This window comes from Coptis chinensis, chromosome 1, assembly GCF_015680905.1.
Source record: "Coptis chinensis isolate HL-2020 chromosome 1, ASM1568090v1, whole genome shotgun sequence".
Lineage (NCBI taxonomy): Eukaryota > Viridiplantae > Streptophyta > Magnoliopsida > Ranunculales > Ranunculaceae > Coptis > Coptis chinensis.
Window position 1 is genome coordinate 24,732,915 of NC_141456.1, and position 61,857 is coordinate 24,794,771.

General features: G+C 36.1%; 2 protein-coding genes, 1 long non-coding RNA gene and 1 pseudogene across 8 annotated transcripts; 2 read left to right on the forward strand and 2 right to left on the reverse strand.

The window, feature by feature from the left end:
* Positions 1–6,381: 6,381 nt before the first annotated feature.
* On the reverse strand, positions 6,382–11,498 carry LOC147523098 (LEC14B homolog). Of its 2 annotated transcripts, XR_015215596.1 has the most exons (9): positions 10,903–11,492; positions 10,726–10,803; positions 9,122–9,309; positions 8,858–9,016; positions 8,716–8,754; positions 8,502–8,621; positions 6,954–7,025; positions 6,759–6,857; positions 6,382–6,604 (listed from the first exon to the last, which is right to left on the reverse strand). XR_015215596.1 is itself a non-coding variant. In XM_086596909.1 (7 exons), exons 1-7 carry the CDS (start codon positions 10,933–10,935, stop codon positions 8,020–8,022), a joined length of 708 nt encoding a protein of 235 aa, XP_086453035.1. In that variant the 5' UTR covers positions 10,936–11,498; the 3' UTR covers positions 7,705–8,019. The 2 variants fall into 2 exon arrangements, 1 of the variants encoding a protein (XP_086453035.1); XM_086596909.1 differs by lacking the exons at positions 6,382–6,604; positions 6,759–6,857; positions 6,954–7,025 and adding an exon at positions 7,705–8,110 and having other exon boundaries at positions 10,903–11,498.
* A 14,084-nt stretch (positions 11,499–25,582) lies between these two features.
* LOC147523099 (beta-amyrin 28-monooxygenase-like) lies at positions 25,583–27,656 on the reverse strand (annotated as a pseudogene). The gene is made up of 3 exons (XR_015195937.1): positions 26,954–27,656; positions 26,360–26,547; positions 25,583–26,024 (listed from the first exon to the last, which is right to left on the reverse strand). The product of XR_015195937.1 is annotated as a beta-amyrin 28-monooxygenase-like (transcript).
* Positions 27,657–29,469: 1,813 nt separating this feature from the next.
* Positions 29,470–30,115, forward strand: LOC147523100 (uncharacterized). The gene is made up of 2 exons (XR_015195938.1): positions 29,470–29,899; positions 29,987–30,115. It is a non-coding gene; the product is annotated as an uncharacterized LOC147523100 (long non-coding RNA).
* Positions 30,116–34,828: 4,713 nt separating this feature from the next.
* On the forward strand, positions 34,829–37,530 carry LOC147523101 (uncharacterized). Of its 4 annotated transcripts, none has more exons than XM_086561362.1 (4): positions 34,829–35,186; positions 35,357–35,549; positions 36,546–36,698; positions 37,221–37,530. In XM_086561362.1, the coding sequence occupies exons 2-4, from the start codon at positions 35,442–35,444 to the stop codon at positions 37,362–37,364; spliced, it is 405 nt and encodes a 134-aa protein (XP_086417488.1). In that variant the 5' UTR covers positions 34,829–35,186; positions 35,357–35,441; the 3' UTR covers positions 37,365–37,530. The 4 variants fall into 4 exon arrangements, 3 of the variants coding, with proteins under 3 accessions (XP_086417488.1, XP_086417498.1, XP_086417484.1); XM_086561372.1 differs by having other exon boundaries at positions 34,949–35,186; positions 36,615–36,698; XM_086561358.1 differs by having other exon boundaries at positions 34,949–35,186; positions 35,361–35,549.
* Positions 37,531–61,857: the final 24,327 nt, after the last annotated feature.

Here is a 61,857-nt window from a genome sequence, read left to right on the forward strand (position 1 = left end):
AAATAATCTTGAGCTAAGCTCTCGATCATGCTAACCCCCCCATTTATAGACGAATCTGGTAACTGTTTCATCATTTTAAAAACATTTCCCTCAACTGTGAGATGGCCAAAAAATAAGGACATCTTACCATCGGCGACAATTAATAAGTCGTTGGCGGTTGCTAAAAAGAAGCCCTAAGATGATCGGTACAGAGAGTCATTAGCGACTTACGTATCGAGGATAACAAAATCCAGCGGGATAGTAGAAATCTGAACCTTAACAAGCACGTTTTCCACTACACCCTTAGGATACTTAATAGACCTATCCGTTAATTGCAGCGTTATTTTTGTAGGTTACATTTCTGTAGACCTATTGTTTATACAAATAATACGGGGAGTAAAGTTAACACTTGCCCCCGTGTCTAATAAAGCGGTCGTCGTGTGGGAATCTCCTAAGGTGCATTTTGATGGGGCGACCGAGGGGTCCTTGTACTTAACAATTCCATTATTTTAGGACAAAGTTGGGAATTGTTCGGTTAAAAAGCGTCTTTTAGGTATGTTAGTCTTCGCCTAGTAGTGCACAACTCTTTAAGAAACTTAAGCGTGATTAGGTAGCTTTTTAATAGCTTCGAGAAAGGAAGGTTTATCGTTAGATTTTTGAAAACGCGTTCCTAATCTCCTCGAAGTTGGTATCCCTGGTTAGCATGGCTAATTTTTGAGGGAATGGTGGTTTCGTTCTATATTTAGCGTATGGCTCGACTTGATGTGTAACCTTGGCTTTCTGTTTCTTAATTTGTGGTTTAACTGGTACCTCTACAGTGGTAGGTTCTTCAGTTTCTATTTCAGTATCAAGTTCGATATCCGGTGTAGGGAGGACTAATGGGGTAACTATAGGCATAGTTACTTTGTTATCAACCACTTTTCCAGAGCGGAGAGTGGTGATGGCATTTAGGTCACCTACTATTGTCGTTTCCGTACTAGTATTACCGTTGACCTCAAAGGCTGTGTTTGTTGTTTTAGGGTTTGGTATCGCTTGTCCTGGAAACACGGCTTTTGGTTGGGCTTTCTCTTGGGCTAACTGTTGTATGCCCTGATTTATGGATTGTAATATCTGTTGGTTTGATTGAGTCATTGATTGGAAAAGTTGTTGTGTAACCTGTATAAAGGCGTCGATACGGTCCGGTTGTGTAGGTGTAGTAGTCCGCAGGTGGTGCATTTGGAACTATCTCGTTGATTATTTATGGGTGGGTTTTGATAGTTACTATTGTTAACCGGAACGATACCTCTATTGGTATTATAATTATTATAATTATTCTGACCTTGTGCTACACCTTGTCGTGGGTTGCGCTTTGGTTGTTATAATTATTATAATTTCCACGACCTTGTCCCTGTCCTTGCCTAGGTGGAGCTTGATTATAGTTGTTTGTTTGCCTAACATTTTGGTTATTAAACCACAGAGTTGTAACTTGTTGATTGTTTAGCCAACTAAAGTTGGGATGTTGTCTCCATGGGGCATTAGGAATAGGATAGTTATTAATGGAGCAAACATTATCTTGCTCTAATTGTTGTTGTTCATAGGTGAGAGGACAATAGGAGTCGGGGTGCTTTCGGGACTCAAACGAAATTACATGGGTTGGAGTTGACATTCATGCGGGAATAGGCTTTTGTTGAATAGAAATAGCCTCTACTTTTTAGTTAGAGATTCGATTAAATTTTTAAGTTCGGTCGGGTTTCATCTCAAACATACGGCGGACTTTAGCTGTTGAAGAAGAACTAGCGAGAGCGGGGGATATCATCACTCCCAATTGTTATTGCGTTTAGTTTGTTCTTCTAAAAATTTATAAGCCTCTCGAGGCTCCTTTACTTAGGAAACTACCCCATTCATTATGTCAAGGACTTCTTTATGGTGATGTTGAAGTCCTTTGAAAAGGCACGAACTAACGTGTCTTTTGCTAGGTTATGGTGTGGACACTCTATTAGCGGATCGGTGAAGCGATTCCAAGCCTCGAGAAAATGATTCATGAGGGTTATATCGGAAGAAATGAATCTTGGAAAGCATTTCATCCGTCTTTAGGGGAGGGTAAAAATGTTCCATAAATAGGTGAACAAGTTTAGCCCACGAGTCCTGAGAGTTAAGCGCTTTGGGCGGTTAACCAAGATCTTTGCCTTTTATCGGCTAAGGTGAATGGAAATACCACCGGTTTAATTTGTTCCGCACCAACCGTAGGATGATGGAATGTTGTAAGGACTTGTTCAATCCTACGATGTGTTGGTAAGGTTTTCATGGCCTAAACCATGGAAAAGCGGGTAACAAATTAAATATGTTAAGGGGATTCGAAAATCCCCCAGATTCCGCTAGAACGATGCAAGATTTAGGGCTATCGCTCAAAGCTTTGTAGAAGTCGGAGAGAGGAGTCTCTCTTTCTTCACCCATTATGTCAGGTATGGTTGGTGGAATAGTAGTTAGAGGTGTTATGATTGGTATACTTGATATGTTTGTTTGTTGACGGTTATTTACGTTCGGTGTTTTTCTCCAACCAGACCTTAATCTCATGCAAGTCTAAGTCTAAACACGAAAACAACCCAAACAATCTTGATATATTAGTATGAACCTCTAACTGGAGATGCGAGGTATGGAAGAAAGGAATACCTGAAAGCGTCCTTGCTTTGCTTATGAATAGCGTCTTGTTTACGCGTGTTTAGTGTAAATAACAAGTTAGAACACTGAAAAACTTAAAAAATCGAAGTTCGAAACAAACCTGTAGAAATCCGCAAAATTTTGCTTAGAGCAGTGCTTTCGGAGAGAAGCGTGATCGTCGCTCCTAGTCCAAAGACGTGTGAGCTGGTCACGCTTTGGTAAGAGGGCTGGTCGGCTTTCGGGGAAGTGGGGTCGCTCAAAGTCCAGACTATAGCAGCGCTGCGCTCCTTATAAGCGATCGCTATTTCCGTGTAATTTTTTCCGGAATTTTTTCAACGCTGAAACGAATAACCACAGTATGAATCAAACAAGGGTGGGTGGGTTTAATGGGACTTAACAATGACTAATTCTACTATAAAAACAATGCTAAAGTGCAACTAAGATGGCAGCGGCGCCATTTGATAAAAGGATAAAATTAATAGTCTACCTACGAAATGAACGATAAACTCAAAACGTAAGTAAACTAAACTAATCTTATTATGCTTATATTTATCAAAGTTTCTCTACTCTCAATCCTATGAGATATAGTGGAGTAGGAAGTTCGTTCCACTCCTAGTGCTCTAGCATGGAATGTTTTCTAATCTAATTAGTCGGTCTTAAGTCAATGAGAGCTTTACGAAGGTGATATGCTACGATACTTACTGAATTTGATTACTTGATTTTAACTACGAATGCTATGGAAATATGAATCTAAACTAAACATATTATCAAGATTCGAAAATTACTAATCTAAACTAAACAATGATTAAAATTCTAATTAACAACTAAGAGATGGTAACCAACAATAATTGAAACTAGATCTAATAGATTGAAATAACACAATTCGAAATTGATAAAACAACTATTTTATTTATCTAATCAATCAAGAACAATGATTCAAAGACTTAATCTAAAACAAGAATTGAAAATGGAACTAAAGCTTAATTTAATTAATGAAAACAGATCTAGAATTATCTATATTATTTTTGTTAGAAAAATGATTTGCTCAAATCCATTTAAATATGAATGAGTAGTTTGTCTCCCAAGTTACCCCACTTAAGATGAAATGGGTTTTTTCTTGAAACAGTACGTAATGTGAGAAAAACCTTTTCAAAATGATGCATTTGTTTGAAAGCGGATTGCATTATGCGAAAAGGTCGCGACCTTTCGAAATGTGCACTTTGGTTTGAAACAAAGGTGCATCATGCGAAAAGGTGCAACCTTTCGAAATAGGCACCGGTTCAAAAGCGATGCTATATGCGAAATGGTGTGTCCTTTCGAAACATGTGACTTTTCAAAGAGTTGCTTACTTTTTTCCCAAGAGTCCTTTGTGTTGTTTGAAAAGGCACCACTCACCTATAAATAATGGATGAATTTGGAGAGAAAAGATACACGGATCACACGAGTTCGATCTTTTCTCTTCTCCCTCGTTTCTTAGTCAAATACTATGTTGTGTTCATTTGAGTCTATAGAATTGAAGTGCTAGCTTTCTATAGAAGGAAATCCGTTCTATCTTGGGAGATAGTTTCCCATCAACCTTCAACCGTGAGGGGGAAAATCTGTCTTAAGGACATAGTGTATCTACACTAGGCTCGGATTTAATTAAGAAGTACAAGACACTTACAAGACAAAAGGTTTGTATAGTTTGGTAATTGGTAAAGAGTAAGTACAATTAAGTTGTATATTCCTAACAACTTAAGACAGATTTTTTTTTTTTCTTCTTCTTTCCGAACAGAATTTGTTTCTATTTTTTTCTTTTCTTTTTGGTTTAAGGAAATAACGAATGTGTGTTTCTATTTTAGAATAGAAATGACAACACCACCGTGTTCTCCTATTCATCTTTGTTCCTATTTCATTTGTTAGACCTACTAGTTCGTTGAATGGTATGAACATTTTGGTCCCCGATGGCGACCTTATGTTGTTGGTAGAAGTGGAACTCAATAATAACGGGTGTATACTAGCAATGGTAGATCTTGGTTCAACTCATAATGCGTTAATCTCGAGTATGTATACGAGGCTATTGGATTGAAACTAGCGAGAATGTACGGGCTCTATGAGAGGCTTGAACCAAGAAGCCGAGAACCGGTGAAAGGACTTCGCTTTGGAAGTTGACATTAAGATGCACAACCGGGCGAGGAAAGGTAGACCTGATGGTAGCTCGCTTAGACCATTTTCAAGTCATTCTTGGAATGGACTTCTTGAAAGCAAACAAGGTGGTGGTAATGCCACACTTGGAGGAATTATGATCCAAGATTCGAGAATCCTTGCTTCATTCGGATGTTAGGAATGGTTTGGTGCTAAAAGGGTTCTAAAAATATTGTATTATTTGTAAGATATATGTGTTTTACTATTGCGCCAAAGAGTGTCAATAAAGAAGATTGCTTAAGATATTGTTTTATAAACATACTTGTAAGCAAAATTGAGGTCTTAGAAGTGTTTTCGACACTATATGAATGATATGTGACATTCTTTAAGAAGAAGCTTAACTACTAAAAGAAGGGCTTTCTGTGTCACTTTTTAAGTGACACAAGAAGTCACTTGTGTCACTTTTGAAACTAATTCTGAAGTGACCTATAAGCCCCCGACACATAAAGTTTTACCAAAAGTGACACAAAAGCCTTACTAAATGTGTCACTTTTTGTTAATAAAAGTGACACTTAAGAATAGCCTCTTGTGTCACTTTTAAGAAAGAGTGTCACAGTGCTTGTCTCAAAAGTGACACTAGTTGTATCCGTTTAGGACCAGAGTGGGACATAATTTCGTTAAAAGTGACACATTAAGTATACTAGTTGTGTCACTTTTTGGACCAGTGAGACATAAATGCGTCAAAAGTGACACATTAAATATACTAGTTGTGGTCACTTTTAGACTAGAAGTGAGACATAAATCGTCAAAAGTGACACATTAAATATATTAGTTGTGTCACTTTTGGACAAGAGATGAGACATAAAACGTCAAAAGTGACACATTAAATTATACTTAGTTGTATCACTTTTGGACCGGAGATGAGACATAAATCGTCAAAAGTGACACATTAAGTATACTAGTTGTGTCACTTTTAGACCAATGAGTGAGACATACATTAAGTATGCGTCAAAAAGTGACACATTAAGTATACTTAGTTGTGTCACTTTTGGACGGAGAGTGAGACATAAGCGCACGTCAAAAGTGACACATTAAGTATACTAGTTGTGTCACTTTTGGACCGTGAAATGAGACATAAAATCGTCAAAAGTTACACATTAAGTATCTAGGTTACATACTTTTGGACCGTGAAGATGAGACATAAACTTACGACCAAAAGTGACACATTAAATATACTAGTTGTGTCACTTTTGGACCGTGATGAGACATTAAATCGTCAAAAGTGACACAAATGCCCCTTTACTACTTTTGTGTCACTTTTTGGGAGTCAACTCCATATAACTTCAGATGAAAAAAAAGCGACACATAAGAGTAGTCGGTTGTGTCACTTTTAATAGATATTATGTCACTTTTTCCAAAAGTGAGACAAATTAAAATAATTTTTTAAAAAACATTTTTCATTTTTTGTATTCGATCGTATTCATTTTTCAACCTGCATCCTATACGTCATAAACAAAATCCCATTAACCTGTTTTATGACAAACAACATCCACATACATTTATCAAAACATCACAACCAAAATAACTTTAACCTGCTTTATGATACAGAAACAACATCCACTCGAGAAGAAAGAAACAATATTCAAAACAATTAACTTCTATTGATTTCATCGATCAAACCAAGTATTTATCATCTAGTTTGACTCCCAACAAAAGAAGCCATTCCAATACCAAAAGAATCACAATTAAAAAAAAAAACTACATAACGCCAATACTATCCTAGCAATATCTTAGCTTGTTGTGCGCACTTCCAACACCAAAAACCTAGCTGCAATCTATTCATATGTTAATCGATCCATGACACCTACATCATATCATGAAGTCGTCATTCCACTATGATTAGTATATAAAATTAAAAAGCAAGTGAATCAAAAAGAGTATATTGTACAAAAAAAAAAAAAAAACGATAAGAAAAGTATATATACATAAACAAAGGGAAAATATGGAAGCCCACTTACCCAAATTAACTACTCGATAAATTGTTGGATAAAGTCGATGAATTCAAGACGAAGTTCATCTATTTCAATGGTGTAACTCTTCTTGCTAGAGAACTCCAATACTGCTTAATTTGAAAAATATATTATAAATATTATGAAAATGAATAATGCAGCAATGCATTGCCTACCATATTTACAAATGCACCAATTTATAACTACCTCAGAACTATACTCCAAAGGAGGTGCATGGTCTTCATCATTGGACTTGTGTCTAACTGGGAATTAACTCTGAACAAAATGCAATCAAATGTGATGATAGTAATAATGTGGACAATCAAAATTCACCATGTAAAAATGGAAAATAGGCATATCGTTAGGGAGTTGGAAACAATCCGGCTCCATCTTCAATTCATCTCAAGTTCAGCGAGTAGCTTTCGGGCCTTCTATTTGTTCATTATCTTTGCGACAAGTCAAGCATAAAGACTACAACAAGTCTTATAACCAAAATTTACATAAACGTAATCAAATGGTCAATGCAGCGGAGGCAACTTACATTGCAGCTCAAAGTTTCAGACCAGAAACTCAAACTTTACTTGTATTCAAGGAACACCAGCCATACGAGAAGTGAGTCAAGTGACAGAAGGTGTAGTTTTATTATTGATTTAGCAAACAGTTACAATCAAAAAGTGACTTCCATAAAGGGACGCACGGTTAGCTCAAATCTAGGCTTCTGGAGAGGACCACATTTAATGTAACGTGTTCATGCACGCGCTTAAAAACCGGTTTCAACCTTTTAATAAGTCAACTGAAGAAAACATAGAAATTTTTTGTCCACTTAAGCACCTAAGCTTAAAGGCACTTTTATTATTACTCTATCAAAATTCAAAAGTATGGCCATTATGATGTCCGCTTCTTCTCTTTTCTTTTGTTTCACCACGGTTATTGGTTCTTAGTTACGCACACCCAAAATGATAATTTTAGCTCTATAAATAATTATGAAATTACATTCCGTGATTCTTGATACAATATGAATGAAGAAAATAGGAATGTTAAAACATACTGCTTTTCTTGATACAAATAGGATTGCTAAAAGCTACACTTGAAGCAATAAGTGTAATTCAGCTAGTCCTTGGTGCATGCATAATACCACTGCCACATTGCGTTCGGTGACTACAATACAAGTTAAGACAGATGGGTCGATGCGTCGTGTGTCAATCATAATGTAAGTAGAAGACACCATTGTCTAAGCAACAACACCAATAACCATATTCGAACCATCTGTCTAAACATCTTCAGCAAATAAATGCATTTCCCCCCACAATTCCTTAACGCTCATTTGAAAAGATATGCTGGTTTTAGCGGTTTCCATCAATCTGATTAAGAATATATAAGTAGATATGAAAGAGAGATATTCATTTTACCTATAGTAATTAAGCTAACGTTTTTTTTTTTAAAGAAAAACTCATATTTTCCACAAAGCTTTGCTTATATATAATCTATTGTCTACCAAACATTTGCTGTGCATATACTGAGAAAATTGATTGAAAGGTGAGATATCAAAATCATCAGATAGACCGCAGACTCTCAGACGCTTAAAAGATGAAAGGAAAGTTGAAGAAATGGATTGGGCTATGAATTATGATACAAGTCAAGGTAAGTTTTTGCACCAATTACAAGATAATAAGTAACACAAGGGAGTCCTGAAATCAACTATAAAAGCATCATGATATATTCATTAGTGTCAAATAACTAACTGTAACTTACAAGATAGCGTTGATCTGGGGACAGAGATGTATCCGTAACAGTCCACCGCAAGCTTTTTGCAAGAATATCCTTCTGAACTTTCCAGTCCTTCTCCACATTGTAAATCTTAATATGACTTCCCTATATATATATATATAAAAGGGAGTGAGAATACATAGTCGATATTAAGTTGAATACAAAATGAATAACAGCAAGAATGAATTAAATTCAGTACCTGTGAACCAGCAACAAGAAGTGAACCATCAGCAGAGAACTGAGAAACATAAGCTCGAGTATTAAACCTATCAATCTCCCAAGCTGTCTGACTTTCTGACACAGACATATAAATGAAATAAAATGTATGGCAAAAGGTCTACCTATACGCCGGAGAGAAGTAACAACGTATGAGAGTACGCAAGACAGAGTGGCCTCTGTATGTGGATAAAGACTGATCACAAGGATGCTTCATATTTCTTGCCCTAGGTGGGTACTCCATCCATCTGTAATCCCATTCATAGTTTCTAAATTGCATACCACTGTCAATAGAGCAAAAGTATGTTAGCAAAGAAGATAAGATCAGCAAGCAAAGTATTATTTTTTTATCTTTTTATAATAAGTTTACTACTAGAAGATGCACATACCTACTACTACTACTACTAGCATTAGATGGCATTTTCCTGATGTCCCAAAGTTTGATGGTCTGATCTTTTCCATTTGATATAAAATAACGACCATCTCCACGACTATCAATAAATGTAATGCCTTCTAAATGCCCCATCAAGACCCCCCTGCTGGCTTTCCTTTTTCCTATACAACGCCTGTCCCACACCTGAAAGTGACAGTAAGATTCTCAGTCCCTTAAGGAAATAAGGATCTAATGAACTTAACTTGCTTGGGAAAAACCACTTCACATAAATCAGTCATCTACACTGACCAGTGACATAAATCAATCAATTAGCATATACACGGTAACATAATATGGATCAAACACCTTCTACTTTTCTTATCAGTATAAAATGAGGCTCCAGTATTGATATGGCTCCTACAACATCCCATAAGGTGTTCATGTCTATGAGATGGTATGAACGATTGACAAGTATATATATATATATATATATATATATATATATATATATATTACTAAGTAAGTTCCTTCTATTAATTGCAATAAAGTATGTCGCTCCTAGGAGGGAACCTATCCAAATGGTGATCTAAAATACAGTCCCCTAGCCATGTGTATGAACAAAGACAACACTGAAAATATGAGAAACTATGTCTCAGTTCACCAATAATAACAACCTTATTACATCCCTATGTAACATGAACTCACCATATTTCAAAAACAATCCATGTCGGATATGTATCCACGTGTCCGTGTCTGCCACATATTGTATGTGATATACCTCAATTGTTTGACATTTAGCCATGTCGGGACACGGACACACCTATATCGTGTCAATGTAATTTAGTTATATACAGGTCAATCCTCATAAGGACCAACTTTTACCCTTCCCCATTTCTATGTTCTTGTTTATTAGACATAACCATGCCTTTCGTTATCCAGGAATATTCTGCTCTAGTCAGTATATGTACAATTAATCCCTAATGAAGTAACAGTGTTCAATAAAAGCAGCGGAGTGACATGTTTCATACACTGTATGTGCTACTTATGTAGGGACCTTGCTCTCTGATCCAATGGCTTCATCCACAGCAAGGACTACTTGTGCAGGGACCTTGCTGTTTGATCCAATGTTTACTGTATATTCATCCAGCTCATTTAAATTTTTCAATGTGAGGAATAATATATGCTGCATCTATTCCTCAGTTTACTTTAGAATGGCTAGCTACAATCTTGTCAATATGTGATTTGTATCTAAGAGTACACAAAGAGTGTGTCCGAAATCTTCACATGTAAGGTTGTCATCATCATTTACTTTTCGATTGCCGTGTCTGTGTGTAGAAGAGTGTTAAATTGTGGTCAAAGCTCTATTTGAGACAGACAATTAGATAACTTGCAAACAGCTGTTTACAATAAAAATAAATCGAAGGCAAACACTATTTTTGTGCGCAAAGAATGCAAATGATCGTAACAGTAGAAACACTCTTCTACAGATTATCTTTGCTTGAAAGTTAATGTGTAAACAAGACGGTAATAGGCTTTTTCACAGCTAGCACACCACATGGAGAGAACTGTAGAGTACTTCCTACTCTATAGCTTTAAACATGATGAGGTATTGTACATTACCTTGCAAAGATTATCATCACTTCCAGAATAAATGAGATGGCCAGTTTCATCAGCAAAGCACACTGTATTAACGTCAGACTGCAAAGAAAACAAAATTAATATTCAGCTACTTCTGCACAGCTATTTCAAAGATATCACTGATATGCACTTCATCTTTAAGAATGGAAAAACTCTTACAGAACACCAATCCACCATACTTTCAAGCACCATTGATTAAACAAAAGTAGTTGAGATCGAACCACCGAAAACAGGATCACGTTATATACAAAAAACCAGAATAACTTAATTTGTTGAGCATAGTTACAACTGACAAAAAATCCACCTAAGACAACCCCACAGTGAGATCATGTAAGGCAATGTAACACGAAATGGGCCATTGCAGTTTCTACAGTCTGCATGGCATCAGGACATCAGGTTTTATAAATCCTAAGTTTTCGGTTTTCTTTTTTTTATTTACTTCTACAAGGGTAGGTTCGTATTCGGACAGTATTTTCTTACCAGGCATATGGTATACAAAACTTGGGTAGGTCATGAAAATTTACATTTTTGCTTCAAAAAAAAAATAATAAGGTATATGCACCAATTGTCCAGGTAAGACAAGAATTTCGTCCTGGAATTAAATTTGCAAGGCAGCCAATGAAATATGAAAAGAACCATCACACAAGCAGATTGGAGGGTTCCACAAGTCAAGTGGACAACTTGGTATATGGAATCAAGAACAATATCACTGCAGTATAGTTGATTAATATAATCACCAACTAGAACCAACTTCACCCCTTTGATTTATCAAAGGATGCATGTCCATGACTTCTCTTCTTTTCGATTTTAAATCCTTCAAACCCCACCAGGCCTCACCCTCACTGATGTCATAATTAACAGCAAAATTGAATTTAAAAATAATTTAATTAAAAAATTAGATTGGGTACCGAGTGGGCCGCAATTGCAGTGTAAGCTTATTGAAACAAGATCATAAACATATATTGAATCGTCACTACTTCCAGCTACAAGCTCTCGCCCATCAGTTGAAAATTTCACAGAGAATATCCCAAAAGAGTATTCCCGTCTCCATCAGCAGAGAAGTCCAAACCATCATTGAATTTCCTGCATGTGGGAGGTCCAATGTTAAACACTACTTGTGTTTGGCAAAGAGAAACACTTCAGAATCTGCTCAAAAGGGCTCAAAGAAACAAATATGGATGCTCTGCGTGATGCACTTGAAAACAAACAACTTGGGTATCTGCAATGCGAGATAAATTTCAACATTTTTTATTTAAAGTAATCAGTATGCAGATGTAGTATTTGTATATTTTTATCATTATGTGAAGGTGATACTTGCTCTAATTCTAGCTCATGAATTTTTTTTTTTTTTGTAAAGTTTGCAGGACGTTATCAAGTAGTTGACACCTGTTAGCAGTGTTATTGTAGAAATCAGCTAAACAACTAATACTAACGTTATGGTCATGTACATTCATTTAGATACCTAAAAATTCAACAGTGTCTGTGTGCTGCAGTGACAGAAATGGGAAAGGTTGGTCTGCACTTAGGGGTGTTAAATAGTGTCACTTGTCAAAGATAACAATCCCAGGCTCAACACCCTATCCTGTTTGGACATAGAAGTCCTCAATATTTTAAGACTGAATCAGGTTACAAAAGCCACACAACAGTACGAACAACACCCAACACTTTCAACATGATTCCATCACAGATGGGATGCATTTGAAATCAAATTTGTACTTCTATTAGGACTGGAAAAGCAAAATCAAGTTGATAGCTTCTATAAGAGCAGTTAACTTGACCTACTTGCATCCACGTTTCTCTCCAGCACTTGCCCCGATTTGCAAGTCAAATCGCAGTCATCTCTCTTGCAACTCATCTTACCGAGAACCCTTATCCAGAATATACTTATTCACTTTTCTGAACTGTTGGAGAGTTTAATTGAACCGTGTATGTGCTGGCATGATATTTTGGTCAAAGTAAAGCCTAAACCAAATCAAATTAGTAGTTGACTTTTTGGGTACCATATTTGATACATTATACCTATGTTACATGGACCGCCATATTTTGAAAAAAACAATGCGGTCGGATACATATCCTAGTGTTGCGTGGGCGTACACATACATATTGTATGTGATTTATCTCATTTTTTTATATTTTACCATGTCGGACACTCAGCATCCCAGATCGGATCGGACACACCTATCCGTGTTAACTTATCATTATAACGTGATAGATAGGTTGTATAAGATTTACTCAGCAAAATGGAACCTTTGAGCCCTACTCTCACATTGACACTTTGAATCTCCTCTTTTCATCGTTTCTTTTCTTTTCATCCTATGTGTTCAGGGCGCGCATACATACATATTGTATGTGATTTATCTCATTTTTTTATATTTTACCATGTCCGGACACTTCGCAGATCCGTGATCGGATACGGACACACCTATCCGTGTCAATGTAACTTATCATTATCGTGATAGATAGGTTGTATAAGATTTTACTCAGCAAAATGGAACCTTTGAGCCCTACTCTCACATTGACACTTTGAATCTCCTCTTTTCATCGTTTCTTTTCTTTTCATCCTATGCATCAACGATGAGATTCACTTCACTCACAAGACTCCAAATGCATGATTTGGGTGTGACACATGTACACAGCTACATGTCTGTGTCTATATGGGTATGTCTATGTTTGTGTGCGTAGAGAGAGAGATTATAAAAAGAAACAAATACGATTAACTTTAGATGTGCTCAGGAGACGGTTCTGTTTTTGAGAAGTTCGGTCTTCTATGGATCCAAAGCAATGCCAGTATATCAATTAGGGAAATAATGTTAATTATAATGGAAATTTTGACAGCAGTGAAGAAAGGGTAAGAAATTACTAATTGGAGTTCCATGTGCAAATTTCGATGTTACTTCATAGTTGGTCCATTATATTCTTTCTACATCCAAAATGCAAGAATTAATTAATGAAAGTATTGCTCATCATAGATAATGAAGCAACAAAGTACATACTGATAACGTTGGCATGTGACTCTTTAGTGGCAGATCCAATATCAACAATATGGACAAACGGGGACATACCGCATAAACCTGCAAATTAAACAACAAAGAGCTTAATATTGTATATGCACAAGTCAGCAAAAGGATCAGCTTAACGTGGAAAAATAGTAATCATACAAAATCTAAAACTTAAGTTATTGGCAACCTAAAGCCTCGAAACAAGTAACATGTGGAGCTGATCAGATAGACCATCAGAATGGTAAAATGGTAAAATTGATTGAAAGGTGAGATATCAAAATCATCAGATAGACCGCAGACTCTCAGCCGCTTAAAAGATGAAAGGAAAGTTGAAGAAACGGATTGGGCTATGAATTATGATACAGGTAAGTTTTGCACCAATTACAAGATAATAAGTAACACAAGGGAGTCCTGAAATCAACTATAAAAGAATCATGATATATTCATTAGTGTGAAATAACTAACTGTAACTTACAAGATAGCGTTGATCTGGGGACAGAGATGTATCCGTAACAGTCCACCGCAAGCTTTTTGCAAGAATATCCTTCTGAACTTTCCAGTCCTTCTCCACATTGTAAATCTTAATATGACTTCCCTATATATATATAAAAGGGAGTGAGAATACATACTTTGATATTAAGTTGAATACAAAATGAATAACAGCAAGAATGAATTTAAATTGAGTACCTGTGAACCAGCAACAAGAAGTGAGCCATCAGCAGAGAACTGAGAAACATAAGCTCGAGTATTAAACCTATCAATCTCCCAAGGACCATAAACAGGCAAATACCTACTAACAACATGACGACAATCCGCAAAAGAAAACCTCCCTTTCCCGGAATAATTAAACTCTCGTCCTGCCAACATTCTAACAGTCGAAACAGATGGCGAAACCCTCTCGCCGGGTAAAACCCGTTTCAATATTTTACACATGAAATATTAGGGCTGACACCATTTCGATATATCATAATATGTCGGAGATATCAAGCCACTACAGTCGGTATTTCCTCACCTTAACTAATAGAAAATTGGAGAACCGATTGAGGAGCTTACCAAATTGATCTTTCACTTTTGAGCTACCCACAATTAAATTGCCGAATGACGGAACTCATCACAGCACTTGAAAAGCAGGGAAGGGAAAGGTTTACCTCACATGCCCGACCCTAACTGAGTGAAATAAGGGTGTTGAGAAGGAGGAGAAGATTCCACTTGGCACTAGTTGGGCAATAAAAAATCTTCCGGTGCAGATTGGAGTTTGGGGAGTTAGTGTGTGGGAAGAAGACGGGGTAACAGAGAGAGAACTCGTGCCCTTATTTTATTTGAGGGATCGTGGATTTCTATACTTATTGGGATGATGGGCACTTTAAAGCCCGTGAGCTCTAGAAAACATTTGCGTGTGTCGCTTTTTGTTCAAATTCAAAATCCGGTAAAAAGTTGACGTGTAGTTTTATCTTTAAGTGACACATTAAATTTCTCTGCTCGTGGCGCATATGACCAAAGTGACACATTAAATATCTCTAAATGTGCCGCTTCTAACCAAAGTGACACATAAACCTGATTTTAATTGTGTCACTTTTTTAACAAGTGTCACAACTAGCTAAATGTTCTAAACAAGTGACACATAAGATTTTGGTGTGTCACTTTTTTTCAATAAGTGACACGAGGCTTAAAACAAAAGTGACACAAAAAGCCCTTCTTTTAGTAGTTAAGCCTCACTTGAAAAACATATATCTACATGGTTTTCCAATTTATTGACTTTGTCATGAGAAATTGGAAAAATGTGGGGGATTATGTATCTTCTTGAATTAATCAATTCAAAATTGGAAATTTGTTGAAGCATTACTCAAAAGACATCAAATGTGGTGTTTTACTCTAAGAAAGATGCATAAATTTCTTGGAAATCCTCAAAGCAAACGTGCATAGCAAGGTCCACTATATATGGAATCAGAATTCATAGCGTTGGACGAGGCTGTAGACGAAGCTGAGTGACTTCGAAATTTCTTAGAGGATATTCCAAATGGGCTAAACACGTGCCAACCCCAGTGTGTGTATCTGCTTGTGACAGCCAATTTGCTATTGGTAGAGACAGAGTATGTATACGGAAGTCTCGACATATCGTCGTAGACATAATACCGGATTAGACAATTGCTCTCAAATGGAGTTATCTCAATCGACTATGTAAGGTCAAAAGATAACATTGCGGATCCGCTTACAAAAGGTTTAACAAGAGAGCAAGTAGAAAGATTATCAAGGGGAATGGGCTTAAAGCTTTTTGAGATAATCAACCAAGAGTCATCATAATGGAAAAACCAACCTAGTTATTTGGAGATCCCAAGATCTAGGTTCAATGGGCCAACTGAATTATGTTTGTGACTCGCTTAGCACCGGGAGTAATATTATACTCTAACCCATTCCTATATAAGACAGTGCATATCTGCCGCGAGAACCAGGATAAGTCAAGCTTTTAATGATTTACTATATCTTGGAAAGTTATATTATCCAAGTGGAGTATTGCAGGATATTCTTTATAGAAATCACCTATGTTAATGCGAAGTGGGGCCGCTTCTATGAGAATTTTAAAGACAAATGTCTCAAAAACACTATCTAAAACCAAGAAGTGTTCAAGGCCAAAATGAACACAAACGTGAGAACCAACAAAGATTCGGAGGCGGTGCTGCGTGAAGATGATTGTCTAGGTTTATACAAACGGCTGACAGTTCAAGGACATTAATTGAAGTCTACTGATCATCCAATTAAATCCGATCGTCTTTCACTAAGGCAAGTTCAAGGCCTCCCATGCTACTTGACCTGATGCGGTATCTTTTCATTTGTAAAAGAACAGAAATCCGATGTTTATGATAGAAGAAGCCAAATTTTCATTCATGTGGGGGATTGTTAGAAAAATGATTTGCTCAAATCCATTTAAATATGAATGAGTAGTTTGTCTCCCAAGTTACCCCACTTAAGATGAAATGGGTTTTTCTTGAAAGCGATGCGTAATGTGAGAAAAACCTTTTTCAAAATGATGCATTTGTTTGAAGCGATTGCATTATGCGAAAAGTGCGACCTTCGAAAATGTGCACTGGTTTGAAGCGATTGCATCATGCGAAAAGGTGCAACCTTCGAAATAGGCATCGGTTTGAAAGCTTGATGCTATATGCGAAATGGTGTGTCCTTCGAAACATGTGACTTTTCAAAGAGTTGCTTACTTTTTCCCAAGAGTCACCGTGTTGTTTCGAAAAGGCACCACTCACCTATAAATAATGGATGAATTTGGAGAGAAAAAGATACACCAGATCACACAGAGTTCTAATCTTTCTCTTCTCCCTCTGTTCTTAGTCAAATACTATGTTGTGTTCGCTGAGTCTATAGAATTGAAGTGCTAGCATTCTATAGAAGGAAATCCGTTCTATCTTGGGAGATAGTTTCCCATCAACCTTCAAGCACCGTGAGGGGGAAAATCTGTCTTAAGGACATAGTGTATCTACACTAGGCTCGGATTTAATTAAGAAGTACAAGACACTTACAAGACAAAAGGTTTGTATAGTTTGGTAATTGGTAAAGAGTAAGTACAATTAAGTTGTATATTCCTAACAATTTATGCTTAAGATAGTTCTTAAAATCCTTCCAAGATGGTGGTAATTTCTCAATCATAGCAGCCACTTGGAAAGATTCTCCTAGGGTCATTCCTTCAGCAATGACATCATGGAGGATTACTTGAAGTTCTTGGACTTGGCTTATGACGGTCTTACTATCCGTCATTTTGAAATCAAGAAATCGCCAACTATGAATTTCTTCATGCCAAAGATCTTGACTCTTGTATTTCTTGTCCAACTTAATCCCAAAGTTCCTTAGCGATCTTGAAACACACTATACACATTGTATAATGAGTCAGCCAACCCACTAAGGACGTAATTTCTACACAAGAAATCAGCATGAAACCAAGCATCCTTGGCCAAAACCTTCTCCTTGTCGGTTTCATCAGGGCTTACATCAGGAGCCTTATCCCATAGAAACCTTGCCAAGTTCAGGGTAGTCAGATAGAAGAGCATCTTATGTTGCCAGCGCTTGAAATCAGTTCCATTGAACTTTTCAGGCTTCTCCCCATGAGGAACATAATGGGAAATAGCAGTAGGAACAGTAATTAGGAATATACAACTTAATTGTACTTACTCTTTACCAATTACCAAACTATACAAACCTTTTCTCTTGTAAGTGTCTTGTACTTCTTAATTAAATCCGAGCCTAGTGTAGATACACTATGTCCTTAAGACAGATTTTCCCCCTCACGGTGCTTGAAGGTTGATGGGAAACTATCTCCCAAGATAGAACGGATTTCCTTCTATAGAAAGCTAGCACTTCAATTCTATAGACTCAGCGAACACAACATAGTATTTGACTAAGAACAGAGGGAGAAGAGAAAGATCAGAACTCTGTGTGATCTGGTGTATCTTTTTCTCTCCAAATTCATCCACTATTTATAGGTGAGTGGTGCCTTTTCGAAACAACACAGTGACTCTTGGGAAAAAGTAAGCAACTCTTTGAAAAGTCACATGTTTCGAAAGGACACACCATTTTGGCATATAGCAATGTTTCGAACCAGTGCCTATTTCGAAAGGTTGCACATTTTCGGCATGATGCATTGTTTCAAACCAGTGCACATTTCGAAAGGTCGCACCTTTTCGGCATAATGCACTGTTTCAAACAAATGCATCATTTTGAAAAGGTTTTTCTCACATTACGTACTGTTTCAAGAAAAAACCCATTTTATCTTAAGTGGGGTAACTTGGGAGACAAACTACTCATTCATATTTAAATGGATTTGAGCAAATCATTTTTCTAACAATTTTAGGTCTAACTAGCTACATTTAACAAAGAGCTAAAGTTTTGTTTTTATACTTTCAGATCCAAAAATCGTGCATGGGCTTGGAGCCATGTTTTGGGCCAGAGAATTAGGCCCAAAACCCAATTCTTTTAGTCCAAAAAGGCCTCTTCAGCTACAGTTGGCTTCTACAGACTTTTCGTCCACTTATGCTCCTCTGATTGGGTCAAGGCTTAGACCATTGGAAAGCTCTTTCCGAGCCGGTCGTTTTGACATAAGGTAGGCCCAATTCCGAGGTCTGAGTCCAAAGATACGGCTTTCGGAAGTTTGACGACTTGTGTGCTGTTTCAGCCCGTGTCGACTTTTCAGCTTTTGACCGGGCTTTAGGAAGGCTTTATCTTCTTGAATCTTGGCCTTTAATCACGGAACTCCTTAGTAACCGACCTTTTCTCCTTTATCTCACTAAAGTGGCACATTTCTGCACATAATGGACTTTGAAGCCCGAAATGCATAAAACACATGTCGGTGTTAACTCTTAATTATTACTCACATAATTGGTCCAAAAGTATAACTGTTAAAGGGTTAAAACTACAGTTTTGGGCTCTTATCACTGCAACATTAACCCTCGACATGAATAGCCTCTTGAGCCTTGGTTTAAGTGGAAAGTAATGCAACACCTTCTGTGGTATTTTTTTAGTCTTGCCTTCGAAGACTTGATACCTCGGCTCATTACATTCTGGACAATTTTGAAGATTTTCATTTTCTTTCCAAAACAACACACAATCATACTTGCATGCATGGATTGAGATATAACCAAGTCCCAAGTTACGCATTAATGCCTTCGTCTCGTAATGGGACTTTGGGAGTGTCTCACTTTCGAGCAATATTGCTTTAATCATTTGGAGAATCATAGTGAATGATTTGTTACTCCGATTGATTGATTATCTTCAAATGAAGCGACTTCACGACACAATCTAACTTTGAAGATTTACCGGATACAAAGGTTGACGTGCTTCACTCAAAAGTTCATCAAATGGATCTATATTACCTCCTCGATTCCCTATGTTCCACATTAGGCACCGGATTATCAATGTGTATTGGAGCACGCAGAAATCTTCAAACATGTCATCCAGTCCATCAAACTGTACCCCTTCACCAACATCATCGTCATCATCGTCACTTTGTTCCTCATAGTCTTCTCCATGAAAAACCCAACGGGTGTAATTTTGTCCATGCCGTAAAGGTCTAAATCGTCTTTTACCTCGTCGATGTGCTTATAATTCCTATTTTTGCATTGTTTGCATGGACATCTAGTCCCCGCCCGTTAAATGCGTATGACCACGAGCAATCTCAACAAAATCTATAATTCCTTTTTATAGTCGGGCCTAAACCTATTCGGGCGATTGCATCCAACTCTTATCCATTTCTAGTAATCAAAGAAGAAAACATGAATCAAGTATGTTGCACCTTTAATAAATATGGCAAAGGAAACATATCTCACCAAAGGAAAAAAATACTTGTACACGTCACATGGTGGAACAAAACAACACTACTAGATTAAAATGAGAAAAAAATATCGCGATCACTTTCGATCTATTATCATACTTAAGCTGGTATGAATAATTGAAACTATCAGTATAAGGACAATTTGACTCATTTGCAATCCACAATATAACTTATATTTGACTTGTTGCATCCAAATTTAATCATAAAAGGTAAGAAATGTATATATCTTATTTATATAGTAGCTCTTCATGACTACTTCTCAAGCTAATCCCTAATTCATTTTTGATACGCTGGCCAAAACCTATTTGGCAATTGCATCCAACTCTTATCCATTTTCGTGTTCCCTACTACGAGATAATAATTGTACATCACAAAATAAGAAAACCCAAACATTTAAACTAACCAAGGACAGTCCATTAACAATCCAACTTCCTACACCACTATTGATAGAAATTAATTTAGGCATGCATATAAGAATATACGAACAATTACCAGAAACAATGCGTAATTTAACTTCACAAAGTGGTCTTGTATTCAAGATTACATTCAATCAAAATTCTACTGTCCTTAAAATGCATACACATGATAGAAAGATTGAAAAGCAACCAAAATCAGAGAAAAAGGGCCAGCAATTATCACTGTAACTCGGTTCTAATACATAAGTCATCTTAGCAAGCATGCACACACGTTACGGAAACCAGCAAGCACATAATTCACCCATAAGCTCATTGTATATAACTATGGCAGTTTACAGAAACCAGTTTTTTTCCAATAGTTATGGCAGTTTATTAGATTTACAACTTTTTCAATCAAAATAGAAATAGTGAAATTAAATACACTACAGTAGAGGAAATCTCATTGTATATAACTAAACCAAGTGCCTAATAAGAGTCTGTTATGGTGGAGATGCAAGTGCAAGTGCAAAAGGGGATTTAGTGACGTCATGTTCAAATTTCACTCCTTAGGTTCTTATAAGAACAAAACTGAGAGGACAGATGATCCTACAAGCAGCAAATGCTTGTAGCTGATGATCCCATCAGCTCAAAAGAAAAAAAAATCCATCAAGTTAATATGATACAGAATAACAGAATTACAAATACTAAAAAATGCTAGCAAGATGATTCGGTTACATGGTATGTGACAGTGAAAACCAACGAACAATTTTCTACACCAATAACTTGGCATACTTGAAGTAAAATAAATTTAACGAATATAAAGTAAGGAGAATCAAACAAAGAATTCAATAATGAAAAACCAAACACCCAACGAAATAATCATACAACAAAACAATGACAAAAAATCAATCATACTCATAAATTAACGAAAATATTACAAAGAAATTTATTAGAACCTGAAACACTGCGGGAATTGTGTATAGAAACAGTGGAGAGAACCTCAATTCCTGTAGATAAACACTAAAAAAGGTAAATAAATTACGACTAGGGGATAAGAGAGAATGGAATATATCTCAAGTCAAGGATCTTTAGCGATCATGGAAGGATGTATGCTAGTATATGTTAAAGAACTCCCAATCAAATAGTCCAATTCAATTGATGAATTGACTTAGAAAATTGGGATTCCCACGGTTCGGGTTTGTTTGGTCAAATCTATTTCCATAAGATGAATTCTACTACTTCAAAGTAGCTTAGTGCGATAATTTGATATCCCGATTCGTAAGTCTTGTTTGGTTTCTGGCTGGTCTTGTTTTAGAGCATATGTCAATGTTCTGAAACACAAAAGGATGCTTCCTGGGTTATCTCTATCCGAGTGGCCTAATTTCGTTACTATTAGTTTTACTCAATGTTGCACGGACGCAGACGCGGACAGAGACGCGGACACAGACACGGCGACTCGACTATATCTTAAAAAAATAGGACGCGGTCGTAGTTTGGACGCGGAAATTAAATAATATTAATATATATATTTTAATAACAAAACAGTATAAACTAATTCATTTATGTATAATAAATTCATGAGTATTAGAAATAAACATCGATGAGCTCAAGATTAACTAATTCTCGAAGATTAACTCTGCTCTGTTCTTTAACTCATTCTCGATATAACTCAAGTTTCGCACACCCAGACATCACTTCTCAATGTCTCTGACTCTATTCACAACACTCATCACCTCCTTTCCTTCATTCCAACAGCCCATGAACAAAAAGAAGAAAAACAGACCATTCCTTCAACTTCTTCACTTCCAGACTCTTCTACAACTTCTTTCGCTCTATCACTACATTCTAGAGACACCCTTCACAAATCTTCACATAAAGACTACAAAAGATTCACAAATCTGTTTTCTGAATTTCTAGTTCTTTAGAAGTAGCGATTCTAGTATACTACATTACCAAAGATTTGAGTTTGAAGTAATAACCAAAGCTTCAAACTTTAATTCCAAAAAATACAAAACCAAAAATCAGAACTTGAAGTATATAATTTCTAAATTTAAATGACGTACCTGTCGAGAATCAGTAACCAAAGAAATGGCTTTTAGCAATTTGAAGAAACAATTTTTGTGGTACACTCGGCCTCCTCAGTCGATGAAGAATGGTTTTTTTTGTTTTGTTTTTATCCTTTTTTTTTATGAGTAGCGCGCGGTAGTTTCTTAACTTTCTTTTATCGGGTAGGGTTTATTTTGGTTTCCCAAATTGTTAGCGTGGTGACCGCCAAAATAATTCCTACCTAAAATCATCCCGCCCAATACTGTTACGACACCAATGGCGCTGCCAATTACAATCGTGTAGAAAAATAGAAATTGGGTGAAAAAATGAAATTGTAATATTAAATTTATTAAAGACGCCAAGGGCGTTGCCAAAGGTAAAATACTTTTTTGCGGCCACTACGCCGTAGCTGGTACTCAATTTTTTCATTAAAAATGAAATTTCAGTTAAACAAAAAATTTAAACAAATGCTTTTGCAATACCAGCTAGCGTCACACTAGTTATATCCCCATCAGGTGGTACTAATAAGACGGAAACGTTTGAGCAGCGCCATTAGGCATTGCAAATGCTATGCTTTACCAACGAAAAGTAGGCGTTGCAACAGATCCCTTCTGTTGTAGTGAGTGTTCATTTTTTGTGAGTGAATTGAGAGATCTTGTAATCTGTTACTCTGGACATCTAGTAAAGCTTGGAACTCGCCAGTGTGAACGTAGACAAATTGTCGAACCATGATATATCCTTGTCTTGTGGTTGATTCTCTTTTGCATTATTATCTTCACTTTATATGATTGTTAAATTGTTAATGAGAAGCGTTTGGATAGTACTTGGAGGGTGTTGAAGTCTTGTCTAGTGAGAAAGATCAATTCTTGTGTAGGATTGATCTATTTGTTGTGAATAACGTTGTTTTCGTATTATACTATTCACAACACAAATCATTATAAGATAACTCAAGGATTGGATATGATTTATGTATTATCAAACACTTGCAAGATGGCAAAGTTTTCTCCTACCCTTTCCTTCCTTTTTGCACTACTTTTCTTAATTTCAAGTTATGTTTTTGCCTTGCTCTCCTTTTTGCATGAATGCACCTGAAGTTTGCTAGGATTATCTTTTGTTCTTTCTTTTTTGTGGTGTTGTTTTTGTTTGAAATGATAGTATTGTATAGATTTGACGTGGTATTTAACGTGCAGTTGAGAAAATCGCAACCAAAGTGAACCCAAGGGACACTGCTTGCGATGATATTGGGACAGCGACGCTATGTTTGACTCACCAAGAATGTGACCAAGCATGCAAGTTGAAGATTGGTCCTGAATATGGAGGATATTGCACTGTAGCTATCCCTGCAAATACGAATAGCATATACTAAGAGCATCATTAACACGCTGCTAAATTTTTTTGTGACACATCAGCTTTTTTCGTCGATCCAAATTACTAAAAATGTGTCAAGTACCAATACATTTTGGACAAAATTTGGAGTTTCTATTTTGGACAGGAATAGTTGTCCCGTTCCAATTTAAATATATCCATTGGGCCCAAAAAAATCTAGCCGTTTTAATTTGTTATTTTAATTTTTTATTGTCCCGTTCCAATTTCTTAGGCCCCACATCCAAAATCGAGCCGTTTTAATTTTTTAATTACAAAAAATAAAAAAATTCTGGACGGCAAAACTTGTTCCGTCCCATTGTGAGAATGGACAACTTGTCTCGTGCGGCTCATTTCTATTTTTCTCACGAATTTGGTTTGGAATTTGACAATTGTTAGAATACAAATCGTGTTTTGGCAGCGTGTTGGGGGTCGAAATTGCCAAAATCATTTCCATCCGTCGTATTAGAAATGGGATATAACAACTCGTTGATGATGCTCTAAGATGTGCCTGTGTCATAATTCCCATTGTCTCTAAAAAAAAATTGTATCTAATAGCATGAATGGTTGACGGTGTTTTTTTTTTTTTTGTGTGTGTGTATTTGGAGGGAGACCCTAATTTCTCATCTAGTGGTGGGGTAACTTTTTTTTTCTCTGTTTTTTGGAATATACAATTTTTTGAGCCAAACCTTGACAATATGCCTAAACAAATTTCTCTCTAAGTCGAGTTGCCAAAATGAATGATATAATAACAATTGAACTTTGGGGCTACGGGTATGAATAATCGGAACATTGAGATTATGTTAGAACCAAATTAAATGACCTCTGCATCGTATGAGGATCAGGAGGGGATATCTCAACTAGTTTAGCAAAGTAACTTATCACAGAGAAGGTAAGTTCCTTTTTTCTTTTGACAAGTACTATGTGTTATATATTACTAGGGTATGCCCGTGCATACGGCCCGCAAGACCTCGACGCACCGGTGCTATCCCGACAACTCCAGCGCGAAACAACTCGTCCCGCCTTCAGCACAAGGCGCGAGGCCAGCCCAATTGCCCATTATCTATAAGTCCAATAGCATTAATTTGGCCAGCCAATTGACGCAATTGTATAGTACCATGTCAAATTTGGAGGCCCAACAGTTGATAAGCCCAGCCACAATTATTGACTTTTGGCTGATCCTATAGTATTGATTGTATTTAACAAAATTGTACAAACCTTCCAAACACTTGGATCTGCCAAGTCATATTTTGGTGAGAATAATTACATACCATTGGATGGGGCTTTTTGGCCCCACACTTCCCTATTTTGTTAGATACTAGGGTTTGCCCATGCCGTACGACACAGATACGGGCGCCTTCGGCGCAAAGGTGTCTTTAAGGAGTTTAAGCAACAAAACATATCAACACCAAGCTAAAGCCAACCTTAAAAAACAATGGAAATTGTTTTTAGCTGTGGTCAGATCATGAATAAAAAATCATATAGAATTTGACGTTAACAAAAATAAATGTTTCCTCTTGATTTGCGATTTAGAACCATTTGTTTCAGCTTTGAGTGTGTCATACTATATGCGTAAACAGTACGCTATAATATGAAACGTACCCTGTTTCATATTAATTAATCGAGGTGTGTCCCCTGTTTGCATCTGTTGATTTTATATGTTTAACCTTAATATTCACCCGTTACCGTTTAATGTCCAACATCTCCTTCATTCTACTTAATACATATACTCGCAACTTTTGTATTAAAACAGAGAAGAAAACTAAGACAACAACTTTACAAATTTATTGAAAAACAAGACATGTCTCTAGAATGAATGCACATATATAGTCATCGATCACTTGTCCAGATTGACAGAATGAGCTTGGAGTCGGATTGGAAGGCCTTTTTCTGGCATGGCAAGTGGTACAAAAATTGTTTTCTCCTTTGGAAGCGCTTCTTCCCACCTAAACTTGGTCACAAGATTGTGGATGAAAACCAACATTACTAACCAATCATAGTCTATTCCAGGACACATACGCAGTCCTCCACCAAACGGTACAAATGTGTATGGAGCAGGACCTTTTCCTTCAAACCTTGAAGGATCAAAATTTTCAGAATTTAGGAAGTGTTTTGCATTTTTGTGTGTTGGGAATTTGTGCTCCAGAATATCTGTAGAAAAATAATTACTCCATTACATACAACTTTCTATAAATCTAGTAAATGACTTTTCAAAAATAAATTTACGAATAAATAACTGTCCAGCTACACACGCTCTGAGCTTGAATTTGGGGTGTCAATGTAGCCTGAGCAAGCATTTCATCCAATCAAACTCCCGCCAAATGTCACAAGTATTTGCAATAAGTTTATTTTTTGTAAAATTAATGTGTAGATCAATAATGTCTTTCTTAAAACCCAAGTACCAGAATTAATTGGTAATACAAGAATTGAGGGCCAAACCCACCCAAAAAAAGAGAAAAGAAAAAAGAAGAAAGAACATTCAGTACCTTCCACCCTTTTGGAATTGAAGACCCTGCATAAGTAAAGTCGGTTATTGCTTCTCTAAATGCTCCTTGAGAGGGAGGCGTGATTCTCATCGCTTCACATGCAACATTTCGTGAATACCTCATCTTTTTAATGTCTTCCCAGTTTAGCAGTTCTCCTTATTTTTTGGACTTCAAGATCTCCATTTGTTCTATAATGAAGCACACATTAGATACATTTGAAGTCCTAATGATTCCAATCATAGAATAATGTCGAATTCATGCATGCCCAAGCCCAACCAAAAGCTTACTTTAACCACTTAGGCAGGGGATTAATATTTAAATGTTCATGGACAAATATCTTCAGTCTGCAGTCACTTTCATAGTAATGCTATCTCAATATTTAGTGACTTTTAAACGATACATCTATTGCATTTACTGCTCACTTTTGTCGAGATGGAATAGGAAATAAAGGGAGAAAGTGAAACATGAGAATAAAATCACTTGAAAGCTGTTACGATGCTGATGCTTAAATAAAAAAATTAAGTTCAGCTAGTCAGCAAGACATATGTTAATGATAGATATAAGAAAGAAATGGCAACGGAGAGATGGACTTACCCTTTAAGACTTCATTGTAGATGTGAGGAAATTTTGCAAGATACTTAACAACAAAAGTAAGGGCAGTACTGGCAGTATCATGACTTCCAACAATCAAACCCAGTATTTTGTCAGCTATGTCCCGTTCCTCCATTGGCTGCCCATCCTCAAAGGTTCTTAACCACATATGTGACAATATATCCTGCTTAGGCGACGCCTTATTCTCAGCTAAATCCAACTTCCTCTGCCTTATTATCTCAAGAATATCTTTGCTTATTATGTTTGATGCTTTACCCGCTTTATTCATTGCCGTTCCAGGTAAATCAATCGGTATACACAGTATACCAGCTGCCAAAAGAGCGAAAGGATCGGATCAGCAAATTTAGGTAGCTGAAAGGGATCCTCTATGCTCATGAACACCTTGCAAGCTATAGATATGGTGTAAGCTTTGGCTAGAGTGAAAGCCAGTACTTCCTTCTTGTCATCCCAATGCTCTTTTAGGAGTTTTTTGGCAATGGAGTCCATTGTTGGAATATACTTTTGAAGTGGTTTTGGTTTAAGAAAGGCTGGAAGCATCTTATGCATTTTACCGCATGTCAAGAAAGGAAATCATTCCGAGGATTTGTTCAAAGATGAGATGGATTATAGCTTTGCTAACAGATACTTTTTTTCAAATAAAGCTAGGTGACATCACACTATTGCAAGAGGAGGAATAGAGTAAACATCAGTGTCGGGTAGGTCTTTTCCACCATTTGCAATCAAGTAGTGATGGACTAACCCTGTACTGTGATAATTATTCCAAAAAATTTATAGGAGACGATGGGATTCCGTCAAGATTATCAGGGAGATTTGCACAGAGAGCTTTGTTAAGTAAAGCCTAAACAAAACTTTTGTGGCTAATATCTCTAAATATAAAGGAGCTGACAGTAGGTTTTTTATTTTTATTTACTAATAAAAGAGTATACCCAAACTTTTACCCTCTAAGTTGAGATAATGGACTCATAGGACGGTCTAGCTTGAGTAAGAGGCATTTTTGCTTCCAAGGCAAATTTCGAGGAGGGTATTAACCGCAAATAAATGTGAGAACATAAAAATAAAAGCCCAGATTTTTCGATGCCATAACAGAATGCATATCTAAAATGGTACCCTTAAGGCTTGCAAAGGTTAGCTATCGTAGTAATGACTCTCAAAGTTAGCACACATACACACCACAGACACCTATAAAATATACATTCAGGGAATTTTGACTTCTATATGCTAGATGGAGAACGCAAGATTTGATATGTGTGTAATGCGTGGTGTGTATAGACAATCTATAGATAGATTTAATCGATAAGATACCATTGTCACCGCGATCCTTAAACTCATAGATCAACCTCTACGATGAAACCCAGGAACAATGCTCTAACAATTTTGAAATACTTCAAACCTATACGGAAGGCAAACTGCCATGCAAACAATCACACAATGGAGCTTATATAAACTATGAAGGGACCATGCATTAGGAAAGGGGAGAGAAAAACCCTAGCTATAATCCTTTCGGAACATAACTCTATGCATTCACGAGCTTGGTTTGTACCAAACCAAAACTGCATAAAAAGGATTGACCCAAAATTCAATATATTACGATTATTAAAAAGATCAAGAAGAACATATGGCATTATGAAGTATATTGAGCGCCCAAATTAAGCAAAGTTCAAGAGTCATAAGCTTGAATGTTGAATAAGAATTGGTCATAGAGAATTGCAAATGTTGAATTGCAACACAATCTAGAGAATATCATTAGCCCAAAAAATCTAAATATGTAGTTGTAGTGTACTTTTCGACCTTGTAGTCTTTGAATATCTTTCCTGTGCAGTGATGATGAGCTTTCAATCTCAGTCAAGACGCACACGGCTCACAACAATCAAACAGTTGAACCACCAAATCAAACCAAACATTGCAGTAACCGACGACAACTAAAATTTAATTCCGACCTTTCCAAAACCAATTTAAATGGGTTAAATGAAGAGTAAAGTAAACATCAAAGGTAGATGGATGAGGAATAGAAATTTGGAGTGTAGAAATCTAGAGCATCAAAGGTAGAAATTTGGATGAGGAATTGGAGTGAGGAGGGCGGTAGGGATGAGAGTGAGAGAAAAGAAAAAGGGGGAAAACATACCAGCAAATACCCTTAGATTCTGCCATGTCATAAACAAGGTGAAATGCTAAGAAGGTGTTTGGACCGTCGGATCATGCCCAACCCCTTCCCTAATTTGCCCAGGAAGAACACATCAGGCAATTGCCCAGAATTTCTTTTTCAAGTGACGGCGGCAGGAAGGATATGGCATACACAGTTGGTTTGAAGAATAAGATCCAATAGATCCGAGCGTTAGGGCATAAGGGAGCATACTTTTTGGGATTGGCTTATTTTGCCATGTCACAACTTAGAAAAGACAATGGTAACCACTGGATGGAGGCCCTACGGGCCCCACACCATTGTGTTTTATTAGATAGAAGATTAAGCTTCAAAATACAGAGGTTCACCAACCAAAAAATTTGGCGGAGGCTGTACAACTGAAAATCTCATGGCCATTGAGCTATTGTGTGAGCCTCATCATTTGAGTTCCTACTGATCCAATTAAAGTTTACAGGGAAATGAAAAGAATTAAGAGAGCAATAATGTTCTTCAGAATTGGTAGGCAGCTCCATTCCGAAGAGTTAAGTCGTCTTCTATAGCATCCACGACGTTCTTGTTATCACTATTGATGATTGTGGCTTCAAGAGATAGATGTTGTAGCAAACTAGCAGCTTACATGCTAGTTCTGCTCCAAGAAATTCCGCCTGTTGGGCACTTCATGCTTTGAATCTTGTGAAACTAGCTCCCAAAATATTACCTTGTAAGTCCTTACATAAAAACTCCGGAGGCTCCTCTACAAGTTGTCTTGTCATACGGCAGCATCAAAAAGGAGCTGAGGCCATCTGTTAGTAAGTGTTTGTTTCTGCAATAAAACTTTCGTCTCCCATATATGCTTTTCCCAATCGATAATGATCTACAGGTTAATTCTTATGCAGTAGTATCTACTCTGTTCCTCAGTACCGTGGGTGCTCCTGTCCTTGGAGTGGGATTGATGCTCACTAGGTTTTGTATCTGCAACAGTGCAACTCTAGAAATAGACGTGCCATGAGAACTCGATAGCACTTTTTTAAGTGGCCCCAGTATTTTCCTCTGTACCAAGTTTTCAAAATTCTCTAATCTCCACTGTTCGTGGCTGCATTGGTATTATTTTTCCCATTATGTTAGAGAAATAATTGTTACCAAGTTAATCGTTACCAGTGTTTTTCTGAAGTAACTAGTGAAACTCATATTGATTTTGTTGGCGTAATTACAAACTTTTTTTTGGCTTTCACATGTATTACTTGTCCACTAATTACAATGTGATGCTAGTAAAACTAAATTATTGCGCTGAAGATCTTGAAGCTTAAGAATGTTTGGTAAACTATCTGAGGTTGTTTAAAGTCTGAACATAAATATTGAACAAGTCCACTCAGTTTTTTCTCCAGATCAGATAAGTCACCCAAGATTGACTTCATTTCTTCCTCTTACTTGAAGATGATGAACTTCAGCAACTTACTTCAGTGGTTACAAAACATATCTTAACTCAATCTTAAAAACTTGAATTTTAGTTTCAGTGTTGCTTACTATGCCCACTGTAATGCTACTTTAAATAGGGTTAACGAGTATTACCCCCACTAGATATTAGGATCCCCCTAGATGGGAAATTAGGGTCTCCCCCCTAAATACACAAAAAAAAACACGGTCAACCCAAGTTGACTTTAGCTACCGTTTTCAGTGACAAATGGATCTAGCACGTAATATATGAAATATACAAATGTAGATGTGATCATGTGAATGAAATCATGCATTAAAATACAGTAGTCGATCTTTAATGTCAAATGAATTTCGGAATAAATAATGGTTATTTTCCAAAATAACTCGGAGGCGATATATCCTTTACTAGAAATAGGATAATGATTTTTCAATGCTAAATGATCTTGGCATCCAAACAAAATTAAAGAAAAAAGTTTCCAAAGCAGGGGGGCAGCCGGAAGAATGACATCGCCCGTTTCTCCACCATTTGGTCAGCCATAGGCCATAGCTAGGGACAATGTTTTTATTAAAAAAAACAAAAAACTCTGTTCTAGGGTGCTCTGAATGACTGTACAAGGACGTTAGACATAATCTCTGACAAAAAGAACTGACTCTGTTGATTGTTCAGATTAAACTGTCTACCAATGCAATTGAAAGTTTTAACCATTGTTGATATGGTGGTGGATTTGGTCCTAATTTTTAGGGATTCATGTCGTATCACAAATAGGCACATAGTCATTACATGCATGTGTATTTCAATACAAATCAGTGGCTACCACTTTCAGGAGAGCAAAACCGGACTTGACTAAGTAACAACCTTTCACAGGATACACAAATTATTGCTTAAAACAAAATACTCGAAACCCTAAAGCTTACTATATGGTAAGCTCTGAAATACCTTCACAATTAAAACTGCCAATGAAAAGAACTCCATAATTAATTAACAAACAGGTCGTAAATGAATTGCTCTATCAAAGCTGTGGCTAAAACAAACTTTCCTAAAACGGCAAAAACACATATTAGAAGACCTAATAGATCGAATTAGGCCCTAAGAGGCAGTGCCCATGACAAAGCGGTACCAACTGGATTGCAACAGTCTCTCTCTCAGTGATCCAGGCAATAATGCTGTTGCTGGTCAGTTTCCTAGAGGAGGGCGTCTCCTACCAAATCCCTAAGGGAGTAAGGGAGTAAGGGAGTGAGGCACTCCATGGTTGGGATCAAAGACCGTACCAGAATTCCTCCGCTGAGAGTTGTCTGTCTCATGTACCTAGCTACTTGGGGATGTCCAATGAAATAAATTCATAGCTAATAACTTCTCCAAAAAACAAAAAAAAAAACCTAGCTTGTGACAGACTATAGAGCTGATCGAATGTGACATATACTGCGAGGGTATCTCTAATACAGTACTACTGTTAGGTATTATGATGGATAGGACTAACTTATTGTTGGTTTCGGATTCTATTTCTGCCATATTATCTCTAATAATGCTGTTAGGAAATGGGCGCTCGCCTTGCATGAGACTCAAGATCTAAGAATATGGAGCTGACTGTGGTACTGCCTGTCACTCTGTCAGGCTATCAAGTATCAACACTTCGATGTCTCTACAACATGGAGAGAACTGAACTAATTGGGATAGGTACATGTGTCAATCCTTAATTACTTCCTCTCTCTCATATATCAACAGAGAGGAAGTTAAGGGTAGTGATTTCAGTGCTTGCTACACGTTCTCTTGCTTTTAACAGCCGAAGGGCGCCTGAATTACAACACCCTCTAACAAAATAGACCATTCCGGGCTAAAGGACATCATCATCATATTGAGTTGACTAGCTACCACCATATATACCTCTTTATCAATAATCATGCTTCATGTACAACACCCGGGAGAAGGCAAAGTATGCTTCCATATGCATGTGTTTAGGGTTTGAATTGATCAGCGGTAAGAACAGTAGATGTAAGCAATTTCATTCATCATCTTTATCAATCAGCAGATTATACTCTATGTCAATTTAGTTGCATTATATTTCTAAGTAAATCTTATTATCCACAACCATTGCAACTATCTGCAATAACCTTCCTCCAATCAGATTTATTTTCATTCTGTCCACACATCCATGAAAGCTAGGTGAAGAAAGAAACATATATATGTTCCTTATACCAAAAACTAATGCAATAAAATCAAATAAAAACTAATTACGAATTATTTTGAAAAGTTATTCACTTGCATTGCTATGCATTTCTAAGATAAGTTCATAACAGTTCTATTACCTTCATTCTCGATCAATCTCCTAAGTTCACTCTTGAAGCAACTCACAGATAAACTATATAACTTATAAATTCTCAATCTACAGATAAGTCGATTGAGTTATCAAGAAAGTTCTTTTTTCTTACCACTGTCTGCTGCGCACTCCAGCAACTGACTGGTCATACTCCTAGCTGGTAGTGCGTATTACCAGAAGGCGAAGTTTTGTCCATTCGAGTTCTCCACAATATCTCTCTTGGGTGTGCCATTGATCATTGCCTCCATTCTCCTTATTGCGCTCTTAGAGTTCATATATGTTTCTTTCTCACCATAAATCCCTTGGTCATCATTCAACAACATATCCACACATGGATTAAAACAAGGATCATTTTTTTGTTCCGACATGAAGAGAGGAGAATCAAACTGCTGCCGCGCACTGTTGGAATTTGGCTCTAGATCTGAATAGTTCAGCAAATTGAGTGAGTCATTGAAACTTGAACTGGAGTAACTAGTCGAATAGGGGATAAGCTCTTGGTTGATTGGAAAGTAATTACTGGACTCAAAATTGACAGGCTCAGCAGGTGAAGACGATTGAATGGACTTTGAAACTTTTTTTATGCGATTGATCAAAGCGGTGGACCAACTTTGTCCACAGCTAGGAGTAGGAAATGATAGTTTGTTTCCCATAGGGATGTACTGAGTAGTAGAGTTAGGAACCCTCACTGGTGGGCGTGGTGGGCGTCTCATTCCAATCAGGGGAGATTTCTTAGATGATTTACAGTCGACCGTTGGACAGTTGTTTTGGATCAGAAGTGAGGAATTTGATGAATAGCCAGAAACATTTGTTTTATAATATTTCTTGGGAAGATTGACTTCTAGATTAGGCATAGATCTTTTTGCTGCTTTGGGAGCATTGTCCTTTCCTTCTGTTTTAGTCGAGTTTGATATGCTTGCTGCATGGATTAATTTTTTTTTAGATTAAGTAATTTGTTAACACAACATAGAAAAAATCTTCTTCGATCTGAAGAGGATAGTTACCTAGTGATGTTTTGGCTGTCGTATTACAATCAGCTGGCCTTGTTGTCCTCGTGCGCAACTGCTGGCTTAGTGGCGGAAGTTCAAACTCCTTTGGTATATCTTTCCGTACCTCGCCCCACCATTGTTCTGGGCATGGTGGAAAACTACCATTTCTGTTCTGCATGATGAAGAAGACTGTGTTCAATTTGGTGAGGGAGGGGTATGGATAGGGACACAATAGAGAGAGAATACAAGGCAGGTATTGTAATGAGCTCTCACATTGTGAGATGGCATGTGTATAGGCTGTTCTATGCCCTCCAAAGATTCACCCAATAAATGCAAAGTATCCTTATTAGGGAGCCAAAAGCTTAAAGCCTGTCCGGTGGAGGGAAATCTAAAAAACATATGGAATGAAAGTCAAAACCATTTAAAAATATAAATGTACTTACTATACACAGAATTTTTAAACGGGTTCTCAAGTAAAAATCGCATTTACAACCTTTTCAGATATCAATATGGACTAAAATCCGTTGTTCCTATTCCTTTTGGGCCTTTTCTTTTGCATAAAAATGATGGAACATTGTGAATAATTTGTGGTGCTAATTTCATTTGATATTGAAAATACGCAAGTGACTTTTGAAGGATAACCAAATGAACTTATTACTGTAAAGGATAACCAAATGAACTTATCCTGTGTGTTTGTTAAATTTTAACTCATGGAAAGAAAAGGAAATAAAATACTATAAATTTCAAAACAGATAGATTTTATTTTCATCACAATTCACAAATACTATTGGTCTTTGCTAAAAATGATATGAGCCCTTCTTTTCAGACTCCATCTATAACTCTTTTGGGACTCTATTTTTTAAGTGGCATCCAAATTCAACTTTCTCTTTCCAAAAATAAAAAAACAAATATAGAAACAAAATAATAACTAATAACTTACCTAATTAAATAATTAAAACCGTAAATAGTAATAAATAAATAAATAAAACTTACTAATATTTCCACAAAAAAAAAAACAATTTTACTTAATACCAAAAAATATTGAATAAAATTAATTAATTTTCTTTTATACTCCATCTTTATATTAAGTACCTCACACTATTTTTATATTCAAAACATTTTTTGTGTTAGGCAGAGCTCGGCCCAAATTTTGGGATCTGTACTTGTGGTGGGCACAGCCACCAAAGAACGAGAAACCGAGAAAGGCGGTTACCTTCGTCTCCAACCTTCCTTACACCACCACATTACCACCACATTGCACCAAAATTCACCTCATTTCAGACCGTATTCTCCAACATTCTCAAATTGCACTTCAAAAATCGAAATCTCTTGTAATTGCACGCTTCAACACCAATTTCAAAGTGAGTTTTTTTTTTTTTTTTTTTTTTTTTTCTTTCATTAAATATTCTAAGCTTTGATGCCATTGTAGTTTTTAAAATTTTTCTGTTGAATTGTATGAAGTGTTAAGTTTGTATGAAATGGTGAAGTTTTGTGAAATCACGAACCAAATTAGTGACTCGTACTCGTTTAGACAGATAAGGGGAAGCCTCGTTTCGTCATCCTTGATGTAGGAATGACATCTAAAACTTCAAGTACTGAAGCATGTATTTACTTTAATGCAACTCATTATGGCTGTTGGGAGACGGGATGGTCGCATTGCTGCAGAAGAAACTTTGAACTTGTCAAAGAAACAGGAGTCTCCGTATCGTGATGCCTTCATTGAGGTAATGTGATCAACTCTTCATAGTTTGGGCTAAATTATGTAAGTAATAGACTCTGTAACTGTATTATGCTGGGAGATTTGAGTGCCTCCTCTGCTGGGGTTTGTGGTTATGTGGACCTCTAGGTAATCTGTTGTTTCTTACTTTATTTAAAATTCATATAATGACGTAATGAAAAAACATTTGCCATGATCCTTCATTCAATAGAATGATGAAATGAATTGATGAGAGTGAAAGGAAAATAGGGAAGAGACACTCCTTAAACTAAAACCAAAACCAAAACCAAAACTATCAAGAGATTGTATGATACAATTTTAAAATCGAGAAAAAGATCCACACCCACCTTTCTGTGCATCAACCTTGTCCATGTTATGAATGAGGTTCTGTGTTAGAGGAAACGTCAATTCTCCCTGCATCTTAATATTTATCTTACCAACAGAAGTATTGGTTATATTGTTCATATTGATTTTCTTATAGATAATATTTATTCTTTGCCAGTTAGAGTCTAATATATCCCTCTATTCAATATTTTTTACATACTCATTTGAAAATACAGCTTAATCGCGACTTACATGGAAACTACCTCCTTTTCCTCTTTTATCTTATAATTTTCATTATTTATTCATTTATGGTTTCAGAAATTCCTAGTATGTCCTGAATGGATGCTTTGGACGACTGTGTCCTACCTTTGTCAGTAAGAATCTTTGTAAAGTGATAATAGGCTTGGTCACTTTTCCTTCGAATTATCATTTGCTTCTTGCCATTTCTACTTGGGATTTTACACTCCGTTCTTCTCTTCTTCAACAAATTTCTGTGCGTATCTCGTGGATCTTTACCAGCAAGATTTTTTGAGAATATAAAACTATCAACTCTTGTTTACCGTTGCTTCTTAATTGTTACTTTTTCGGTGCCATATAATAGATGGTTTGTTGAATATTCTGCACGTATTTTAGCTGTCATCTATCATTGGATGCATCTAATTATTTTGCTGTTTATTAGGATGTGAGCGAGTCATTTACTAAATGGGACAAAACCAAAGAACTCACACGTCCATTGGAATTCTTGCAGCGCTTGCTTGAGAAAGCTTGGGACTATGATGTGAATATCGATAACAGTGCTTGCTCTCTAATAGGACTTTATTTGGTTGTTGAGGTATTTAGCTCTTTGCACAGTGCTCTTTGTTTTTGTTTCAGGCTGAATATTTGATAACCCCTATATATATATGGCCTCTATATATTTAAGGCTACCTTGACACCCCTAAATGACTTCCCTACCCAAAAGTATGCCTACACAATGAGTTAGGGCTGATTTTTGGTAGGTAAGATGTTTCTATTATGTAGATCATGTCTACCGAAAATCAGCTCATTTCCATATGTATGGCCTTGGCAAATCTGCTTTACAAAACTGAAAAATTTAGGGACATTAAATAAATTGCAAACTCAATCACAAATTTTGACAAGACTAGACATATCCAACTGAGCTGATTTTTGGTGGAGATGATATCCATGTTGAGGAGATCACATCCACCAAAAATCAGCCCCTAACTCATTGTGTAGGTCCATTTTAGGTAGGGAAGTCGATTAGGGAAGTTTTTTAAGGTTGTCACAGTGCCATTTTGCTTTCATCACGCCCCCTCTCAGGTAACTCATTGTTATTCTTGTATCTTTTTTGTAGGGTTGGCAGCAGGTTGTTCGTCTTCATTCCCAGTATAGAGCAATGCAACTACTGTTTTTCTTTTACTCAAACGAGACGGTGTATCGCGGTGGTACCAACGGGCAGAACGAGAGGGGGCAAATATCCTATTATGCCCTCAATTAGCATCTCTCTCTTGCTCAGCACTTATGTAGGTTGGATAGTGATGCTATGCTTATAGCTTGTATTTTGTTCTTAGAACTTGTACATTTTCACATAATTTTAAAATTGTTTGTATTCGTGGCTAACAGAATCGCTTTAGTATTTTATTTTAATTTATTATTATTATTTTTTTGTGCTGTAGTACTGAAATCGTAAAAGTTGTAAATGCTTCTGTTAATAGCAAGAATGCAACGTGCAGTGGAATCCCACTGAGGGGTTTCCGCTCATCTAGATGGAAACTATTTCTTAACTAGGTTTACCATTTGACTGTGCGTCTTAGAGTTAAATGACTATACTGGGAAAGTGTGCTGAACTAGTTATTACATTTCTGTGTTCCTTGATCACAAATTTGCAAGTAACATTTTTGGAACTTAACGTTGAAGACTTGGGAGATGTAAAAAGTTCTTATTTATGCCTGTGACTTTCTTAAGGCTGTCTGTCCGTTTAAAATATCTGTATATATGTATTTAGAGTGGTAGATTTGCCAATACAGAGACGAGTCCTATAAACATCCTCGTTTCGTCAGATCAGGGGAAGCCTCAATTCGTCATCCTCGACGTAGGCGCCTCAATTCGTCATCCTTGACGTAGGCACGCAACTAAAATTTCAAGAACTGACGCATTCAAAGTAGTGTGCATCCTCCATGCTGTTGGCAAACAGGATGACCACACTGCTGCAGAAAAAACTCAGAAATTGTCAAAAGAAACAGGAGTTGGTTATTCTTTGTATCTTGGGTTGCAAGTAATACTGTGTAGCTACATTACGCTGAAAGATTTCTGTGACTCCACTGGTGGTGTTTGCGGTTATGTGGACCTTTAGCTAATCTGTTATTTCTTAACTGATTTAAAGTCGAATTAGTGAACAATTTTCAAAATTATTTCGCTGGACTTTTTAGCCATGATCATTCATTCAATAGAATGATAAAATCCACTGATGACAGTCAAAGGAATATAGGGAAGGTTGAGACACTTTTAATTGTTACTGAAACTATAAAATAACATGTCATACAATTGTGAACGTGAGAACAAGAAGCTAGGCCACCTTTGTTTGCCGGAGCATCTGCCTTGTTCTTGTTATGATTGACGTCAGAGGAAATAACAATTCTCTTAGCACGTTAACAAATCTTATCAACCAACGTATTGGTTATATTGTTCTTATTGAATTTTTGATGGGTAATGTTTTTTCCTGTCATTTTTCCAATGTACTTCAATGTATACCTAATTTGTCTTGAATAACTGATTAGGACTAACTTCGTAAACTGATCAAGGACTGCTGGACTGGTGACTTTCCTTTGTTGTCCTTAGTATCCACTGTTTCTCACGTTTCCCTACTTGGGAAATTCGGTAGGTAAGAGTTTAATTGACTATGTCAGCTTCCACAGTTCGCCTATGTTCTTCAACGTTTTTATGTGTATCTCGTGGATCTTTATTAGGGATTAGAAATGTAGAGGGGGTGGGGGAGAAGAGAAGAGAAATGCTAAATAAGTTGGCAACAATTTAACTTGATATAGTTGGGATGCCCAACACAAATTATGTTTTTTTAGGTTAATGACAAACTTGTAATAATTTTTTTTATCCGCCCTAACACAAAATAGGTGTCCATAGCCAGTTTTGTTTGGGGAGTTGATTTTTGTTTTTTTTTGTTTGATGAAATATAGGTAAATTTTTTGTTATATATTTGTTATTATATTGAGTTTTAGCTAATGGGTAAGTTATTAGTTATTTATTTGTTTCTATTTTTGTTTTTTGATTTTTGGAAAGAGAAATATAATTTGGATATCACCTAACATGAGTCACTGGGGAGTTAGTTATTAAAAGAGTCTAAATAGATTTTTTTGAAATGATAAATTTCTGGAAAACTTCACGATTTTTTTTTTATTGCAACTTATTTCACTTTTTTTTCCTTCACAAATTTGCAGAAATTTTGAACCAAGGTGTTTTCATTGGTATGTTAATCTCCATGGAATTGAGATCATAAAAATTCTAGAGCGAATTCCATGCACCGCAGTAGGGGTGGGAATTTGGCCCTAACGACCCTAACCCTACCGACCGGCCCCGACCCCTAAGCCCTATAAAGCCCTCCACAACTAAAAGCCCCTCATTAGAGTTTAGGGGTAGGCCCTACCTAATGCCTTCTAGGCGTGGTAGGGCTGGGGCTAAGATTCTAAAACATAGGCCGACCCTAACCAAGCCCTAACCAAGCCCTAACCGCCCCTGTTTCATACTTTCACTATAAATACACATACCATAATTGTCAACTCTTTTGTTAAATATTTTCAATTAAAATAACGTTGTCCTTTGTAATTTATCACTTTACACCTGCCAAGTCTTCCAATAACTTGTTTTATATAACAAAAACTTGTCAACTTTAGCAATGTGAAGAACAATGAAAGCACTAAAATTTAATAAAAATAAGACTTTATTCCTTTGATCATCAAGTCAAAGTCCATAACTTATTATTCTCAATTTCTTTTCACTTATTTCTTATAAATTATATTTTTATTCACATCCAAGCCAAGTCTAAAACTAAAGGTTTCCTTCCACACCATTAAAGCAAAATACTGAGCGGACATTTGTAACATGTAAAACAAAAACACCCTTTGTTAGAAAAATGACATTTGTAATCTCAAACCTTTCTCCATCACTTGTTCAAAAAGCCAATATTTTCATTTCCATATACAAAGCTTGAATCACTTTTAAATTAGAAGAAAGGTAATATTATATTTGTTTGAATCTATTATAGAAATAATTTATGATATTACAAATAGTTTAACAACTTCCACTTGACCCTTTAACCAAAACTATTATGTTTTTTCTTTATATCTATTACTTCTTCCTTTAAAATGATAATATAATTATTTATTACATGTATTTTAATGTTAAATGTAATTTTAGTGAGGTTTGAGTCTGAGGAAGAACAAATTCAACTCTCGATGTCTTGATTCATTAGATTGTGGATGTCAAGATTTTAAATTTTTTGACTTATACGAGGATTATTCTTAGATTGGTTTGACTTTGAGTTTGTAGATTATCATACATTTTTGTAATATAAATGAGTTTTAAACCGATGTAGTAAAAAAAAAAATATATAGGCCGCCTAGCTCGACCCTAAAGCCCTTAAAAGGCTAGGGTCGTGGTCGAGGGCTTGAGATTTAGACTTGTGACCGCCCCGAGCCGGTCCTATGCTTGATTTTAGGGCGGGCCGACCCGCCCTAATATCCGAAGGGCTTTTAAATGTTTAGGGCGAAGGCTAGACCCGCCCATTGCCCACCCCTACACCGCAGTTTATTGATATAATTTGTTGGGACGCTTTTGTGGTCAACGAGCTTAATTAGGTCGTCCTGACTGGACTGACCGACTGAGGATGGAGTGTTGCCGTGTTGAATACAACAAAAAGGTAGGATTTAATAAATATTATCCTTTTTTGGCAAATAGGATTTCACTCTTAAATCTAAAGAACATTCCATATTAAAATTTCAAAAAATCCGGATCTAAAGTTTCCTGATTAGAGCCGCAAAATCTGCATAAGATAATATTTTGAATGCAATTTGTTTCATAAGAAACAAATGAATGAAGAATGACTATATATAGTTCTTATAGCTAGGTAAATAATTGAATGAGATACATTGGTAAATCAAGATGGCCAATTTTTTTTCCAGAGTTATCATTGTCCTTTTTTTCCTTGTCTCAGGTCTGTTTTTCTTCATTTAGTCATTTTTCAATTCTGCACTCAAACATATTACATGATTTAAGGATAGTTTACCCAAAACAAGTTATATAATTAGTTAGACAGGGAGTGAAGATGAAATTGCAAAATGATTATTTTTTCTGGCAGAGGTATTGGGCTATTTATGAAGTCATTACCAACAAATCTTCTGAACAGCCTTTTCCAGCACCAACGCTTTTGCACCCGCCATTTTTATGTACTTATTCTAAAATGAACAAAAGCCTTTAATTTTCGTGGGAGATTAGAAGTTGTGCATACATAATTAGTCCTTTGAGCTTTCACTACACCATATGATACTCGAGTTTTCAGGCACCCCCTCCCCACTAGCGAGTAGTTATTTTTTGATTTTCCTATTTGCACATAATTTAGAAGCGCATCCCTCAATGAAATTAGAACAAGTCTCCCTTTTATTTATAATTTAAAAGAACCTCCTTTACGACTAGGCAGGAATTGAGTCGGGTTCGGGTCGGATATGGCTATATCCGAATCCGAATCCGAATAATTTCACAGAATCCGAACCCGAACCCGATTATCCGAAATTTAATATCCGAATCCGATCCGAACCCGACCGAATCCGACTAACCCGATCGGATAACACTAAAAATTCAAAAAAATCCCAAAAATTATATCCGAATCCGAACTCGACATACCCGAACCCGAATCCAACCCGAATACATAAACGGATACAAAAATCAACCCGAACCTGATATATTCGGTAATCGGGTCGGGTCGGATTTGGGTCTACCCGACCCGATTCCCTGCCCTATTTACGACATTGAAATTAAATAATTCATTTTTAATTTTTTTAGAAAAGCCCCCTTTATTCACTGAAGATTTATAATTAGCCCACCCCCTTAACGTTTAAATACACTCCTTGAATTACAATTAGAATCCAAAAAAAGCATGATACCTATCAATTTTTGAATTCTTGAGGGAAACTAGGCTATCTATCGATCACGACGAAAAACCGATACGTAGCACGGTTTGCATACGGCGTTACTCCATTTACTTACAAAATGAATATGCTTCAATTTTATTTTTTAATTTACAAAATAAATCATTAACCATGATTTTCTAACATATATTTTATTTGTTCCTAATTTACCCGTCACAAATATATTCAATTTCAAAAATATGGTGTTGCATTATCAAATTGAATTGAGGCGCAAATCGCAATTCTTAAAGAGGGTATGGTTTCATGGCATATGGTTTTTCCTCATTGATGATTTTTCTTAATGTGATTTTAATTTCAATGAATGGAGTGATGCGTATTTTTATTTTTATTTATTTTTTGTGAACTGAAAATAAAATTAGTAAGACTTTGAATGCAGGTACTCTACCTTACTTTGAAATTTATGTGAGATAATAAATTTGTGTTTTTGAAATTTGTTCCTTACTTTTTTGTTAGAGATTGGATTTGTTTCCAAAACTAATTTCTATCGAAATTGGAGTCTAAAATTTCCTACTAATTGGGGATATGTTTTAGTAAATTTTGGGACTCTTCAGTACACCTTTGATAGCCTAAATTTGGGGAAAATAGTAGTTTCCTTAGTTTTAGATGTTATTAAGTGTTTAATTCTTTATCAAATTCCTACTACTTTTTAGAATAGTAATCTTGAGACATGAGATTCAATCTCAGCCACCACTTATCTTTTCTAAGATTAAATCCTAGCCACCACTTAGAACCATTCCTATCCACCACTTAGAACCATTCCTATTATGTTATACTGATTATTCTTTTTGTTAATGAGACAAAATAATAACAACTATTATTATGTTATACTGATTATTCTTTTTGTTAATGAGACAAAATAATAACCACTATTATTATGTTATACTGATTATTCTTTTTGTTAATGAGACAAAATAATAACCACTATTATTTACTGCAGTTGAGCATTTGAGTCCCAAGGTGATTGCGCAAGGGTTAGACCCAGAGCCTTGCTATCGAGATATTGGTGATTGTGTATTTCATACTGAAGACAATTGCCAGAAGGAATGCAAGCGTCAACATCCAGAAGGCCACGGATTCTGTAGACAGTCTGTCGTGCCCATGATAACTCTTTGTACGTGTGCCTACAATTGTTGATCGAGCGCATCCCTCGTTGCAAGTTTCTGTTGTGAAAAGAAAAATAAAAGTTAACATGAGCATTGATATGTTATCTGTACTATATAATCATAGTACTCTCAGTTAATTAAATGAAGAGTCTAGATCCTCTACACCCGGCCCTCCTACACCTTACAAACTAGTTGTGACATTTGTCCACTTAACTAACACCAAAATAAAACCAAATAAACGGAGTTAACAATATCTAAACTATCTTAAAAATTCCGACTTTTATCTACAGTCCTGCAACAGTAGAATAATAGTTTTTTATGTACCTCTAGGTCTCTTCGTCACTTTTTTCTTGAGACTGTTTTGTCTCTATTAAAAAAATTAAACTCTAGCCAACACATTAGTTTAGAAATGAATAAATATCACGTTTATTGAAAACTGCTTTTGGGAATAAATACTTTTTCATAAAAGTGTTTTTAAGAAAAAATAATTTTTTTTGAGGAAATGAATAAATACTAAATGAGGATACAAATGTAATTATAAAATATTCTATATTAAACATTAGTCAACATTCAACAATAACGGCTTTAGTGTTCCCACCATTTCGTTTCTTTGTCAAGTCCTTAGAACACACGTGCATGAGCACGTGCCACATACTAGTCAATTTTAAAGAACAGATAAACATCCCACCAAATAAAGAAGTTTCCTTCTGGTCTGATAGAAAGAGTACTACGACGGGCTCATAGAAAACTTAATTGGGACATGATTTTCCAACTGCTTAACAATACAGAAGATGGGATGCAAAATAACAATGCGTATTTCTTAATCCAATTTACATGGTCACATGAGGAAGCTTTCTTATTGCTTCCTTAACGAAATAGATTGTATTACATTATACAAACTACAAGACCTTTTTCAGATATACAACTATAAATTACAGATGACACTCATATGCTAAGCATGGGAAACCAAAGCTCATGTAAGTAAGATTGGTATGAAATCATGGCCATGAGAACAACTAGAACTACTCCAACACCCCAAGGTGATCCTCCAGCCGACCAGCCCAGTGAAATGCTTCTTTAATTTCTCTGGCAATGGAATAAATTTGTCGTCTGTCGCTTCTTGATAACCAGTGTACCATACAAATAACAAAAGTAGAGACCATCAGTGCTAGTTTAAGCTGATCCATTAAACTTTCCAAAGCAATATGTATTCATTATTGATTCAATAATCTACCATCTTTTTTTTTTTTTTTTTTTTTTTTTTTTTTTTTTTTTTTTTTTTTTTTTTCTCTCAGTAGATAGAGAGTAGAAGAAGGTGAGATCGCGAGATTGTGGAGATTTTGTTTTCCATTTTCTGGCACAGAATCTTTCCTTTATTTTAGTGATTTGTAGTGATTTATTTATTTATTTATTTAATTTTTAGCAATATTTAACACCATAAGTTGCTTTTAGTTTCAGTGGTTATATAAGTGGACATGTGTAAAACAAATTTTGTAAGGTATAAAACATGATCTATTTTCCACCTGGGGGAGAAGATCCAACCTTTTAAATGAAATCTCACATACGGGATAAATTGTTTTAAAATCACTTTTGGCTGTTAAATTAGCTTTGATTTTGGGGATGGTTACATGAACTTTACTTAAAGTGACTCCAATGTTATTCCACTAAATCTAATGAATTAGAAGCTGATTTTTAGTGGAGATGTTCTCCACACAATAAATATCATCTTTACAAAAAATTAGTTCATTTGAAGATGTACAAATTCACCAAAAATCATTTAGAATGTTATGAAATTATCTAATTGCTCAGATTTTTTAATTTCATAACAAATTTTGATAAAGTTAAAAATAGGGGTATTTAGGTTTTGGTTATATTTATAGTAGCGATATTAGGTTTTGGTTAATTTATAGTTGGAAATTAGACTTTAGTCCAATTTCTGTTAGTCAAAACTCGTTGACTGTTTGTTGACTAACAGAAGTTGGACTAAAGTCTAATTTCCAACTATAAATGGACCAAAGCATAATACTCCTAAATAAATAGGACCAAAACCTAAATAACCCTTGATAGAAAGTTGAAAGAAGCTTAAGTTCCTATAGCAGCATAGGTGGTCTGGAATGCTTCCCTGCAAATTGTTTCTCGCAAGTGAAATATCTGCAAGAGTTGATATGTTCCCAAGGGATGGTGGGATGTATCCACTCAAGTCATTCATGGCAAGACCCAATCCTTCCAGTTTTGATAGAGATCCAAGCTCAGCGGAAATGTTCCCAGATAACTTATTGTTACTAAGGTAGAGTTCTCTTTAGTCGGAACATTGAGTGATATTTACTGGCCACGATTCCACCGTAGAAGGAATTGTTACTCAGGGAGAGTTGATGTAGACGTGACAAGCGACCAATCTCCTGCGAGATTTCACCACGAAAGTTGATCTGACTAAGAGTCAGTGATGTAAGGAAGGTGAGGTTTCCAATATAAGTAGACAAAGTACCTTCAAGTTTGTTTATTTTTATTTTTTATTTATTTTTATTTTTATTATTTATTTTTTATCAAATGTGCACTATAGCCTATAAGCCCAATGGATTGTTTGACTATTGGGCAAAGTAAAAGTAAATTACTTTGTTCAACCAACAAAATGAGAAAAATTTCTTAGTGGGTGAAATTTATTAGATTGGATCCATGTACACCCAGTCAGAATTATCTAGTTACACATTTAGGGGCCAATTGTTTTTGCCTCTTATAAGAGGCATGACTTCTGTAAGTACCAAAATTGGATCTACTATAATTTTGCAAGTCATGTAAGCTGAAAAAGACATAAACGCCCCAAGCACACTACCCATTGCCCTCATTCTCTCTTCTTCCTTCTCTAAAAACTCATTTCTTTCCAGCCCAAGCCGCCACACCCATTGCCTTCATTTCTACCCTTGCCGCTCCACCATGCAAGCTGATCTGAGTGCTGCTGTTGCTACCACCAATCACGAGCTCCATCTTTGCTATCGACCGAGCCACTCGGTACTGCTGCCACAACCGCGAGATAGTGTGAACCTGTTGCCTCCACTGTCAAGCTCGATCGAGCCACTCAATATGCAATTGAAATTTTTTCGGCATTGATTAAATTGGCGAACAATTTTGCTTATGCTTTTTTTTTTTAAAAAAAAATTGAAATTTGTTTTGTGCTTATGCTTTTTTTTAAAAAAAAATTGAAATCTATTTTGTGTGATTAATGGTTGACTATTATAAATGTTGGGTGGATTTACATTGAATAATGTTAGACTATTATAAATGTTGGATGCATATATGTTGATTAATGATCGACCATAGTCTATATTTGTTAGGAATGCAGTTAGCATTGTTAAAACTTGGGGTTCCATCTCGTGTTTGCTTTATTTATTATTGAACATTATTGAACTGGCATCGTCTATTTGAAATGCTAGTATTCATGGAATTTGTTCATTATTGAACTCACACTCTCACTAGTACTGGTACTGACACTTGCACTCTCTCTCTATATCTCTGATCGAGACGCTCGGTGTTGCTACTGCTATTGATCAAATTGGTATTTCCCCAAATCAGTTATGCATTCCTTGAATCAATTAGGGTTTTTTAGACTTTGGTCCTATGCATAATTGGTTTATTAGACTTTGGTCTATAAAAACTTGAATATTAGACTTTAGTCCTAGTTCTGTTTGTTGACCGTAGTCAACTCAGTTGACTAACAATCAACTCAGTCACCACGTTGACTACCAGTCAGCTCAATTGAGTAACAGTCAACAAACAGGACTAGGACTAAAGTCTAATATATATTCAAGCTTTTCTAGACCAAAGTCTAATAAACTAACTATGCGTAGGACCAAAGTCTAAAAAACCCAATCAATTACGCTTGTTGAGGACTGTGTTTTGTACGCATTGTTTTTTTGTTGCTGCATTGTATGCTATTGTTTTAATTTATTTCTATTGACTGTTGTGGTTTGTTGTCGACTGATTGATTTTTGGCTACTGATTTCTTTATTTTCTTTAAGTACTTGATTTTTGGTTTGCTGCCGACTGGTTGTCTCTTTATTTTTGCAGGTTGTTGCCGACTGATTGATAAGAATGTGTTTAGTTTAGTATGAAAATAGTTAAGTAAATAAAAATGGAGTATTAGCAAGGGAAACCTACGTTTGAACTTTGATAGAGAACTATGTCATTTTATATTCTATACGATAATGGAAGTGCACTTTTCATTATAAATTGTTGTACATTATGGTTAAAATGATTGCTTTGGTGTTCCTGATGCTTGCTTCACTATCAACCCAAGTGCTCACACGCTCATAATTATGCCAAGTTCTAGTATGTTATTATCTCTCTTTTGAAATGCATAAACTGTTTTTGAATTTGTTTGCACCGAATGCAATGTGATGGATACATTGAAATGGTTATCCTTGTTATATGTGGGTCTATATGGATTCCTTTAAGTTATCCTTGTTGGTAAGTCTTATAGCATTAGTGATATTGCTCAAACGTGCAAGAAGAAATACACTCCCTGCCCAAGGAGAGTCCGTCAAATGATGTGCATATTCCTCAAGTAGTGGAGGAGATTTAGTTAGGGAGACTTTGAATGGTCCATCAAAACAAATTTTCCAATCTTTTAGGTTGTCAAAAGAATCTTTTCAAGCATTATGTAGTCATTTTCGAGAGAGGGGGTACTTGGCCAATAGTAAACACCTACTTTTGGAAGAGAAAATGATGATGTTCTTGTTAACACTTAGTCATAACACTCGTATGACACATGTAAGTTGGTTATTCCAACATTCTAGAGAAACAATTCACAAGTACTTTCATGAAATGTTGAAAGCTATGATTGTATTTTCCAAAGAGATGATTGTACCACCATCTTGGGATGCCCCAGTTGGAGAACTTAGAAGTTATAAGGAACTTAGAGAAGAAGCATTCAAAGTTGGAGCATTAGATGACACTCACATTCATGCAATTATTCCTCATAGTAAACAGACGCCTTATAGAGGCAGAAGTGGAAAAGATTGTTGGCAAAATGTGTTGGCAATTTGTGACTTTGATATGAAATTCATATATGTTGTGGTTGAATGGGAGGGGACTGCCCATGATGCTAGAGTGTTAACTACTTCAGTGCGAAATCTAGCTTTCAGGTTTCCATTACCTCCTTGAGGTAAGTGTGTAGACTTTGTTTTATTGTAATGTTATCTACATACTTATTACTTGTATATGCGTACTAAATTGTCATCTATTTCCATCGTATAGATAAGTATTATATATAAGTATTATCTGTGTGATGTGGCTTACACACATACTAGGGGCTTAATTTATGTACCCATATTGTGGTGTACAATATTGGCTTGTTGACTACGGACATCTTGGGAGTTGTGCTAGGACTAATTAAGGAGGAGAAGTTTAACCATTTCCATTCAAAACTAAGGAATATGATTGAGAAGAGCTTTGGAGTTTTGAAAGCTAGGTTCCCTATTTTGAGCAAGATGCCAGGGTCTAAGTTTCCAATTCAGAGGAACATAATCATTGCTTGTATGACTCTTCATAACTTCCTTTGTAGAGTTGCCCTCAATGATGTGTTATTCCAAGCATATGGTAATAAGGAATTTCTTGTGAATAATCAGATTCCAGTAGACCCAGAAACAAATGATGGCGTTGAGCAAGTTTTCGATCCGGCCACAAGATCAAGCTTATATGGTCAATTTACAATCTCAAATTACAGATATCCTTATTGCAATGCCTAATAATCTCGAGTGATGTTCTTGGTAGTCATGTTTTATGATGTTTAACTTCTTGTAAACTCTTGTTTGATTTGCTATATTTATGACTTGTAAACTCTTGTGTTTTGACATATTGATGATATGAGAATGTTTAGACTTTTTTGCTTGGTGTTTGAGTTTATTATATTATGACATGTAAACAGGTTGATTGACATGAGATATGACTTTGAAATTATTATTGATATTTATAAGTAGGTAAGATGGCATCAAAGGGAGATAAATATGTTCTTTGCATCTGTGGTGGGGGTGGGTACATGTAAAACTAAGGTACCGAAGACCTCAGAGAACCCTGGGAGAGCATACCTTACATGTCTAAAGGGTGCTAAAGGGTGTGGACTTTGGCAATGGGTGGATGAGGTGAAAATGTGTCCTTGTGATGAGGGAATTTGTAAGATAAGAACCTCGCATACCCCAAGAAACCCTAATATATAGGAAATTCTATCGTTGCCCACAATCGACTAATGAAGGATTTGCAGGATGTGGATTCTTCCAATGGTTTGGGGAGGCGAGTGGCACAAGCTCTACGTCTGCTATAACAAAGATTGATTCTAGTGACCTGGAAAAGCTTGCCAAATTGTGCACATTTATTGAGATGAAACAAGCTATAACAAATGATGTTTGTGCGGCTTTCATGAAGAAGCTAGATAGATGAACTTGGGATCAATGATGTTAGAAGAAGGATAATAAAGAATGAGTTTTATTAGGATATCAAAACTGTTTTTTATGTTGTATTTGTATTTCTATTTGGATTTAAACGTAATGTATAAGAGGATTTCTATTTAGAAACGTTGCTTGTATGTGAATTGGTGCTATAAAACTAGGTATGAAAGAAGATTATTTTGTTGAATAATGACTAGAAGTAGAAGTTATGTAATGGTATGTAAAACGGAGTTATATTTGTCAAATAACCATCTATAATATGTTGTGTGTTTGTTTGTTTTTTATTTATTTATTTTTATAAGTGCTTATAAGAGGAACTTAAAATGAAAAACAAATCAGTTTATAAGACCCACTTATAAGACCCTCTTACAACTTAAACCAACAAAACAAATAGCCCCTTACTAGATGTTTATGATGCCATATGATCCAATCCAATTTTAGTAGAACCTATTATTTGTTGTTTTCAATTTTGGATCGATATGGTTTATAGTTTATACCTTGTAAGTTATATGTAATCCAAAAAGACAAAGGACCAGTTAATTGGTTACATAAAATAAAAAGGCCGGTTAATTAAAAAAATGAAATGAGGTGTGAGCATGAAGAGAAAAAAAAATTAGAGAAGACGAGAGAGAAGAGAGAGAAAGTGAGACAAAAACGGTAGAGAGAAGAGGGAGAAATCGACTAAACTACATGTGGTGAAGATGATATTGAAGCTACTTGAATAGCAAGACATTCTCAATCATAATAAAAGAATTATAATAAACACTACTTAAAATGTAAAACTATACTTGTTGAGACATATTATATTCTCCCTACATATAATACAACTATGTTTCAGGGTTAGTTCAATGCATTTGCATCAAGTTTTCGATTTTACGTTAATTATTCTTTGAGGCTAGTTCAATGTAGTTGCATCTACTTTCCAATTTCCTATTAATTATTTGTTTAGGTTAATTCAATGTACTTGTATCAAGTTTTTTATTTCCCGTTAATTATTCTTTAATTTGAGGTTAGTTCAGTGCAGTTGCACCAAGTTTATGATTCCTCATTAGTTATTCATTAAGGTTAATTCAGTGCAGTTGCATCTAGTTTTCAATGTTTCGTTAATTACTCTTTGAGATTGGTTCATTGCATTTGCATCCAGGTTCCAATTTCCCGTTAATTACTCTTTGAGGTTAGTTCAATACATCTGCATCCAGCTTCTGATTTCCCATTAATTATTTTTTGAGGTTAGTTCAATGCATTTGCATCTAGCTTCCAATTTTCGGTTATTTATGTTTTGAGGGTAGTTCGATACAGTTACATCCAGTTTTCGATTTCCAGTTAACTATTCTTTGAGGTTATTTCAATGAATTTGCATCCAATTTCTGATTTGTCGTTAAATATTCTTCAAGGATATTGCCAATTTATAATTTCCCGGCCTGTTAGTTAATCTATGATTTTAGTTTAATGCAGTTGCATCCAGTTTCCGATTTTCCGTTAATTATTCTTTGAGGTTAGTTTAATGCAGTTGCATCCAATTTTCGATTTCCCGTTAATTGTTCTTTTAGGTTAGTTCAATGCATTTGCAGCAAGTTTTCGATTTCGCGTTAATTATTTTTTGAGGTTTGTTCAATGCAATTGCATCAAATTTATGATTTCCCGTTAATTATTCATTGAGGGTAGTTCAGTGCAGTTGCATCCATTTTTCGATGTTTTGTTAATTAGTCTTTGAGATTAGTTCATTCCATTTGCATCAAGTTTTCAATTTCTCATTAATAACTCTTTGAGGTTAGTTCAATACATCTGCATCTACTTTATGATTTCTGATTATTTATGCTTTGAGGTTAGTTTGATGCAATTTCATCTAGTTTCTGATTTCCCGTTAACTATTCTTTGAGGTTATTTCAATGCATTTGCATATAGTTTCTGATTTCTTGCCAATTATTCTATGAGGTTAGTTCAATGCAGTTGCATTCGGTTTTTGATTTATTGTTAATTATTTTTTGAGATTAGTTTAATGCATTTGCATCTAGTTTCTGATTCATCGTTAATTATTATTTGAGGTTTGTTTGATGCATTTGCATACCGTTTTCGATTTTCCGTTAAATATTTTTCAAGGATTTGTATCCAATTTCTAATTTCCCGTTAGTTATTTTCTGACATTAGTTTAATGCAGCTGCATCCAGTTTCCAATGTCTAGTTTTACTTTTTTAGTTTAGTTTATTGCATTTGCATAAAATTTCTAATTTCCTGTTAATTATTCTATGAGCTCAGTTCAATGTATTTGAATCCTGTTTTCGATTTCCTTTTAATTATCCAATGTAGTGTGTAATACCAACTTTCTACTTATCCATCTGTAGTGTCCCTGCAAACATAACATAAAAATAAATTATGCTTGATTTACTATATAGGATTAATCAGCTCCCAAATTTGCGTTTTATTATCCGTATTTTGCTGCATTACAGTCCTTCGCTCTTACGTTTAACGAAAAGACAACTCATAGCTTTTACTATATTTTTCAGGTTAAGGAGTATTTCAGACCACTTATCATAAAAGTTGCGTCTTAGCACCAAAAGAAGCATTAATCACGCTTATTATGAAGACCAGTAACTGCTATGGAAAAGTGCTAAAAAAAGTTAAAGTCAATGATCAAAGTCAACAGTCAAAGTCCTCAATTCAGAAAACCAAAGATGGAGGCCTTTATTTCAAATTATGAAGACTTATCCCTAAACCTATCTTGGTCAAGAAGGCACCAAAAAGCAAAAGCAAAAGTGAAATGGGTGAGGTGTCTAGTTTAGAATGGATGAGGGCAAATTTGTAAAAAGCAAACATAGGGGTATATAATCAAAAAGCAAAGGAGAGAGAACTCATCCATTGTCTTAGGATCCAAACCATTTGGTTTGTTTATTTTCTTGTCTTGTTTTTCAATTCATGTTTTTAATTTCTTGTTGTTTTATTTTATTTCAATCAACTTGTTATTTCATTTTCTTTATTTCAATCAACTTGTTATTTGTTCTTTTTTTTTTTCAATATTGTTTGTTGCTTCCATTTCAATGTTTTAATCAATCTTCCTTTCATGTTTTCAAGTTATTTCAATCAACAATCAAAGCTTTCAAGTTCATTATCTTAGAACCATTCTAATATTTAAGAGTCTACCTTTCTTCTTCATATCTCCCTCACTCAAACTCTAAACAATTTAGGATGAACCTCAATTCTTAATCTAAACTCTTTTGAAGTATACTCACTACAATATTAAAACTTCAAATGGCGCCGCTGCTGGGAATTGAAGGAGTGAAAATGATTGGTTGAGAATCTAAGAAAGGAGCATCATTTTCATCTCTCAATTTCTATTTTTTTTTCAATTTTTCGTCATTTTATTTTTATTGTTTCTCTGTACTGAGATACTTTTTTACAAATCAGGTTACGGGACAACAAAGGTGGAGAGGAGCTGATCAAACAGGCAAAAGATGACCGCTGTCCACTAGCGCTGGTGTGGCGAGGGCAACCGCCCAGCCACCTCAATAAAAGTGCGTGAATTTTTTGTGGTCTAGTTCTTTTGTGAGGAGCAGTTGTACTCCGAGCTCATATTTTATAATAGCGTAGGAGAAAATAGTGAAACTTGTTTGTAATAGTTAGTGATTAAAAAAAAAACTTGGTTTTTTATTGATTTCTATGATGAACAAGAGTTAAACTTGGTTTACGTTTAATACTTACTAAGGGATTAAAGTTTTAATTGCCTTGGAAAGTTCAAGTGTGTGAGGCAAGTTGTGGATCATAACTCACACACTATGGATCAACTTGGTAATCAATACTCTAAGTCCATTTGACTCTAGTTAATTTAGGTGATTAATCTAAAACTAGTTAATTAGATTAGTATAATCTTAGTTTAGTTTTAAGTTTGAGCCCTTGAAGGCAAAGTTGCATAAATTGTCAAAAACCCAACTTGTGGGCTTTTTAAGTGGGCTTTTATTGTAACTTAAAACATGGTAAAGCTCGAAAGGCTGGGCCTGATTCTCAGATCAAGTGCCAACTGACATCATCTTCTCCTCAAGCAGCATGTAAGCATGGCTTGAGAGGTAAATTCTAAACCTTCTCGAAGCCCAAGTAAGAGGATACTTATGTGTTCAAGCATGCATACGTGATTGTTTGAAATTTACTTTCCGCACTACAATTTACATTCACGCATAAGGCTGAACCCGAGCCATAACAATGCAACCATTGGGAAGTCATTGCCCAATGTAGGTAAATTGGACGTTGCTTGATTCTTGAAAGCCCTAGACCTAAAAAAAATAATTAAAATCAATTAACTAGAGCCCAAGTAGTCATGCTCCTCTAGAAAAGGATAAAAATTTAGCCACGAGGATTTAGAGTAATCAGTTACCAGATTCTGGTGAACCAACTACCTTCCTCACTCCCCTCCCCAAGATTCATAGTGAGTGAGATTCTTGGTAGCACACCACTTGGTGAAGTGACTTCTTACTCTTCTGAGACGTGTAGTAGAGCCATCCTAGTCTCGAGCCCAACTGTTCCTCTGAACGGGGCATAGTAAAATATAGACCAAAAGCAAAGTTTTCAAAACTTACCTGCAAAAACGAATTTCGATTTCTCGAGCATACATTGCACTGTTTGCGCATGTTAGGATATTTTTGGGGTTTTGCTAAAAGTGTATGATACTGTGTTCAGGCACTTCTAGTATTAGCAAGAATAAAACTTACTCACGTAGGAGAGTTCGTCACCCTAGATAATCTCCTGTTTCTAGTCCTCCATCTCTTAAGATGGCTGATGAAGTTGTGCAAGCTGAAGAGCCTCTCTTTAACTTCTACACACCGTTGCAAGATGGGCCTCCATCTTGTATACAACTCACACCGCTTATGAGCGATTTTAGGATTCCACCGAATGTGTTCAATCTTCTACCCATATTCCACAGGTTAGAACACGAGTTACTGTACGAGCATCTACGCCGGATACATGAAGTATGTAATACCTTTCATCATCCGGGCGTCACCGACGATTAGGTCAAGCTACGAGTGTTTCCTTTCACTCTAGCTAGAAAGAGTCACACTTGGCTTCTCTCACAGAAGGCTGACTCTTTCGATACATGGGAAAATGTTGTGTTCTCCTTCATGAAGAAGTACTTTCCGCTGAAGAAAATAGAAGAGATAAGAAACAAGATACAGTTCTTCAGACAAAGTCCGAGTGAGACAGTTTCTGAAGCATGGGATAGATTCTCTGAACTACTCCATTCATGTCCTCACCATAAACTAGAAAAATCCACTCTTGTTCAATGTTTCTTCAAAGGCCTCCTCCCATAACACAAAGTAACCCTCGACATCATGAGTAATGGTAATTTTTTGGATAGAGGTGTGATAAGCACCCAAAAGTGTATTATGAAACCCCATTGAGACATATAAATTTGTTTAATTATGTGTTTAATAATCATGAAATAAATATGTTTTCATACTTTGCGCAGGTATTTTTGCGATAAACATGGAAATATTGGTTAAACTCGCAATAAAACGAGGAACGGCGTATATATGAATTCTCCCAAATCCATGCGAAGCATCAAACTTCCAAAGCTCCTACCTCTCGAACCGGGACTCGAACGCGACAAGAGAGCTGCTCGGACAATCGTATGATGAACTCTACGATAAAGGGGAAGTTGTAAAACTGCCCAAAATACTGGACCGCCACTAGACTGCACATGGGCCCACTATGCGGGGCCACAAGATTGGATGAGTCATCAATCATGGAGTATGTCAAGACAAAAATAACAAATTATTGGTGCAAAGTTGACACCTTGCATGTAATAAATTAGATTAGGTGTTAATAGTGAAAAAAAGGCAAGGTGTCACTTTGTTTTAATGTGGTGGATAAAAATGAATTAATGTGGTTTGATGATTCACGTGGGAGGAAATGAGATTTCTCTCAAATGGAGAAGAAATTAGACAAGGGTGGGGGACACTCCATTTACTCCTTTGACTTATTTTCCTCACATGGCATTATTTTAGTTCTTTAGTGAAAAAAATCAGAAGTTAGTTTTTAGTTGATAGAAGAAAAGCTTGTAATAGTTTTAATGGAGGAAACACTTGTTTTCTTCTAGAAAATAAATAGAAGTGAGTTTGATTGTTTAGCTTTCTCCTCTCTCTCTCTCTTTTGTTTTTTTTAGTTTATAAATCCTTGTCCTAAGGATCATGAGCTAACTTCCCTTTTGGGGAGTTAATCCAACTCATGTGAGGGTAAATCAATTTTTGTTGGTTTGGTAGGTTGTTAGGAAGAACAACTAGCTCTACACCCTATCCCAAAATGATAGTTGGTGTAGTGTCTAGTTAGGAATCAAAGCAATGAGCTTAGAGATAAGTCATTGCTTAGTTCCATTTTGCTAGCATGTGTGAGCTCTTAAGTGAGCCATACATGCTAGGGGATCAAATCTTTTCTTCCATTAGGGGCTTGTCTATGAGTCTAGGAAGGATCAAACAACCTTTTTAAAATCAACAACTAATGATAGTTTCACATGAGGAGGATTAACTCTCCACCTTTTCTTTCAAATCTCTATTTTGGTATTAAGTGCATGTTTTCAAACTTTAATGTCTTTCTTAATGTTTGTGTAGGAAGGAAAACCTAGCATTAATATTATAACCTTACTCCTTAGTTCCCTTTATTGTAACATCCAATTTGTAGTTGTTCTAAACTTTAGGTTAGTTCGAATCCTTATTCCAACTCTACAAAACGAAGATCGTGAGTAAGGAACTTTGAGTGCGTTTGCATCAATTTAGAGAGTTCAAACCTCTAAGTAGTAGTAAACAAGCATATATCAAGGTGCAACCGAAGCTTTAACCTATCTTGAAAACCAAGCTGAAAAGAGTACCCATTGGGGCGACATAAACAATTCCAGAATAGCCTAACCCAGTACATTTAAGGCTAATGGTATTTTTGAGGTGAAATCAGATCCATAAATCAAAACCCTAATAGAAACCTTCACAAGAAAAATAGATGCCCTCAGAACCAAACAAAATGACCAAACCCCTTATCTTATCATGAACGTAAATACCTTACCATTCAATTTCTATCTAAGCTTAAATCATATAGATGCCACATGTCCCTTGATCACAAACCTATCATCACTTCAGCCAGAAGAAGTATGTGCTTTCAATGTACCAAATGCACTGTGGAGACAACATCCAAACTTCACATGGACCAACATTCCTCAAAACCAAACACCACTAGGTTTCAACAAACCAACAAATACCTTCAAACAAGGACAAGGACAAGGTACCTATAGCAATCAGAATAGAGCATTGGTTCCATCCCAGTTTAACCAGAACTATCAAAACCCACCTATCAACAACCAAAGAGACCTAGTTCCCGTTACACCATCAACTAGTGTCCAAACAGATAAGCCCACTAAAATAATGTTATCTGTCATGCAATAACAAACCCAGATCCTAGCATCCATACAACAATCTCTGAACTTGTTAGCCCAAGATAAAACCCAGAAAGGTGTGTTCCCAGGTCAAGCTATTCCTAATCCTAAACTAACAAACATAGCCTTTGAAACAACAAGTAACGTGAATGAAGCTGGAGCGCTAAAAACTCTTTCTTAATCATCCCATCTACGAGGATTGACTCCTCTTGTTTTGATGTATCCCTTTCCTTTCCATTCCATCTTTCGCTTTCAGGGGATACATCAATAAGGTAACCGGACCTCTCCACTTGGAGGGTGTGGTTTTAAGTGTCGGAGTCTTAGTCCATAGTATATCTCACATATTCTTTGTAAAACACTTTTTACTCGTCGTTGGAGTAAGTGTGAACCTGTGGAGCGAGTATATAATTTTTCTTTTCATTATTTTACACTTTTTTTTAGAATAACTTTTCTATTCTTGTCATTTACAATTCCAATCTTTATTTTTATCTCCCTATTTTTTGTTTTTACATAAGCATTTTTCTTTCAATCTTCACCTTTGATGCTAAGTAGTCTTTCCTCTACAAAGGAGAGATGTGAAACAAAGCAGAGGGCGATGGGGATTGAGTGAAGGTGTCTTACGGTTGCCTTTCATGGTTGTTTAGCATGTCTCGTCTTCCATAGGCATGACATACCGTGGGATGGTTAACAGCTGGAGCCCTTAATTTCGAAAACTTTTTCCTTTTATAGGTGATTTCTAATTGTTTTGAGCTACGTCTTTCTTTCTGGTTGGACTGACTTTAACTAGGGCTAACTAGAGAGTAGGAGAGGAGAGACTAGATTATCTAGAAATAGAGCTAGTCTTCTTCACTAGATTTGCCTACTTGCAAAACAAGAGGTGGAAGATCTAGGGAGGTCAAACCATGGGATGGTTCGCAATTATAATCACTTAATTTCAAGCATCTTCTATTGGGAGGATTACTTTCGTCATAGTGATTTTTCTTAGTAGTTTTATAGTTTATATTTTTCTGTCATAGTAAGTTAGGAACATAAAAACCAAAAAACCAAAAACAAATGTTTCTTTCTTTCTTTAATAAAAATGTTTGTTTTCTTTGTGTTGTTACTGATAGATTCTCGATACATCAATAGTTAAGTGATTTTTCAAAACGGACAATCGATTTTACACAAACCAACCCCTAGAACAACGTAATCTAGGGGCGGTTTGAGATCAGCTTTGCTTACTAAGGGTCGCCTATATTACCAAGCTATTCACCCGGGTCAGAACATTCCATGTCTTGTGCAGTAAATCCCCCAACTCGCGTAGTTGAAGCTCTGTCTGTCTAGATTGGGTTCGCCACAGAGCCGATACGAAAGTTGACTAAGAATATCTATTATGATTTGTTTTAAAGTAGTAATATCTTGAATAACTGCTTTTGAGTATGAGTTTCTTAAAACATCTCTCCATAGTTTTCAAAACCAGAAGATATAAAAAATGAAAGTTATACGTCCGGAGTAACCAAAATGATATTAGGTTAACTTATAATTTTATCTTCTTGGCAAAACCTCTATATGGATAGAGATATATTTTGAATGAGATATATTTTGAATGAAAAACAAACCCAAAAAAAAAAGAAAATAGACTAGGCGTGTCTCCAAATAAGAATTAAACAAATAGAGTAACCCAAAGTGATACTATTCTCTGTTTAATTCTATTTTTTTGCCTCCACTTCTCTATTTTGTCTCGAGAATCTGACGTTAAAAGACTCAAAAATTTCCAAAATTTTCAAAAAAATTCCTTTCTAAAAAATCTTTCCCCTCTCGTTTAAATCTTTTCCCCTTCCAAATCTCTCTCGTTTCTGAAAAAACTTTTCAAAAATGTCTTCTGTAGCAAACAAAAACCCTCCACCTAGCATGACTAGATGGATCAGTTTCAATGATCATGTGTAAGCACTTCCTAGAAAACTGCAGCTTAAGATATGGACACATATACCAAAAATCATTCCTGGTTTAGGTAATAGTTCATATGCACGTAAGAGACGAGCTAAGAAAGAAGGATGGTGCTTGAATTGTCAAACACCAACTTGCCGCAGTCTTCAACCTCATAATAATTATGTTTACAAAGTCTATATATGTTATCCCCAAGTGCATTACGCTCGGTCTAAGAGAGTAATCTAGCCATCTGGTTGGGATTGACTCGAGTTTTCAAAAACTTCCAAGTCTTGGATATCTGACTTTAAACGACCCACCTTTTTAAAATTTCTGTCAAACTTATTCAAAATCCAAAAAAATTAATTAAAATTTTCTTTGTGTTATTTCTACATATTTTCCTTATAGTTCTAGTATAGTTCTTTCCATCATCTATTTCTCATCGACCATTAGATATGAGTGTATCCTACACCGTTACGTTGCATTTTTTATACTGATCGTTTTGGTACTTCACGGGTCAAGATCGGACAAGTAACGAAGCATGGATCGGCTCTTGAAGTTGGCAAGACACTGAGGACAAGATCGGAATTTCCTGATTCATTTGGGCTTGGGCCAAAATTTCAAACTCTTAAAAGAGGCACGTGTGAGGCACGTTCCATCAACCCTTTTAACCCATGCCATCGCCCCTTCCCTTCTTTTCCATCCCAAAAATTCCCAACCCTAGCAGCCCCAATTAGCTCGCGCTCGCCCCCTCTTAGCTCGCAACCACCTATACACCTCAACACACCACCATAAAAAAATTTCACAACCTTACCCATTTTCAACCCCCATTCCAACTCAAAACCCCAATTTTTCAAATGCCTACTCTAAATGGCTCGAATTCTTAAAATTGTGCTGGAGCAAAATTTTCAAGACCTCTTCTATTCCAATCTGTTTGAAGTGCACTTCAGGGCTGAGATCAGAAAAAGAGGATAGGAACCCTTGGTTTTGTTGGAAGATGTGGTTTATTCTCCCTCTCTTACTCTTTCATTTTATAATTGCATGCTTAGAAGGGAGGATGACCGCATTATGGTTGTTAAGGATGGCCGCTTGCTAGAGCTTACCAAGGAGGTGGTGAGTGGTATGGTGTTTTAGGGATTCCTCTGAAAGCCTATGTTCATACGGAATAGTCCCCAGACGGTAAAACCATCGACGTGATGATGGTAGACACTTCTCGAGGGGGTTAAAAACCCTAAGTCTCACTGTGCTTATCAGAGTTCGCTACAAAGGAACCAACTAGCAGTATCTTAGTGGACAGCCTACAACCTGCTAGGCTCGGCCAAGCCTTCAAATATCGGTAAGACGATGCTTCATCTTTTATGGATTCTTCAAGAGTAGAAGAACATCTTCTGCATCGTCTCCTTTATCTTCGAGCAACTCTACGAACCGAAGAAGGCAATTGCCCCTGTACTAGTGCTGGTCACCAAGATCATGCAACACTGGGGATTCCAAGCACTAGATGCCCCAGTGGAGGTCAAGGATGCTACCATAGGTCCTATCTATGCCCACTGTGTTTAGAAGTCATGGCTTTCACCTGAAGCCAGAGCCGCTGAGCAAGCACGCCCGATTGAGAAGGTGGATTACTTCACTGAAGATGCCACTCGATAGTTCACTCAGCCCATGGACGGAATTCACTTCTTCCATGGAGGCCAGAGGATTTTGCACTCATATCTCCACCAACTTAGGGAAACTCAGGGTAACATCATAGTGGAACAACGGAATATCAGAGCATAACAACATTCCCTTAGAGATGAGCAACGGTCCTTCCAGCAGGAGCAGCGACGTTTTCAGCATAGTACGGGTCACTAGAACACTGCAGAGCATCAAAGATGCGCTCCCACGTAGTGATAGACATGCCAGGCCTCGACGTCAGCAAGGAGAAGGATCTTCTAGACGTCGAGACGAGTCACGCACGGATTCTGACTAGGATTCCTAGTGTCCGTATAGTTGGATCTATTTATTTTTATGTTTCTTTTTCACATGTATGACGTAGTATAAGTTTAATTTTATGCTTAATATTATATGCTTGTTTTGTTTTGTTTTGTTTTTCTTATGGAATTTGGTTTATGAGTAGAAGGTAAAACAGATACATCATGCCAAAATTTTCTATTTTTTCTTTCATGCATGTTTTCAAAAATACAAAAACCCAAAAAGATTTTATATTAGAATAAATATTCTTAGTATAATAAACCATGTATTTCTCGTTCTATATCAAACAACCCACGCCCTAAACTTATTTGGGGGTGGCGTATTTTCATCGTGAAGAATATAATACAGGTCTATCGCCGTTGTTGCTCATGTTTCTATGGTAATCTATTTCCTTAGCTCTTCATACTTTGAGGACAAGCATAGTTCTATCATAGAGTTGGTATAGTAACATTTTGCAAAAACTAGGTATTTTCTATATAGTATATATAATAATATATTTCTTCATTTCTAAATTTTTTTTCGAAAAAGACCAAAAATATTTTTATGTTTAGTATTAAAAACTCTTGTTTCCTTTTTCTATGATGAATAAAAAGTTAAGAAGTCTCATTTTAGCAATAGAGTAAGAACTTTTTCTTCGTACTTAGACTTTCTGCATCTTTTCATAAATGGCATGCATCAGCATTTGTGTGTATATAGCAATGAGTTTTCGAAGCCAAGGTTAGAACAATTAAGTTTCATATCCTGTGAGAATCTAGCCAAAAGCCTCATCTGAATGATTATTGAGTGATGACAAAAAGGATGTCCGGATAGAAAGACCACACGTCCACTTGCTTGATCACCACGTCATATCCTATGAAGGAATTTAGGCCATTTTTGGATTGATATAGCCAAATAAACATTAAAAACCCAAAAAGATAGTTTTCCTCTAGTTACCCCTTTTTGAGCCTTCACCCTTTCTAAA

Bases quoted from the DNA above. Each gene is read 5' to 3' on its own strand.
- LOC147523098 (XM_086596909.1), bottom strand. From the start codon at position 10,935: ATGGTGCTTGAAAGTATGGTGGATTGGTGTTCT. The intron at 9,310-10,725 runs GTAATGTACAAT...TGTCACTTTCAG, and splicing joins GTGATGATAATCTTTGCAAG to GTGTGGGACAGGCGTTGTAT. The intron at 9,017-9,121 runs GTATGTGCATCT...CTCTATTGACAG, and splicing joins GCTAGTAGTAGTAGTAGTAG to TGGTATGCAATTTAGAAACT.
- LOC147523101 (XM_086561362.1), top strand. From the start codon at position 35,442: ATGCAACTCATTATGGCTGTTGGGAGACGGGATGGTCGCATTGCTGCA. The intron at 35,550-36,545 runs GTAATGTGATCA...GCTGTTTATTAG, and splicing joins ATCGTGATGCCTTCATTGAG to GATGTGAGCGAGTCATTTAC. The intron at 36,699-37,220 runs GTATTTAGCTCT...TCTTTTTTGTAG, and splicing joins GACTTTATTTGGTTGTTGAG to GGTTGGCAGCAGGTTGTTCG.